The sequence below is a fragment of the Nicotiana tabacum genome, chromosome 5 (genome assembly GCF_000715075.1).
Source record: "Nicotiana tabacum cultivar K326 chromosome 5, ASM71507v2, whole genome shotgun sequence".
NCBI lineage: Eukaryota > Viridiplantae > Streptophyta > Magnoliopsida > Solanales > Solanaceae > Nicotiana > Nicotiana tabacum.
The window spans coordinates 41,523,479-41,595,567 of record NC_134084.1 but is presented as its reverse complement, the minus strand read 5'-3'; the positions used below and the strand labels follow the sequence as shown (position 1 = coordinate 41,595,567).

The window sequence follows — 72,089 nt, the reverse complement described above, 5'->3', positions numbered from 1 at the left end:
TAACTTATAGGGAGTCTTCTCTACAAGAGGTCTAGTCATGCATCTATTGGTGATATAACAAGCAGTATTTACAACCTCCGCCCAGAAATTGTGGGGCAGTTTACTAGAAAGAAGCATAGTCCTAGCAATGTATTCAAGAGTCTTGTTCTTTCTTTTAACTACTCCATTTTGTTGAGGAGTCCTAGGGGAAGAGAAGTTATGATCTATACCATGCTCATCACAAAATTCAACAAACTTAGCATTTTCAAATTCAGTTCCTTGATCAGACCTAATGGATGCAAGTTGATTACCTAGTTGTTTCTGAGTCTTTCTAACAAAAGTAGTAAACATGTCAAATGCTTCATCTTTAGATGTTAAGAATAGTACCCAGGTAAATCTAGAATAATCATCAACAAATAGCATCACATATTTCTTACCACCTCTGCTCAATGTTCGCATTGGACCACAGAGATCCATATGAACCCGTTCCAACGTCCTGGTTGTGCTTACCATTTTTTTGCTTTTAAAAGATGATCTTACCTGCTTCCCCCTTGCACATGCCTAACAAACTTTGTATTCCTTGAACTTGATGTTAGGTAGCCCTATCACCAAGTCCTTAGAGACTAATTTGTTGAGTTGATTCAGACTTGCATGACCAAGTCTTTTGTGCCACAGGAAGGGATCATTATCCAACACACTTAAGCAAGTGAGTTTATTTTCTGAAAGAGTAAACAAATCTATAATGTAAATATTGTAAACTCTTTTTCCCTGCAAAACAATCTTGTCAGTGGTAAGGTTAATTACAAAGCATTTGGTAGAGGTGAGTGCTACAAGGTTACCTCTGTTACACAGTTGTGATACACTTATTAGGCTATATTTCAAGCCATCTATCAAGTAGACATTCTCAATGGAATGTGAGTCTATCTTACCTATCTTTCCAACCCCAATAATCTCACCTTTCTTTCCATTTCCAAAGGATATATTATCTTATTTTAAGTCCTCAAGTGAAATAAATTGAGAATTCACGTAGACTATAAAGACTTAAACAAGGCATGCCCCAAACACTCTTTACTTTTGCCTAACATTGATCACATGATCGATGTAATGACCGGCCACGAGATACACAACTTTCTCGACGCCTACTCCGGGTACACCCAAATCCGGATGGACCCGGACGACCAAGAAAAAATTTCCTTCATCACTAAATATGGCACCTATTGTTATAACGTAATTCCATTCGGACTCATAAACGTCGGTTCCACTTACCAACACTAAGTAAATCGGATATTCGAAGAACAAATAGGAAAATCAATGGAGATTTACATTAAAGACATGTTAGTTAAGTCCCTGCGAGCAGAGGACCATTTAAAACATTTGCAGGAAACTTTCAGCATGTTGAAGAAATACAATATGAAGCTTAACCCAGAGAAATGCGCATTTGGAGTCGGGTCCGGAAAGTTCCTCGAATTCATGGTGTCCAACCGAGGAATCAAGATCAATCTCGATAAGATCAAGGCCATTAAGGACATCACCGTGATGGACAATGGCAAGGCCATTCAAAGGCTAACCGGGCACATAGCCGCCTTGGATCGATTCATTTCAAGGTCCTCCGATAATAGCCACCGGTTCTTCTTGTTATTGAAGAAATAACTTTTCATGGACCTTGGAGTGCCAACAAGCCTTGGAAGAACTCATGCGGTACCTTTTGAGCACGCATTTGCTTCATACTCCAAAGGCAGATGAGTAGTTGTACTTGTACTTAGCATTGTTTGAGATAGCGGTAAGTGGAGTCTTGGTCCGGAAAGAGGAAGGTACGCAATTTCCTATCTAGTACATTAGCAGGACTCTAGGTGAGGTCGAAACTAGGTATCCTTACCTGGAAAAATGGGCGCTCGCTTTGCTAAGTGCCTCTAGAAAGTTAAAGTCGTACTTTCATTGCCATCTCATATGTGTCGTAACTGCCTACCCTTTGAGAAACATAATGCATAAACTCGAGCTCTTAGGACGATTGGCCAAATGGGTCGTGTAAATCAGCGGGTACGATATCGAATATCGACCCCGAACCGCCATCAAATCCAAATTTAGGTAGACTTCGTGGCCGACTTCACGCCATCCCTAGTACCCGAATTTGAAAGGGAATTATTGTTAAACTCGGGGTCCTCGGGGATCCGGACCCTCTTTACGGACAATGCCTCGAACACAAAAATGGTACGGACTTGGCATTGTGTTAAATCCACCAACGGGTAATGTAGTTAGGCAATATATTAGAACTGTAAAATTGACTAACAATGAGGCTGAGTATGAGGCCATGATCGAAGGTCTCGAAGTGGCTAAAAACTTGGGGGTCAAAGTGATCAAAGTTAAGTGCGATTCACTCCTGGTGGTGAATCAGGTCAATGGGACGTTCTAAGTGAAAGAGGAACAAATGCGAAGATACCTGGATAAACTGCAGCTAACATTGCATCGATTCAAGGAGTGGACCCTGCAACATATATCCCAAGATCAAAACAATGAGGCCGATGCTATAGCTAACTTGGGATAGTAGGTTGATGATGATAAATTCAGCTTGGGAATGGCCGTACAACTCATGAAATTGATAGTAGAAGAGGGCCTAGCCAAGATAAACTCAACAAGCATAACCTGGGATTGGAGAAACAAGTATATAGATTACATGAAGACCGGGAAGTTGACCTCGGACCCTAAATAATCAAGAGCTCTACGCACGAAGGCGGCAAGGTTCAACATGTTTTAAGATAACACCTTATTCAGGAGAACGTCCAATGGACCACTCGCCATATGTCTGAGACCAGGAGATACCAAATATGTCTTGAGGGAAGTTCACGAGGGCACCTGCGGGAATCATTCGGGTGCCGAATTGCTAATTTGTAAGATCATCAGAGCTGACTACTACTGGATCGAGAAAGATGTAAAGGAGTGCGTACTAAAGTGCTACAAATGTCAGAGGCATGCATCGATGATCCACCAGCCCAGGGAGTTACTACATTCGGTCTTGTCACCTTTAGCCATTCATGAAAAGGAGAATGGACATTGTCGGCCCCAGCCATGGGCACTCGGTAAGGCTCAAATTATATTATTTATGATTGACTATTTTTATAAATGGGTTGAAACCCAGCCATTTGTGAAAGTCGGGGAGAAAGAAGTTATTTATTTTATTTGGGACCATATAATATACCGATTCGGAATGCCGGCTGAGATTGTATGCGACAATGGGAAGCAATTCATCGGCAGTATGGAAGGGCAATAAGATCAATAGGATCCTATCAACACCCTATCACCCTAGTAGGAAGGGCAAGCGGAGTCTAATAACAAGATATACTCCAAAATCTCAAGAAGAAATTGACCGACACCAAAGGAAAATGGAAGGAAATTTTGCTCGAAGTACTATGGGCATATCGTATGACCTCAAAATCTAGTACTGGGGCTACCCCATTCTCGTTGGTCAATGGTGCCAAAGTGCTAATACCGGTCGAGGTAGGATAACCGAGTTTTAGGTTGAGATACAATCGAAGACTCAAACGGTGAGGCCATGGACACAAGCCTAGAACTGTTGGATGAAAGGCGTGATGCCACCCTCGTAGGGATGGCCGCCCAGAAGCAATGGATCGAAAGGTATTACAACCAGAGAGCCAACCTCTGTCACTTCAATGTCAGGGACTTAGTGTTAAGAAAGGTGACACGGAACACCAGGAGCCAAAACAAAGGGAGATGGGATAGAATTGGGAAGGTCTTTATCGAATTGTTGAGATTACCGGTAAAAGTTCGTACAAACTCGAAGTAGGAAAGGGGGAGCGACTACCAAACAACTGGAACTTAACTCACTTAAAATGATACTACTGCTAAGGTACAACCCCATTCATTCTTTTCTTTATATATCATACGAATTGGACTAACACTTGCAGGCAACATCCAAAGAATGATGCAGCTATTACGCCTGGAAGCACACATTGCACTCTTTTTTCCTTGGACCGGTTTTGTCCCAGATGGGTTTTCTGGCGAGATTATTAAAGAAACAACAATAGATCATGCTAACTTAGAATCGAAGATCGGTTGTGAACTGGAATCGAGGGTCACATCAATAGTATCCGATCCCTCTCGATGATCGAACTCAAATACTGGGGTCCATCAACCTCGGATAATGATTTTAGAAAGGAAGGAAGCTTGGCGCTTAAACAATCTAGGCTCAGTGGATAGGATTTACTGTAAGGGCCAAATAGTCAAATGAATCGTGCCCGAATAGACCGGCTAAGCCACAATACGAAGCTTGCACACACTTACAATCTTGTTTATTGCGCATAGAAATAAAAGAGAGTTTCTACATTGCAGATACATATTTTGTCTCTTAAGACTTTTAACATCTTGTTCCTTAAATATATCGTGCCCAAGGGCTACCTCTGTCCGAATCCAATAAATCACCCCTACTCGGGGACTGTCATCCAAAATAATCTCGGACGACTTGTGTTATTGAAGCCCGAAGGCACAAAGCCTATTAGGTAGCGCTCGAACTTGAAAAGCTACGGCCACCCCCACTTGGGGACTATCGTTCAAGGCAAGTTCAGACGGCTCGGGTATCGAAGCCCTAAGGTACAAAGCCTATTAGGTAGTACATTAACTTAAAAGGCTACGACCACCCTAGAAATGGCTCAGAGATATCCAAAGCCCGTAATCAAAACATAAGGCCTTCAAAAATTCTAAATTGGTTCAAAGGCTACCCTCGGCAAAACTATAATTTAAAAAAATCTAAACAAGTACTTCGGGGAAAGCTTTCGGTCATACGGAGCCCCCACGAGGTTTAAACAAAATTTACATCGAGAATGAATCTTGCTTTTTTGAACCTCCAAACAAGACCTTGGTACTACATTTTATTCCATGCTAAGGCATTTAAAATCTTTGTAATCATAAAGTGGAAGTCAAAAGAAACGAACTCAAAAATTGCAGAGGGAAAAAGGCCTTATATACATTCAAATAAAGATCTTTACAAAGTCCAAACGACCTTAACAAAATAAACAAAAATACAAAAATAAAAGAAAAATCTATAAGGCACCTAAGCACGGTCTCCACCGGAGCCCGCCTCGTCACCAGCGGCGTCAGGGTCTTCTCCGTTATCGGATTCGTCGAAGTCCTCAGAACCTTCTTCATCCTCGAGGTTAGCCAACTTCTTTGCCTCAGCTTCGAGCCTTTTAACATGTTCGATCTCGGCTGTCAGATCGAAACCCCGGGCATGGACCTTCTCGAGAGCCTCCCTTCGGGACTGCCACTTTATGTACTCGACAGTAACTTTCAGGCGGTCCTGGGCTACCCCGGCATTAGCCTTGTACTGCGCCACCATCTCTTCAGCATCGGCCCTAGTTATTTCGAAATAAACCACGTTGATTCAAGCTCTTTTCCAAGAGCATCCTGTTCAGCAATGGCCGAACCTAGTTAAAACTGAGGTTTTCGATTTGTTGAGACCGAGTTTTGGCTTTTTCAGAGTTTGACCTCCACCGATGTCGGCTGCTCTCGAGCAGTCTCCTTCTCTGATTCCAATCAATCCATTTTTCCTTTTCATCTGTTGGCCATGGCATTGACCTTGTTAATCTCGTCTTAGAGTTGGTCGATCCTGTCAACCATTTGCTGAACCTGCGAGGTTTGGCCGTTAATCGCCATGTCTAACTCGTCATCACTAACTTCAAAAATCTTTACCTTTTCCACCAGGTCAGCATGCTCCTCCTAAGTTGCGTCTAACTCAGCTCAAAGACGCTTGACAGCTTCTTCACGTTGCTCTCTAAGAAGCTTATATGTGTCCCTCTTCTCAGAAAGCTCCTTGACCTCGGCCTAGAGCTAGTTAGCCTCAGCCCGTTACCAAAGAAACTTTCATGATGAAGTACCGAGGCTTGAAAAAATATGAAAAAGAAAAGTCGTGAGAGATATCAAAAGGCTTAAATCTGAAGATGAAAAAAATTTAATGACACATTACCCGGTTCGTTGAACAAGCATAGCGTGTCCATCTTGTTCATTTTTGGCTAGTCGTCTTCAGTTACTAGGCACCAAAGGTAGTTAGCCACTCTAACAGAGGTGGAAAGAACCCCAGCATCCTCTGGTACAGTGATGATTATTGACCGCTTTCGGCCGGGATCAATGCTTGGAACAGAGAACCGATTGACTAATTTCGAACTCGAGCTCGGCCTACCGACCTCCGTAGATGGGTCCTTCCTCGGCACTACCAAATCACCCAACCCAGATAAGTCTTCTAGGGCGGTTGAATCCACACCTTCAAAAAAGCAACGGAGGGGGTCGTCCACACCATGGGCCCTTCGTTAGATCGCTCCTTTGTCGCTTGGGCTTTGTCAAACATGGACTTGGTGAATGAAGGCAATCCCGAAATTTTTATGACGCCGGGCAGAGTGGAACCGGCATCACGAGAAGCCTCAGCCTTCATTTCTACATTGGCCTCCTGAACTTGAGAAAGACCAGCCTCCGTTTTCTACTCCTCATCTATTGCCCGCTCTTCGGTGAAGGTCAGTTCGCGGATTGCAAAAAGGTCATCCTCCTCGGGCTCATCCCTGAGTCGGTAGGTGAGTCCGAGTCTGGAGCTCGAGAATTGGCTCTCCTTTGGCTTACGGTCCAATCGTCTCTTTGGTTTTTTCTTCTTTGAGCTCTGGGAACCCAAAGCCTTTATTTTCTTCTTCTTCTCCCCTGTTGCAGCCTGATCTGCCCCGAAGTAGAGGAATCAACGGGCAAATCCTCGTCCCCAACCAAAGGCCTAAGCTCGACGGTCTTAGGTAAATCTGTGAAAAGGAAATAAGAATGTAATGCTAGAAGAAGAAGCCTAATGTAACTTATTCAGGAAAGAAATCTTATCGTGGGAACGAGCTTCCCAACAGCCCTTCGAGAGTTTGCTCCACGAGCACTCGGAGTAAGGCATCTGTGAGACAATAACCTTGATCCACTCCTAAGCTGAGGGATATCATTTGGGACTCGAGCAACAGCTGCACCACCACAAAACTGAAGAAGAAAAAGGAGATGAACATAAAATCAATATTAAAAGGAAAGTTGCATTTACGTGATACATTCCACCTCTAGGGAAATGGCCTATACTCTACAGGGATCTGGTCAGATGACCTCACCCGGACAAAGCACCCATGCCAGCCTCAATCCTGGTCCTCATTGATGCTTGAGAATGGGGCTTTGCTAGATCGAGCACGAGTTTATCAGTCCCCCTCGGAAGATTCGGGGACTGTACAGGTAGAGTAGATGATCTATGGTGAGCCGATAGGAGTCGATCTTGTTCATAAAAAATTGGAGGAGGATTATGGTCCTCCACAGAAATGGGTAGATTTGACCGAGGCATAATTCGTACCTCTTGCAAAAGACTATAATGACTGGGTCCACTGAGCCAAATGTGAAGTGATAAGTGTAAACACTTAGATATCCCTCGGCATGGGTAGTAATGACCTCCTCAGGGTTAGGGACCACTATGTCCTTATCTGCCCAGTTATAGTCCTTTTGGACCTCAAGGAGGACATCTTAGGTGATCGAGCATATATATCTCAATTCCTCCTCATACCGACCCTACCCTAAAGAGGGCTTCTTAACCTTAAAGTTTTCAGCAACCGAAAACCCTCGGGAATGAACATTTTCAAGGGAGGTTCGACGGCCGACTCTTCAGTAGCCACGTCAGTAGCGGACCTCTCCATGTCGACCACATCAGGAGTGGTTTCATCGATTTCAGCAATTGGTTGAGAGGAAGAAGCAACTTTTTGGTGAACATATTTGGAAGTTTTTGTCATTTTTATCTAGAAAAGGCTTGAGAAAAGATGACGAAAGATGAAGGGTCAAGTGCGGCTGTTTGGACAAAAGATGTGTAAAAATTTGAAACTTACTGAAAATTCTTGAAAAAACGGAGGTAAAAACGCTAGATTATGAAGAAGGGTAGAAGACTTGAGGGTAGAAGCTTGAACATAAAGTAAAAAATGAATGAAAGAGGGGAATATTTATAGAGGCTTCGCGACATTTCAAGTTTAGAGATGGCCAACTGGTGATTGACTCGCGTTTAAGGTCATAATGACATAACAGACATGACATTTCTGGATCTTTGTCGTTTTTGTCACGGCGTATTGAAGAAGGAATCGAGGACCTCATATCGTTTCTCTTTAACTTACCCTTTGAGAAACAAGAGGCTATCTGTATACAGGTAAAATTGAGCTCATGGTACGTCTCGATTTCTGATGAAGTAAACGGAGCTAGAAACGTAAAGGCAAGAACCGGAATCGAGGCAAGGAGCCCTCGATCCAAGGTCCAAGTGAAATAACTTCTGATGTTCTAAACGTCAATACCACACAAGAGGGGGGTGATTTGTGTGGTACCCAATTTTTCGATCTAGAAGAACCTGGTTCTTCTAGGTGTTCTAACTGCTACTATTGCGGAATTAAAAGTACAGAAAATAAAGAACACAAAGATTTTTACGTGGAAAACACCTGGCTCAAAAGGTGAAAAAATCACGACCTACTACTCAGTAGGATTTTTCCAAACATCCACTAAAATCATTGAGCCAAAATAGCATTTACAAAACTATTTGTAAACCTAAGGATTAACTCTAATCCCTGTGTAGCACATAGCCTCAATTGTTGCGACACCTTCAAGTTAGCCTATAACTTGAACACTCAAAGTACCTATTACAAATGCTTTTATAAAAGCTGAAAAGGTATAACTTTAAATCACCTACTACAATTGAACTAGAATAAGAATAAACACAACGGAAGAGGTTCTTCAATCTTGTTCAAATAGCTTTAGGTTTGCACACTTGAATTACACTCGAACTGCTTGCAAAAAATGTTGCTATTTTGCTCCCTATTCATGTTAAACTTTTGTGTATGTGCAACACCTATAAAAGAGAACAATCACTGTTATTTAATGAGTTAGTAATCAGAGTTTGATTGGGACTCAATTGTTGATCTTCCATCGAAGTTGAGTCCTTGTTCAATACAAACTCCAACCCTATCATTTATCCGGATTGTGTAATTGTGTCCTCTTCCCATAAGGAGACTTTCTCTCCTTATCCAATACGCAACCTTTTTGATCAGTTCAGGAGATATTGTTGCTTGATTACTGATACTTATCTCCGTCACGTGTATCTCACATGTCTAGGTTGATAAATACTATGCCTCACATGATGAACCTGGTCCATGACTGAGTTCATTTTTCATTCTTCAAAACTTCACCTGAACTTGGGCCAACAAATTCCCCCTTTTTGATGATGACAAACTCTGTACTTTTACTAATCAAAGAACCTGTAGGAACTCAGCTTGACCAACAACACATTAACTTAGAATTTTAACTTATCATCAAGGACCAGATTTAATTAGGTTATAAATATCACATTATTCAGAATAAAGAGTAAAGCACAATATCTCTTCCCTCTTTTGGAATCATCGAAAAGTTTCATGCATTGTGAATCCCAGAATTTAGTAATTACTTATGGCCACTTGGGCAACTGCAAGTGAAAACATAGATGAAATCATCAATAATCAACAAACATTTTCAAACTATTAGGAGCAAAATCTTCATAGAACAAGAGAAATAACAGCTGTCATTGATAAGATATGTTTCCACCAACAAACCACAAAAAGAAAGAAAAACTTCCAAAGCATGAGCAAAAAAATGAAAACGTCCTTAATCTGGGTCACTAGGGGTACTAGATTGGTTCAGAAGACAACAACTGGACATCCTAAGGCTTGGAGGAACTAGAGGGCTGGGTTTGGAGAAGGTTGAGCATATTCTGAAGCATCCCATCACTCTTCTCCTTTTCTTTTGCTAACTCAGTTCTAAGGCCATCTCTTTCAGTTTCCAGTTCAGCTACACGAGCCTGGAGCTGAGTAATTTCAGCATCCTTAGATCTACACTCTTGAACCAAAGCCCTAACCTTGTTGTTCACAAGTGTCTTTAGGGATGAACCAGGTTCAACTGGGGTGGAATTGACTGGATAGTCACAAGCCAGAAGAGTCTTGACGCCAAAGTATTCCTTGTTTGATGCCATCTCCCATTTCTTCAAAGGCACATTCAGCCTATCTAGAACAGTAGTCAATATGAACCCATATGGGGTGGCATGAGCCTTGGAGCCATTTATGACCCTGTCCAGTAATTTGACAATAAAGGCAGGCCAATTGATCTGCATTCCTCTTACAAGGCACTCCATAAGAACCAGGTCCATGTAGTTGGCAGTGTGCCTCCTCTCCTGTCTAGTCAGCATGCACTTGTTAACAAATTCAAACAAGACCTTGTGCTCAGGCCTCATCTCCCTTTTCTGCACAAACCTAGCTTCAGGCACATCTTCAGCAGTTGCGGCATCACAAAAATTCCTAGTGACTTGAAGAGCGGTAGGGAGAGAATCTAGACATGGCCATATTTGCCTTGTATAATCATCATACCTCTCACTAGGTATGTCTAGAATCTTACCCAATTTGAGTGCATCAAACTGCACCCTTACTCCTTTCACTATACTGGTGACTACCCCATTCTTCACTGTGGCATTGGCCATAAACTCAATCAATTCTTTCCTAGCCAGCCTCCCATCCATTTCAAGGACCATGTCCTTCCAACCTTGTGCATCTAGGGAATCCACCAGTCTTCTCATTCCTGGCTCATCCAAGTCTCTCAACAGTCTTCCTTTCAAAATATTTCTTCTGCCAAAGATGGCAAACCTATCTTGTTCCTTTTCAGATTCCTCTTCTTCTTCTTCTTCTCCACTCCATTCTTCTTCTTCCTCAGTAATTTTTACCTTCTTACCTTCCACTGCAGATCTGGTTCTTTTGGCTAAAGAGGGTTCATCAGATACAATTTCAGAGGAAGACTTCTTGGAAGAAGCCTTGGCCCTTTTTGGTTTGGGTGTAGGAAATTCCACAGTTGTTCTCCTTTCTTGATGGACCAGTTCCATCTCCTCTTCTTCTTCTTCTGCAACCTCAGAACTCTCTACAGCCTTTGCTTTTCCCTTCTCCTTCTTTTTCTTCTTGCTTTCTTCCAGAGCATTTTGTAACTCAGCTTCACTTTGTCTGACCCTGCTTCTAGTGGCTCTTCCCTTAGGTACTGTAGGTACAGTAGGTTTTAGGGATGACATTTTGCTTTTCTTTGTTGGGTTGGAAGCAGTTGGAGCCTTTTGTGTGAAGCTTTATGCTTCTTTGGATCATAACTGGCCCCAACCCTCTTCAGAAGATCAACCAGTGTTTCCTCAATAGATAAACCAGGTTCATCTTGTTGCTTGCTTAGATACACAAGCCCTTCAGTCGCCTCCCCAGAACCACTTCCCCCTAACTTGTTGCCACCTTCTTCAACACCTCCACAAATAGCTAGAACTTTTTCTTTCCATTTCCTCTCTCATCACCACTTGCTACCTCTCTCTGTTTTTCTTTCTTTTTACCTCCACTTCTACTAGATCCAGCCCCCTTTACATCTTTGACAGGACCAACCAAGACAAACATATTTTCTACATTTTCAACCATAGTAGAGAGTACCACACAAGAACTTACCTCACCAGGGGTTTCTTGAATTTTGGCAGTGTTAGAAGACCCATGTTCTTCTCCTTCGCTGGCAGAAATAAAAGCTTCAGACTCAGAGCTTGAGTCAGATTCTTGAGTAGGACTTTCCTTCCTCTGGCTAGCCTTCAATTTCTCATTTAGAACTTTTCTTAGAGCTCCAGAAGCTATAGTTTTTCTGGCTGACATTTTCTACCTACGAAACCTAAGTTTTGGGGTTTCACTAGGGGGTGTAGATGAGGATGTATTCGAATGGGATACTGGTGGGGGGGTGCCAGGATTATCTTGGGTGTTAGTCATGGTGGATTATTTCTTAAGAAAAATTTGGGAATTTTGGAGAGAAGAAGGGTGATCAGAACTTGAGAAGAATTTTGACGGTTATGGACTAATGAAAAAGAGGTGTGGTGTATATTTAAAGATGATTAGAATTAAATGCAGTAACGACAGCTTTTTCAGAGGTCAATTAGAAGTCTAATCAAGGTGTAATTCCGGTCTCTTAGTGATTATTAGGCATCGCTAGATTTTAGGCAAAAATCCCGGTTTTTAGAGTTCTAGGGGAACGAAACTGGTTCAATGCTCAATGGATAGAATTTCTGGGAATTTGATGAATGTAGGACTTCTACTCATGATTGGAAAAATAATCTTTCTAATTGTGCAGAGTATAGAAAACATACCTGAGCTTTTCATATGAACACGTACTGATGAACCAGGTTCGTTAATAGAACTCTCTTGAACATGCCTCAAATGCCAAAATATAAGAAACTTTATAAGAGATCAGTGAGTCATACACATGTCACAGGAGTATACTAATTAAAGTATGAAACTGAGTAAGAATTGATCTAGATATTTACACAAAGTTAGAACTCTTAACCAAAAAATATATTTTTTTTCTTGTGCATTCTGAACTAGACCTATTAGGTGATTTTAATCATCCCTAACTCCAACCTGTTCCTCTCAAAGTTTTCTCTACTCAGTGCTTTAGTGAAGATGTCAGCTATTTGTTTATCAGTAGCACAGAATTCTATTGAAATCAATCCTTTCTCATAGTTATCTCTTAAGAAGTGGTGTCTAACATCTATGTGCTTAGTCCTCTTATGATGAACAGGGTTCTTTGTCATACTTATAGCACTAGTGTTATCACAGAATATTGGAATACATCCCACATCAATTCGAAAATCTACCAGCTGTTGCTTGATCCATAGCAATTGAGCACAACAGGAAGCAACAACAACATACTCAGCTTCAGAAGTAGATAGGGCCACAGAATTTTGCTTTTTGGTAGCCCATGACACAAGAGATGAACCAAGGAAGTGTGTCATACCTGAGGTGCTTTTCCTGTCCACTAAGAAACCTGCATAATCAGCATCAGCATATCCAATTAGATCAAAATTACTACCTTTAGGATACCAGAGACACAGATCAGTGGTGCCTTTCAGATATCTTAGTATCCTCTTTACCGCAGTCAAGTGGGACTCTTTTGGATTTGCCTGAAAATGAGCACAAAGCCCTATACTGAAAACGATGTCAGGTCTGCTTGCAGTAAGATACAAGAGTGAACCAATCATACCCCTATACAACTTTTGATCGACTGATGAACCAGGTTCATCAATATCTAATTTGGTGGCAGTTGCAATGGGTGTGTCTATTTCTTTAGATTCCTCCATTTTAAACTTTTTGATTAGCTCTTTTGTATACTTCTGCTGATGGATCATGATTCCATTTGGACTTTGTTTGATCTGCAAGCCTAAAAAGAAGTTAAGCTCACTCATCATGCTCATTTCAAACTCATTGCCCATTAGTTTTGCAAAGTCCTTACTTAGCCTATCAGTGGTAGCCCCAAATATGATATCATCCACATATATTTGCATAACAAAGAGATCTTTACCTTTTTTCCTTAAATATAAGGTATTGTCAATTTTACCTCTTTTGTAACCATGCTCCAGTAGGAATTTGGATAGTCGTTCATACCAAGCTCTTGGGGCCTACTTGAGCCCATAGAGAGCCTTGTCTAACTTGTACACATGCTCAGGACATTCCTTGCTCTCAAACCCTAGAGGTTGTTTCACAAACACTTCTTTCTTTAGGTAGCCATTCAGGAAGGCACTTTTGACATCCATATGATGAAGAGTGAATTCCATGTGTGCTGCAAAGTCTATGAGGAGTCTGATTGCCTCTAGTCTTGCAACTGGAGCAAATATCTCATCATAGTATATGCCCTCCTCTTGGCTGTATCCTTGTACCACCAGTCTTGCTTTGTTTCTTGTAACTGTTCCATCTTCATCAAGTTTGTTTCTGAAGACCCATTTTGTACCAATGAATGATCTGTCCTTGGGTCTCGGAACTAGATGCCAAACTTAACTTCTTTCAAATTGGTTGAGTTCATCTTGTATTGCATTCACCCAATCAACATCTTGCAAAGCCTCAACAACATTTTTAGGTTTAATAAGAGATAGAAAAGCATAAAAAACGCACAGATTCTTTAGTTGTGATCTAGTTTTGACTCTAGATGTTGGATCAGTAATAATGTTCTCAATAGAATGAGAACTTTGATACTTGTGAGATTTCACAACCAACTGCTTTCTGCTAAATGTTTCTCACATGCTCTGTTGCTGAGGAACAGGGTCATAAACAGGTTCCTTTAGGGGATTGGTTTCTATTTCTCTTTGATCAGTTCCCCCTATCAGGTTGCCCTGGATGGAGGAACCTGTTCCATCACATGTTCCTTCTTTTGATGCCACTTTACTTGTGCTGAAACTTCAGTCAAATCATTTACCAGCCCAATAGCTTCATCTTCATGTTCTTGTCTCTCAAAAAGAATGTTAGTTTCATCAAACACTACATGCACACTTTCTTCTACACACAGAGTTCTTTTATTAAACACTTTATATGCTTTGCTATATGAAGAATATCCCAAGAATACTCCCTTATCACTTCTAGGATCAAACTTACCTAGGGAGTCTTTTCCATTATTATGCACATAGCACTTGCAACCAAATGCCCTAAGATGGGATATGTTTGGTTTTCTCCCTTTAAGTAACTCATAGGGGGTCTTCTCTACCAGAGGTCTGGTCATGCATCTATTGATTATGTAACATGCAGTGTTTACGGCCTCTGCCCAGAAGCTGTGGGGCAATTTACTAGAAAGCAGCATGGTTCTAGCCATGTCCTCCAGAGTTATATTCTTCCTTTTAACTACTCCATTTTGTTGAGGGGTCCTAGGGGCAGAGAAATTATGATCTATACCATTTTCATCACAGAATTCATCAAACTTGGAATTTTCAAATTTAGTTCCATGATCAGACCTAATGGATGCAAGTTGATTTCCTAATTGTTTCTGAGTTTTTCTAATAAATGCAATAAACATGTCGAATGCTTCATCTTTGGAGGTTAGAAATAGAACCCAGGTAAATCTAGAATAATCATCGACAAGCACCATTCCATATTTCTTTCCACCTCTGCTCATGGTTCTCATTGGACCACATAGATCCATATGGACCAGTTCCAACGACTTGGTTGTACTTACCATTTTCTTGCTTTTGAAGGATGATCTTACCTGCTTCCCCATTGCACATGCCTCACAAACTTTATCTTCCTTGAACTTGATATTAGGTAACCCTATCACCAAGTATTTAGAGACTAATTTGTTTAGCTGATTTAGACTTCCATGACCAAGTCTTTTGTGCCATAGGAGGGGATCATTAACCAACATATTTAAGCAAGTGAGTTCATTTTTTGAGAGAGTAGACAAATCTACAATGTAAATATTGTTAACTCTTTTTCCCTGCAAAACAATCTTGTCAGTGGTAAGGTTAATCACAAAGCATTTGTAAAGGTAAAAGCTACAAGATTACGTCTGTCACACAATTGTGACCCACTTATTAGGCTATATTTCAAGCCATCTATCAGGTAGACATTTCTTATGGAATGAGAATCTGTTTTGCCTATCTTTCCAACCCCAATGATCTAACATTTCTTTCCATTTCCAAAGGAGACATTACCTCATTTTAAGTCCTCAAGTGAAAGGAACTGGTCCTTGTTCCCAGTCATATATTTTGAGCAGCCACTATCCATATACCATATTTGGCTCCTCCCTTTCACTTGGACCTGCAAAAAGAAATCAGGGGTTAGTCTTAGGAACCCAAACTAGTTTGGGTCCCTTTCTATAGGCAAAAGGATGAATCAGATTCCTTCTTGCCCACCCAGGCAGCTTGTTTTTCTCTTGAACAAAGACTTTGTTCTTTTGACAGGCCTTTTCTTTTGCATTACATTCATTTTTGTAATGGCCAGCCTTGCCACAGTGTGTGCAGATTTTATTTTCAGGAAGAGTGAGGTACTTGCTTCTAGAGTCCCATTTTGGAGTTTGAGTCCCATAGCCAAGTCCTCTTTTGTTGCTACTATGATGCTCTTGCAGCCAAGAGAGTGCATCAGAAGCCTTGTTCCACTTGCAAGTTCTGTCTAGTTCATGTTTCACCTTTCCTAGATCTTCCTTCAGGACTTTGATGAGTTCATCTTTCTTATACAATTCATCTTTCATTTTTCCCAAGTTTTCTTCTAGAGTGAGATATGTGTGATCAGCTTTCTTCTTTCCTGTTCCTAGTTTCAGTTTTAAGTTTTCAGACCTAAGTTCTAGGACACTGTCATCAAGTTCAAGAACTTGGTTCTTCAACTCAGCATTTGTGTTATCACTCTCATTAGACCTAGACTCTAGATTTTTGCATTTTGCTTTTAGGATCACACATTCCCTAGACAGAACTTCTTTCTCATTGTTAATTATCTCAGACTCATCAATGAAGTCTAGTAGTAGCTCAGCCAACTTTTCTTTAGACAAAAATTTAATCTTATTTTTGAGATGAAGGATACTTACCTCTTGTTCATCATCTGATTCTCCGATGACCATCAGTGCTTGTTCTTCTTCAGCTTCATCTTTCGAATCTTCATCTGAAGTTTTTCCTCAAGCAGCAACCATAGCCTTGGTTGAACCTTTGTTCCTTTTTGGTTGAACCTGTTCCTTCGTTTAGCCCTTTATTTCTTCCACTCAATTTCCCATTGAGGGCAGTTCTTGATCATGTGATCAGTCTTACCACACTTGTAGCGACCCTCATTTATTTGTTTCTCAAGAGCTCTTGACTTTTTGAAAGTTGTACCTCTTGAAGGACCCTTTCCTCTCATCAGCTACTTTTTGAATTCTCTAATGATCATAGCCATCTCATCATCTTCCAGATTTGAACCTTCAGCAATTCTGAAGGCTAGGCTTCTCTCCTTCTTGGGTGTATCCATCTTCATGGTTGCCTTCTCAGTTCATAAATAGTAAGATTTCCAATCAGTTCATCCAGTCTGAGAGTAGCAATATTCTTGGATTCCTGAATGGCCGTGATTTTGCTTTCCCATGAGACTGGCAGAACCTTTGTCAGGATTTTCTCAACCTTGTCTTCTTCAAGAATAATCCTTCCAAGGGATTTAAGTTCATTTATCGGTGTAGTTAACCTAGTATACATCTCTTGGGTAGTTTCTCCTTCCTTCATAGTAAAGTTCTCATATTAAGAATACAGCAGTGTTCCTCTAGATCTTTTCACTTGAGGTGTTCCTTTATGAGCTACTTGCAAAGTGTCCCATATCTCCTTGGCATTAGTACAGCTTTGGATCCTACTGTACTCATCTGGACCTAGTCCACACACAAGCCATTTCTTGGCCTTAGCATTTTTCTCCCACTTTTTTAGGTCTTCAGCAGTGCAGTCAGCCCTTGTCTTTGGCACAACCACTCCTTCCTCATTTTTCATTGTAGTTGCCAAAGGACCATTAGTGACTATGTCCCAGAGTTCATAGTCTTCTCCTATGATGTGATCCTTCATCCTGTTCTTCCACCAAGAGTAGTACTGTCCATTGAACAGTGGAGGCCTGGCACTAGCTTGCCCTTCCCAGTTCCCAGGTGGTGTACTCATGTTAATATTTTCTTAAGGTGTTAGCCTCTTCAAGGATAACCCGCTCTGATACCAATTGATGTTCTAAACGTCAATACCACACAAGAGGGGAGTGATTTGTGTGGTACCCAATTTTTCCATCTAGAAGAACCTGGTTTTCTAGGTGTTCTAACTGCTACTGTTGCGGAATTAAAAGTACAGAAAATAAAGAACACAAAGATTTTTACGTGAAAAATACCTGGCTCAAAAGGTGAAAAAACCACGATCTACTACTCAGTAGGATTTTCCCAAACATCCACTAAAATCACTGAGCCAAAATAGTATTTATAAAACTCTTTGTAAACCTAAGGATTAACTCTAATCCCTGTGTGGCACACAGCCTCAACTGTTGCGACACCTTCAAGTTAGCCTATAACTTGACCACTCAAAGTACCTATTACAAATGCTTCTATGAAAGCTGAAAAGGTATAACTTTAAACCACCTACTACAATTGAACTAGAATAAGAATAAACACAATGGAACTGGTTCTTCAATCTCGTTCAAGTAGCTTCAAGTTTGCACACTTGAATTACACACGAACTGCTTGCAAAAAGCGTTGCTATTTTGCTCCCTATTCACGTTTAACTTCTGCGTATGTGCAACACCTGTAAAAGAGAACAATCACTATTATTTAATGAGTTAGTAATCAGAGTTTGATTGAGACTCAATTTCTGATCTTCCATCGAAGTTGAGTCCTTGTTCAATACAAACTCCAACCCTATCATTTATCTGGATTGTGTGATTGTGTCCTCTTCCCATAAGGAGACTTTCTCTCCTCATCTAATATGCAACCTTTTCGATCAGTTCAGGAGATATTGTTGCTTGATTACTGAGAATTATCTCCTTCACGTGTATCTCACATGTCTAGATTGATAAATACTATGCTTCACATGATGAACCTGGTCCATGACTGAGTTCATTTGTCATTCTTCAAAACTTCACCTGAACTTGGGCCAACAACTTCCCTAGGGAATATCGGGACCATGGCCCCCGGGTCCGGTTCGAACCCTAAAGGCCTAGAAGAACATTATCAAATGATTGGGTACGACCAACAGAAAGCCGTGATATCCGCGACTGGTCGGGTATCACTGCGTGAGTCTCAGCACGTATCAATAGAGAACCGATAATTAGTTAAGTAGAAGATTTTTATCTTTTATAGAATTTTACTTAGGGTCAAACTCCCTTATTATATAAAGGGAAATATGAATATTCATTAACAACATTGTAACACACGCATAGCAAGGCAATACACTATTATTTTCTCTATTATTTAAAGTTCTTGTTCTTGTTCATCAGTGCTTGGTCATGGTGAGTCCGGGATCGAGGGCGGATATTTTACTAAGGCTGTTATTAAGTCTGGAATCCTCCTCCACAAGTGGTTTGATATACTGCATCTTTTATTTTTTTTAATCTAACACAATTTATCGTTTGTTTTGAATTAATCCGCGTATCCTTAAAGCCACTTATAAATTTAATTGTTATCCATTTTTTAGAGTAAGTAGACTCAACTAGGAAAAACTCAAGCTAGAGATAGCAAGACTAAAACAAACAAAAGTGGGAACAACAAAAAGAGAAAGCAAAAATTAGGACAGTGAGACAAAATGATGAGAAGCATGGTCTAGACTTATTACAAGATCAAGACAGTGAGACATTAATTAACAGAACAATAAGAGGAGGAGAAAATTAACAATGGACTCTTCTGATGAAGAAGTCTAGTCTCAACCAGCTGATGGATAATGACACATACAAGAAATTAGAAGATCCAAATCCAGTTGCAAAAGAGAAACAAATAGGAATTATCTACAAGAACAAGAAGAAAGCCAAGGTAGGTCCTACTGAAAGCTCACAAAATTAACCCTCACCATCTTAGTTTTTTAATGATTTAAGGTTATTATATATAGTAGAATATAAAAGGGATGAAGTCCAAATGAGCAATATTAATTAAGATTAATGAGATTAGTCAACACGCATAAGATTGAATTTTTGGGAGCAGACAAGATTTGAAGATATAGAATGGCTTTAGGTTTTGATCATGTTGTTAGGAATAAACCCACCACAATAATAACATATATGGTAATAGCAGCGGAATAATAAAATAATACCGAGATACGGTAATTAACAAAAAGAACAATAAGAACACAAAGATTTTAATATGGAAAACTCTTCTGAATAAGGGAAAAAATCACGAGTCCGAGAAGAGCAAAGTAATCCACTATAATAAAGAATTTTACGCTCCGTAGTCCCGAATAAATTACTCTAATGATCACTACACACTCAAAAAGAATAATCCTCTTTTGATATTCCCACCTCAATACAATATTGTCCACACTTTTTATTTTCCCTCACATGCTACACCGCCTGTTAATACCTCACACTGCTTTTTATGCTCTCTGATATATGTTTCTCTGAGAATTAATGTGTAGAAATGAGAGCCGAAGCTCTCCTTATATAGGCGATAGCACCCAATCTTCCACCAATCAAAACGATTGATTATTGCAATTTGCAATTGCAAATTTTGTTGTCTGACACCTACTATTTTTGCAAACTTGACAATTTGAAGATATGCAAATCAAATCCAAAACAAGTTATAACCCCTCCTCAGGGCATTATCAGATTCATTTGCATGGAGGATCGAAATGATGTATTGTTCTTAGGGTCTTATATAATCAACAATAAACTTATCCCAACTTTAACTTTGATGAAGAGGTATTAAAAATTATACTCTTGTGGATTAAACTCCCCAAATTGCTATTGAATTGCTGGAGTATGAACTCTCTAAATCGAATAGGAAGTGGATTAGGGAATCCTTTGTATGCAGATGATTGCACAACAAAGATAGAGAGGGTTTCCTATGCAAGGATGCTAATTAATATTGATGTCACTCGACCATTGCCAAAAAGTGTAAAAGTAGAATATCTTAACGAGGAAGTCTTTGAACATGAGATCATTTACGACTCGAAACCCATGTACTACCTTACATGCTTGCAAGTGGGACATTGCTTCCAACAGAATAAAAAATTAAAGCAGCATCAGGTTCTAAAATATCAGGACCGACAACAAAGGAATCAGAAGAAAATAACTAAGAAGGTCTGGATGAAAGCGGGCCAAATTAAAACATTGATACAAGGTGAGGCCACAAATGGCAAGGAAGTTCCAGAAAACAAGGGGAACGCCAAAGAAGGAGAGGTTGGTTGGACAGAAGTTATAGGTAGATCAACTGGGAAGCTAACTAAAACAACAAACGTAGAGGGTGCACAATAACTTATCAGTACAAATGGATTCAATTCTCAATGAAGAAGCTTATTATCAAAGAATAAAATTCCAGTATCCACAATATGAAGAAGGGGGAGGTAGTGGTATAGAGGCAGAGGAAATGAATCAATTTTCTTTCATACCAAGATGAAGATAATCACTTGGAATATTAGAGGGATGAATAAGTTGTATAAACAAAAGGAGATAAGGGACTTTATTAAAGAAAATAATATTATTCTAGCAATAATAGAGCATTGAGTTGATCAAGAGAACAAAGTTGGTCATATATTAAATAAAATTACAACTGGTTGGGGATGGATCACAAATGTATCTACTACACACAAAGGAAGAATATGGTTGATTTGGAACCTAAATCATGTAGTGGTAAATGAATTGAGTGTTAAACCTCAGTTCATATATGTCTCAATCAGGGGTACATCTACAAATGTTGAGTGCCATTTTGCTGATGTATATAGTCTACATAGTATTAAGGACAGACTGGAGTTCTGGGCCCAATTGGAGAAATTAAAATCATAGCATCAACAACCCTGGCTAATAATGGGGGACTTCAATGCCATCTTGAATGTGGAGGACATGCTTCATGGTGTTGAGACAAGAGACTTCAGGAAATTCATGATTGAAGCTGGAATGACAACATTGCAGACAATAGGAAGAATATATACTTGGAGCAATAACCACACATATAGTAGGATTGACAGAACTATAGTAAATTCAGTATGGATGAATAAAATGCCACCTACACCAGTGCAAGTGATGGATCCAATCTTGTCAGACCATTCACCACTTAGCATTGAACTAGGCAGATCAGGAACTACATGAAGAAGACTTTCAAGTTCATGAGTTGTATAGTAGAGCATCCAGACTTCACCAATGTGGTAGAAGGAAGTTGGATCCAAACCAATATTTCATAATATATGGAGGGTATATGGGATAAACTTAAACATGTCAAGACTACTATAAAAAATTTGAATGTTAATGAATTTTCTGGGGCGTTAGAGTAAATGAAGGACATCAGAGACAAACTGAAAGTTATGCAGGAGGATATGAGAAATCCAAATCACCCACAAGAGCTCTTTGAAATAGAGAAGGAATTAAGGATGCAACTTGAAAAGTGAGACCTAACAGGGGAAAAATATATAAGTAGAAGTTCAGGATTCGGTGGTGGAAACTTGGTGATTCATACTCTGCTTATTTCTTTACTAGCATGAAGAATAGGATAACACAAAACCATATCAAGGCACTAGTGTCTAGTACAGGAGTTATACTACAATTAGATAAATGGATAGAAGAAGAGATACTTCAGTTTTATAAGCAACTGCTAGGGACTGCTAATGCATCAATGCATGCTATACAACCTGATATAATGACTAAATGTCTTATACTTACAAGAAGCTAGCAACAAGCACTTAGCAGAGCATCCACCAAAGAAGAAGTCTACCAGGCATTACAAGGGATTGATGATTCAAAATCCCCAAGAGGTGACGAATTTAATTCATGTTTTTTCAAAAGGGCATGGGCTACTATTGGGGATGAGGTAACTAATGTAGTCCTTAACATCTTCGAGACTAATGTCATGTATGAACTAATTAATTGCACTGTTGTCACATTAGCCCCAAAAGTTAAGAACCCCTCCTCTGTGAAAGAGTTTAGGCCTATATCCTGTTGCACCACATTGTATACAATTACATCTAAAATTCTAAAAAATAGGCTTTAGGGGGTCATGAATGAACTGATTAATAAAGGCCAAGCTGCCTTTCTGCATGGTCAGGTGATCATTAATGATAATATTATCCTCAGTCATGAATTAGTAAAGGGGTATGGGAGAAAAGAAATTTCACCAATATGCATGCTCGAGATAGATATGCAAAAATCCTATGACTCCTTAGAGTGGGTGTTCCTAGAGCAAGTCCTCATTGGGTTGAATTTTCCTGAGAACTTTGTGAAGTGGATTATGATATGTGTCAAAACAATCTCCTACTCTATCATAGTTAATTGTAAGGCAACTACACCATTTTGCTACAAAAAGAAGAGTGAGACAGGGTAATCCCCTATCACCATATCTCTTTGTGATAGCATTGGAATACTTTACTAGACTACTGAAGGCTTTGAAGGATAAACCAAACTTCAATTATCATCCTAGGTGTGCCAAGCTGAATATAGTACAACTAGAATTTTCAGATGACCTACTGTTATTTTACAGAGGAGATGTGATCTCCGCTAAGATGCTTTTTGAATGCTTTAAGAATTTCTCTAAGGCATCTGGATTAGTTGCAATTCAAGGGAAAAACTCTATCTACTTTGGAGGGGTCTAACCATCTATTCAACAGGAATTAACTCAAGCATTAGTCTTCAAAGTTGGCACTTTATCATTCAGATACCTAGGAGTATCTCTAAGCTCAAAAAGGCTATCAATAGAACAATGTCCACCACTACTGGACAAGATGATAGGAAGGCACCTCATGGACTGCAAGATTCTTATCTTATGCAGGTAGGTTGTACCTAATTAAAGTGCTCTCACAACTATTTAGAACTTTTGGTCCCAAATATTCATACTGCTTATAAAGATCATCCAGCTGATTGAAACAATATGTAGAATATACCTCTGGACAGGAGCTGCAGAATGTTCAAAAAAGGCTCTGATTGCCTAGGATAAACTATGTCTACCTAAAGTAGCAGAAGGCATAAATGTAACAAACATTGCCTTATGGAATAGTATGGATCAGGTGGGTTCATACATATTATATAAAGGGGAATACAATAAGAGGAGTGAATCCAAAGCAAGTCTCCTGGGTTGTGCAAAAGATTCTCAAAGCAGGATAATACCTTGAGGATGCTGGCTTAACAGTAGAAGAGATCATGAACATGGACAACATCTCAATAAGGGCAATGTATAATAAGATGAAGAGTGACTACCCCAAAACTCATTGGAGGAGGCTAATATGCAATAACCAAAGCAATCCAAGATGGTCATTCATTCTATACATGGCAGTGCAAAACAGGTTGTACACGAGAGATAGACTAATCAAATGGCAATCCAAAGTAGTCCAATATGCCCTCTGTGTGAGCAAGACCAAGAAACCACTCAACACCTATTCTTTGAGTGCAATGTGGCAGCTAAGATATGGCAGCAAATTCTAAAATGGAAAAGTATTAAAAGAGTTGTATTGGAATGGAATGAGGGGATATCATAGGCAGTACGCAATGCAAATGATAAATGTGGGAAAGCTGAAATCTATATGATGGCTTTCTCTGAGAGCATTTACTACGTTTGGCGGGAAAGGAACCTAAAATTGTTCCAAAACAAGAGAAGACCAGCGGATGTGATTACAATGATGATCATACAAGATGTACACTGCAGAGGGAGTAAACTGCCAAGGCTAACCAAGCATATTGCAGTGAATTTCTATCCATGATGTAGAAGTGAGAACTTCTAGCCAGGTGCAACTAGTTGGTATTTTCTAAATACTATAGGAATTTGTGTGTATTAGATAAAGTCGAAGAAGTTCTTGATGTACGATAAAGTTGAGGTTGCATGTCTAACTTTAGGGGAAATTGTTATAATTGTACATTGTTCTCAAATAATAGAAAATATATTTACCACCAAAAAAAAAAAAAAATTAGAGCACAATGCTTCATATAAATGTTTGCTCAATGTAGAGATGGTTCTTATTTAAAGCTCGTAAGGCCTTCCTATAGACTCATATCTTGAGTAGATTTACTTCAACAATTAATGTGGGACAAAATCCACTAGAAGACAAAAGAAAGGTAAACTGTTGCGTTACACGCTGCTTCATTGTTGACAAGCTGCTACATAATTAATTGACAAGCTCCTGCATAAGGCTGTATTCTGGGCCGGGCTCGGGCCTAAATGGGCTAAACGGTCCGGGCCAAACGGTCCCGGACTTTGGCGGTTCCGAGCTAAACGGTCCGGATGGGTGGAACCGGCCCACTGTGGGCCTAAGCCCACATGGTCCAGGGCTAAATGGGTCGGGCCCACGGGCCTAAACGAGCCTAAGTGTTTCGGGCTATTTTTTTGATTTTTTTTTATCTAAGGCAATTTCTTGTAAACTATATATATATATATTGCCTTATATATATTATATGTATTTAGTATATATATATATATATATATATATATATATATATATAATATATTATATTATATCAAATTTAAACACAAAATAAATTGCAAAGAAATATTCAAGGGAATGTCTTAAATATTTTACTATTACACGACATTAACAAAGAATGACAATATCTTTCTTAGTCTTCCTCTCCCCAATGGAATGAGCACAACAAGGTATTAATACCACCATTAAAAGGGGAAAAACTAAGGAAGATGTGCCAAAGTACAAGCTACATATTAGTCTACGTATTATCTCTAACAAATCTCATAAATCCTTCAAGGTTCGGAGGAATTTCCGTTGGTGGTGGTGGAAAAGAAGCTTGTTCATCACCGCTTCCGGGTGAAGCAGCATCCTGTGCAAGTTCCGCAACATTTCTTCATAAGCTTCATCTATCTCCGCTTGTGATTCTGCAAGTCCAAAATTTCTTCTTTCCGAACGGATCCAATCTCTGTAGAGTACTGATTTTTCCAAGATCTCCCTCATATACACTTTATGATCACCAATTTGAAGCCTCGCTTGACTGAAAGCGCTCTCCGATGTCACTGTTGAAGCTTGGACACTTAAAATATCTCGAGTCATCCTTGAAAGAACCGGATAGTATTTTTGTTTGTCCTTCCACTATTCCAAAACATCGAAGGAGCCGTCGGGATTCTCTGATTCAAGTCCCTGCAACAAATAAACTTGAAGCTCATTTAGTTGTGAACTATCACCAATATTATCACCTTGAGAACTCCTGAACTCCGTCCAAGAACTAAGGGCTTTTAGGCCCGCAGTTCTTTTAGATGATTGGAAACTAGACGAAGTAGGAGTTGGAACATTTGTTCTAGCATGATCTAAGGCAAGTTGATAAGCATTATAAATTGTTTGAGCATTTATTTTAATTGAGGTTTTTGCATCTCCAAGTGTAGCAAATTCCTCAGCTGAAAGTGATAAAGTGTTATAAATTTTTATGTACCAAAAGTGAGGACCTCCTAATCTCGATGACGGGTTTTCTAATCTCATATCCAACTGGTTCGATGGAACCCGGGGTCGGTATTAATTCATTACATTTTAATCCCAATCTTTCAGGCAATAAATGAGCTCGATTTCGATCGTACACAAAAGTGTTACTTGCAAGATTCAAAGCTAAATATTTGTTGGAGTGTGCGAACATGAAATCTCTCATTGATAGCTGGCAAAAAAAAACACTAAAAGTGAAAAGATGTTTGAAAACCACTAGCACGTATAATTAGTCCATAACCCCCTCAGTTCTCTTTAACTTCATATATACATAATACATATGATGACTTCTAATTGAGTTTCCTTCATCTCAAACCATGTTCTCATGTCGAGAGAGTGCGAAAGAGTTCCTAAGGAGTGACAAAAGAGAAGGTAGATTGAAAAAGAAGGTCTCCAACAACCAACTCACCTGATTTTTGTTGGTTAGAGGTGAAAGTCATGGCTTCAGTGTCACTTCAATATTTACTTCGAACAAAAGAACCCTTGTTGACAAAACATGAGAGTGGAAGAGGTATAAATACATAGTCCATCCGTTTAAATTTATATGACACATTTCGCTTATCGAAAGTTAAATTGTAATATTTTTTTTACAAAAATTGATCATATTGACATGAGAAAAATTACAACTTATAGTACTTTTCGTATTATTTGTGAATATCCAAATTTCAATTTTGAAATATTGAGTTGAACTAATCTAGTTTAGCCTCAAAATTTAATCAAATTAATTATCGATAAGCAAAATGTGTCGTCACAATTGAAATTGAGGGAGGACCCTTTTAAACCTAAACTATAGCGGAATACGAACAATTTAATGATACCGATAAAAGTCTTTCACGTACAATAACTGTGAGTTTGATTCTAACTATATATTTCCTTTCTCCTATGATCCTCATGTAATAGAAATTCTATTTAACCAGTTTTATACGAATTTAAACTACCACGTCCTATAAAATCCAATTAAGTCAAACAAATCTGTAACTCTATTGGATTGTGATGTACTCAATCTATTGTACAAAATGATGATCTATTCTGGTTAAATATTTTCTTTTAATATAAGAAAAAATGATAGGGGTCTCATAAATACCCTCATGGCACCTCGAAAGTTACTAGCTTTATATTGGGATCGAAATAACATAACGCATGCAAAAGCTAACAATGCAAAGTTGATGGACAATAAATCAAACAAGTAAAAAATATACTAAAGAATATGACATTATAATGGGGTTTGGTAAATTGATCTACATATAAAAATTAGTATAAAAATATAAAAATTATTGAGAGAAAAATCTCTCCTAAACAAGACTTTTTAATGACTACATTGTGGATTGTTGTTATTCTTGTTGTGAGGAAAAAACGTCAATTTATAGAAGTACAAAATTTTTCCAACAAAAGGATAAGACATATGAAAGATATTTATTCTTTTTAGGAGTTTTTTTTCATTCCTTCAAGAAATAGAGTCCTAATAGATAAAAATATTCAGGGCAAAATCCTAACAATTCTCCCCTTCACCTAAATTTTCTTGACGAATTTTGATTCACCTTCTTTCTTCATCACTGTTGTTTGTCATTATTAAAAACGGGTATGAGTTAAAATTGGAGCCACGTGCATTAAAAGTGACCACGGGTTTAAAAAAACCTTTTGGTTTTAAAGACCCAGCAATAAGAATGTTGAAAATATATGGTTGAAAGTCTTCATGTAGTATTTCAAAATGATTTTATTTGGGATGAAAATCTTCATTATCGTCAAATTGATTGTTACTTGATTTGAACCCGCTGCTACGGTCTCCAGTATATTTGTGAGCCATTAAAGACCCACAAGTTTTACACTTAACCTTATTTTATTCTCTTAGTTGAGTAAAAAAGTGCCAAACAAGAGATGTTTCGGGCCGTTTAGAAGGTTGTCTATTAAAAGTAGGGGGTTACTACAGGAAGGTCAAGCGGGGCATCATTTGGATTATTATCAGTTGGGTTATTAACAGGACTAGTAGGTGTATCATCTAAATCCGGTTGCGTTTCATCTAAATCATCATTTTCCTCATCATTTTCAAAGATAGTTTGATTAGGATAAAGAACATTCATAATTTCATCATTTAATTGTTGACCTGGTGCAACATCATGACAAAATTAACTATCGGAAAATTGAAAACAAGGGTTATCACTATCAAGAATAACAGGTGGAGGAGGACGGATAACAGGTGGAGGAGGACGGATAACAGGTCTGGGTCGGGGAGCCGGGGGAAGAGTAGTAGCTTGGCGACTTGATTCACCAATTTTAGATTTTCCCTTACCCTTACCACCAAATATTTTTTTCAAAGAAAAGTCCATATTAATTATAATTATACTAACTAAACAAACAAAACTATAATATTAAAACTTAAGAGTTGAAACGAGTTTACCGAAGTGACGAACAACTTCTTGAAAATTGAATATCGTTGAAGACTTGAATACTTCAATTCACCAACTTCACAATTTTTCACGAAATTGCAATAATAAAGTAAACAATTATAGAAGAAAATTAGAGAGATTGATGAATTTGTGAGTAAAAATGAAAGAATGAGGAGGTATTTATAGTTGAGAATAGGGAAAAAGTGTAATTATAAAAAGTTTGGGGTTAAAACAAAGTTTGGGGGTCAAATGACTATTTTTGAAAATGCCAAACGGCTAAAATTGAAGGCCAATGGCTACTTTTTAAATTTCAGGCCGTTGCCCTTTTTTATTTTTTTATTTTTTTGAAAAAGTGTAATTATAGCCGTTTGGCCTGGTTGAACCGGCCCAAGCCCACCTGCCGATCCCGGTCTCGCGAGCTATTTGGTGAGGACCAGTCCACTGTGGACTTTTAGGACCGGTAGGGTTTGGCCCGTTTGCAAACGGTCACGGGCTGGGCCCGGCCCACAACACAGTCTTACTCCTGCATCAGTAGGTGACAAGATCCTGAATCAGTAATCTATGATTGACGGTGTATCCTTTGCATCTACTAATTAACTTCTAATTAGACAAAATAACACAAAACCTGATGGAGGCTACTTTCATGGGAAAATCCATTAGCTCCAACAATGGCCTTATGTGCCTGCACCTCAAGCCCACTGTACTCTTCTACCTACAAATATAATAAAATTGGTCAATAGAAAAGCACCAAAAAAAAAAAAGCAGCTTTAAAACTGGTAAAATATCTCTAGCTAAGAGTAGAGGTACAGTAGTACCATTTTGCTTGTCTCGATTATATGCTCTGAATTAATCCCAGTGTAGAGACCACCGAGTACTTGCTCTCCACGACATTTTAGTGTCATCACAATCTATTTCAGTAAAGGGAAAGTTAAAAGATGAATTAAGCGAAATGGACCATATATAAGTAGTGAAAAGTGCAAAAGAATCCCCATATATTTTTCAACTATGCCATTACTTCTCTTAAGTCTATGGACCTCAAATAATATTGAAGTTTATTTGTACAAAAGTTTAAACACAAACTGACCTCCTCTAGAGAACCATTTCCAGCTCTTTCACCAATGCCGTTGACAGTCACATCTACTAATCTTGCCCCTGCACACACTCCCTGAAATTCAACACATGTAAACTTCAATGGAGTATTTTATTAGGCAATTTAGTCTTTACAGTCAGTGTATGCGCTACTGTTAGACATAAAATTAGGAATTGAACACATACAGCTAAGGTGTTGGCAGTAGCAAGGCCAAGATCGTCGTGACAGTGTGTTGAAATGATTACATCTTCGACTCCTGGAGTATTGGCTTTTATGTCAGCAATTAATTGTCCAAATTCACTGGGCAAATTGCATCCAAGAGTATCACCGATGCAAAAGCCTGTTGCGCCAGCTTTGATAACTTCTCCGATAACATGATAAAGGAACTCTCTATCAGATCTGATACCAATAAACCAAAAAGGAGAAAGAAAACTAAGACTCACAAAAAGACAAAGATGCAAAAATGTTGAGAATCGAGGGGTTACTGTATATCCAGATAATATGGCAACAAAATATACGCTTTTGAAAATTGTACAAGAAATATGTAAAACAAATCAAATTTTTAGGCTTAAAGGACTGCAGAAATTTTTCATACTTCTTACTGTACTTCTTATCAACTAATAGCCTATTTGGAATTTCTAAAATCACCTTATTTTGATAAATGTTCTTTTTTAAAAGAATTTTTTCAAATATACTTTTGGTGTTTGACTAATCAATTCGAAAAATATTTTTGAGCATCAATTAGTACTCGGTCAAACTTTTAAAAAATGCTTCAAGATTTATTTTCTTACAAGTGTTCTTGTTTAAAAAAAGTACTTTTGAACAAAACTTACTCTTTCTTCTTCTCAAAAATAAATTCTTGTTCTAATCAAAAGCACTATTTTTTTCCAAAAAGTTGTATTTAGAAGAAAATGAATACTTTTGGCCAAATAGGCTAGAAATCTTCATGACAGTTAAGTGGCGCTTATTTGTCTAAAAAGGAATTTGAAGTCTTAGAGAAAAGTTTTTGTAAAAACATATTTTTCTAATTTTCTTTACAACGTTACTTTTTAAGAAGGAAATTTTGCACAAAATACAGTCTGAACTGTATTGCACTTCTGTAGTCATGTTTTTAAGTTTTTGTCTGTATAGCCAACATTCTTTTTGCAATAATGTACGTACATTTATACATTATTATACACTTATTATAATTAATGTATCAATCTTGTTTAAAAGTATATATTACTAGTATAGAAGAGATATTTATACATATTTTATATTGTTATAGACTATTATACAAATTTATAAATAGATTGGGTTCCGTTTCCTTGGTACTCAGCTCACGAAGCTCCATACAAAATAGGTCAAAAAACATCACCAAATGAATCTCAAACTCTAGTACGAGCTTCACCTAAACAATTTCACAAATATTAATCAATACCCTTTTGATTTCCTTCAATAAATTTTTAGATCTAGAATACAAGTTCTTAAAGAATTCCAAATCTGAAAAGGTTTGAACTCATTATGGCTGTCCAACGGGACGGGACGGGACGATATTTAAGCGAGATGGAGGCGAGACGAGACGAAACGGGATGGGACAAACGGGACGAAACGTTCGTCCCATCCCGTCCCGCTAACAAACGGGATGGGACGGGACGGGTTCGTGGGCCTTAAGTGTATTTTTTTTTAAAAAAAATGTCTAGTTTTTGAAATTTACTATGTTTTTAAAGTTTGCAACGGCTAAATTTTTGACTTATTTAATAAACTTAAATGTTACTATGTTAAAATGAAAATTAGAAAACTAAGTAAAGAGTTATAAAGTATTAAAACAAAAGACTTGTAATGAAATATTCTAGTAATTATAAATTTGTAATAGAGTTATAATTTATTTAATATAATTTCAAAGTATTAACTATTAAGTAACTAAGACAATTCATAAATAAAATTCAACGCTTAGAGACTTTTATTTTATTAATAGAACTTTCAAATCTCAAATACAAATATAATTCTTTTGAAGAGCAACTAATCTACGCAGCCACCTTCTAGGAAGTGTTCTGTTTGAACTAGGCCTCTTAGTAGCCAATTACAAATTATCATACTAATATTTGTAAGCTGCTATATAGCTTCTTTGTAACTTATCAATAATATCTCTCGGACATTCTGCTGGAATTGGCAATGTTGATTGATGTTCCATGAGCTCCATGTCGTCATCGCTCCCAGTGGTTAGTATCTCATTGTATTCTTCTTCTTCTTCCCTAGTGGTTAATTTTTCAAAACCAAGATTTCTTCTTTCTGTATTAATCCAATCTCTGAATAATACGGAAATCTCTAGACTGTCCTCCGCTAATGAATGTCTCCGCTAATGAATGTCTATGATCTCCAATTTGAAATCTTGCCGCGCTAAAAACACTCTCCGATGCTACTGATGATGCTTGAATAGCCAGAATATCTCGGACCATAATTGAAAGTGTTGGAAAAGCCTTGCCACGCTCCCTCCACCATGACAAAAGTTGTTCCTTGCCTTCTTCGTCTTTAATATTTTCCAATCCTTGATTAAGATAAGAATCAAGTTCATCATCAATAGAGGAATCAAAACCTGTTATATCATCCATATCTTCCCATAAAACTTTTGCTCTAGACTTAGAAGTAGAAGGAGCAGTTTCACAACCAGTTGTATCCATAGATTTATATTTATCAAACATTGATCTAGCATAAGAATATATGCTAGCTTGGCAGTTTTCGAGAGATGGTTGTTCATTTTCTTGAATTTCTAAATTCTCATAAATTTTACGAACAAGTCCCTTTGCACCTCTTAGTTTTAAAGATGGGTTAAGTAGAGTAGAAATTAAATAAACTTCGGGAATAGGGAAAAAATACTTTTTAAATTTTAAAATCATTTCTTTAATGGCCGGTGCATAAGTTGGATTTTTTTATACTTACCAAATACAACAGAAATTCCACAAATATACCACAATATTTGTGTAACAGTAGGATAATATATACCAGAAAATTATTTTGTAGCATAATAAAATTTTTCTAAAAAATTAGTAAGCTCTCTGATCTCATCGCAATCAGAATCAACAATTTGATCAGCGGGGATACCATTATGGGGGTGTTTTGGGGGGGTGGAGGGGGTAGGGGCTGTTTGGACCGTTGGCAACGACTATTTTTGCAATTTAAGTCGTTGCCCAACGACTAGTGTTTTTTAAAAAAAAAATTGGCGGGACCGGACAGGACGGGACGCGGGACGGGACGGGATGCGGGACGGGACGGGACGGGACGAAACGGGACGGGACAAACGGGACGAAACGGGACGGGACGAAACGGGACGGGACAAACGGGACGAAATGGTCGTCTCGTCCCATCCCGTATCCCATTTAACATTGTCCCATCCCATTTAACTTGAAGCGGGACGGGACGGGACGCGAGACGGGACGGGACGCGAGACGGGACGGGACGTCCCGTCCCGTTGGACAGCCATAGAACTCATCAACGGCGGAAAACTTTTAGATACTAGGGTGTGTTTGGTATGACGGACAATATTTTTTGAAAAATATTTTTCAATTTTTCTATGTTTAGTTGGCTTAAATATTTTAGAAAATATTTTTCTCACGAACTCATTTTCTCCGATTGGAGAAAAATGTTTTCCCTATCAAGATAAGGGAAAACGTTTTTCAAACTCTTTTTCAACTTTCTCCGCGCTATTTCCCATCCCACCAACCCCATACACCCCTACCCCACCACTACCCCCACCACCCACCCACACCCTACCACCGACCCCAACCTAAATAGAAATATTATTAAGAGTACTTTCTTTTCATATTGTAGATATAGTACTTTCTTTTCATTTCAGCAAAATAAGTATTTTTTTGTCATAATGTAGAAAAAGTATTTTATTTCATTTCAACAAAAAAATACTTTTTTTTCATAATGTAGAGAGCACAGAAACATGGGAATTTTGGGAAAGGGGGTGAGGAGAGTAATTAAAAATTATTTTCCTAAAAAAGTATTTTTTAATTTTTTTTATACACACCAATCAAAAAAATATTTTTCCATACCAAACACACCCCTAAAGCTTAAACTTTTTCCTCGGCAAGGTTGCCACTTTCACAGCACAGGAGTTCACGCTGGCCCAGGACTCAGGAGCTACAGTACCATTAACACGAATTCCTTTAGCAACAAGTTGAAGAGCTAGTCCTCTACTGAGGTTTTTCTTATAAAAAAGTGGTTTTATCATATTTTTCAAAAATAGTTCTTCAACCTATAAATCTTCAGTAGAACTATAACTATCCAAATATATTTTCTTATTAAGATTATTCCAATCTAGACAGTCCCCTAAATCAGGGGCGAAGCTACATATCCCAAAGGGTGGCCAACTGATCATCCTTCCTCGAAAAATTTACACTACACGTATAAGTAAAATATTAGATTTTAGAGGTATATAACATATATTGAACACTCTTTATCGGAAAATATTTTATTTCTTTAAGTTTGAATACCATTAAGGAAATTTCTGACTTCGCCATTACCCTAAACAATCAACCAAACCACTCAAAAGTGTAGGAGCCAATAAAGGGTTTGACTTATATTCCTCTTAGTGGAATGAAAATGTAATACATTTCACTTGAATATCATGTACCTCCAGAAGCGGACCTACGTATATGGTAGGGAGGTCATCATAACTTAATTGTAAAAATTATATATATATATATATATATATATATATATATATATATATATATATATATATATAATTGTGCACCCTAAAGCACAAAAGCCCGTTGGCAACATTAGTAACAACAACAATAATATACCCAGTAAAATCCCGTTAGTAGAATCTGCTATTTACCTCTTCTATGGTGTGAGATGTCCTGGGTTTGATTCCCTGCTCCCTCACCTTTAGTAATTTTTCCTTTTTAGCTGAAATATTAACTATAGCCTAGATTATTTGTTTATGTCTTGCCTTTTCACCATAGGTTTCATTCCTCCCCCTCCCCCCTCCCCCCCAAAAAAACACCTTTTTTCTTTTAATATTTCTTTTCAACTCTTTTTTGTTTTGATTAAACCTCTGCCTTAAACGCTCCAAATCATTTCTCTCTTCCTTTTTTAACATAATCCATACCCAACTTCACCTCCTCACTCACTCATACATGTCAGTCATCATCGAAATTTTGTCGGCATTGGAGGGACCCAATAACTATCGGTAGAGTTTTCCACTCCATCTATATTAAAGATAATAGTGCCCCCGTCATTTTTCAATTCTAGGTCCGCCTCTGCGTACCTCTAATTATATTTTAAATGACCTAATCTATATATATATATATTATTATAAAAGTGGGAAGCTCTAAATTTGAAAGTTGGATTATCAAAATACACTTTCAAATAATTTAAATACCTTAAATATTATTCAATAAAAATACTTATACTTATTAAGAAAAAAATTAATTTGAAGTGTCTTTTCAGAAAAGTTGTATCCTTTTAGTAAGTAACTAAATATGTTCATTGATAGGTTCAGAAGAGGAAGATTAATATAGCGTGTGTCCAGGAGACTAGGTGGGTTGGATCGAGGGCGAAAAACGTGGATGGGTATAAGTTATGGTACTCTGGAGTCCTGAGGGGTAAGAATGGAGTAGGTATCCTGGTAGATAACCATCTTAGAGATTCGGTGGTGGAGGTCAGGTGGGTGAATGATAGACTAATGACTATTAAATTGGTGGTGGGTGAGTGTACTTTAAATGTCATTAGCGCGTACGCGCCGTAAGTAGGCTTGGATGAGGAGATTAAAAGGCATTTTTGGGAGGGGTTGGATGACATCGTTCGTAGTATTCCGCCTTCGGAGAGGTTATTCATAGGAGGAGATTTCAATGGTCATATTGGGTCATATGCAGTTGGTTATACTGAGGTGCATGGTGGCTTTGGTGTCGGTGAGCGGAACGGAGGGGGCGCTTCGCTGTTGGACTTTGCCAAGGAATTCGATCTAGTGATTGCGAACTCAAGTTTTCCGAAGCGGGATGAGCATCTGGTTACTTACAAAAGTTCGGTGGCGAAGACTCAGATTGACTATCTCCTCATCAGGAGATGCGACAGAAGGTTGTGCGAGGATTGCAAAGTTATACCAGGTGAGACCCTAGCAACACAACATAGGCTTTTGGTGATGGACATTGTTATTAGGATAAGGAGGAAGAAGAGGTCAGTATGAAGCCGTCCGAGGATTAGGTGGGGCGCCTTGACTAAGGATAAAGCTCAGGAGTTGGAAGGAAGGTTATCGGCAATGGGAGCTTGGAGAAGTAGTGGGGACGCAAACACTATGTGGTCGACGACGGCTGATTGTATAAGGAAGGCGGCGAGAGAGGTATTAGGGATATCTTCGGGCCGCACCGGTGGCCACAAAGGAGACTGGCGGTGGAATGCAATTGTCCAAGATAAAGTGAAAGCGAAGAAGGCGGCGTACCTGCAGTTCGTAGGGAGCTCTGGAGAGGAGGAGAAGAGGGCGAACAGTGAGAGATATAAGGTAGCTAGGAAGGAGGCGAAGATGGCAGTAATGGAGGCTAAGACGACAACTTTTGCTCATCTGTATGAGGAACTAGGGAACAAAGGAGGGGAGAAGAAGTTATTCCGACTCGCTAAGGTTAGAGAGAGGACGACTCAGGATCTGGACCAAGTGAGGTGCATAAAAGATGATGACGACATGTTTTGATGGGGGATGACCAGATTAAGAGGAGATGTCAGACCTACTTTCATAAACTTCTAAATAAATAAGGGGATCAGGATATTGTGCTAGGTGAATTGAGGAATGCCAACAACCCCCATAAATTAAGTTATTGTAGGGACATTGAGGTCGATGAGGTCATGGAGGCAATGCGTAAGATGAGGAGGGGCATAGCTACCAGCCAGACGAAATTCCGGTTGAACTTTGGAGGTGTGTGGGTAGAGCAGGCTTGGAATGTCTTACTGGGCTGTTTAATGTTATATTCAAGACTAATAAGATGCCTGAAGAGTGGAGGTGGAGTACAATGGTTCCTCTGTATAAGAACAAAGGTGATGTTCAGAGCTGTAACAACTATATGAGTATCAAATTATTGAGTCATACCATGAAAGTCTGGGAGAGAGTGGTAGAAATGAGAGTGCGAAGGACGGTGTCTATTTCAGATAACCAGTTCGGGTTCATGGGGTGACGATCTACCACAGAAGCTATCCACCTTATTAGGAGGATTATGGAACAATATAGGGATAAAAAAAAGGATCTCCACATGGTGTTTATCGATCTAGAGAAAGCGTACGACATGGTTCCTAGGGAGGTCCTATGGAGATGCCTAAAGGTTAAAGGGGTCCTGGTTGACTACATTAGGGTGATTAAAGACATGTATGATGGAGCTAAGACTTGGGTTAGGACAGTAGGAGGCAACTCCGACCATTTTCCGGTTGTTACGGGGTTGCACCAAGGGTCTGCGTTCAGCCCTTTCCTATTTGCCCTGGTGATGGATGCCATAACACATCATATTTAATGGGAGGTGCCATGGTGCATGCTATTTGCTGATGACATAGTCTTGATTGACGAGACACAACGCGACGTCAATGAGAGGCTAGAGGTTTGGAGACATACCCTTGAGTCTAAAGGTTTCAGGCTAAGCAGGACAAAGACGGAATACCTCGAGTGTAAATTTGGGGTCGAGCCGACGGAAGCAGGAGTAGAAGTGAGGCTCGACTCTCAAGTCATCCCTAAGAGGGGTAGTTTCAAGTATCTTGGGTCAGTTATTCAGGGGACCGGGGAGTTCGACGAGGATGTCACACATCGTATAGGGGTGGGGTGGATGAAGTGGAGGTTAGCAACGGGAGTCTTGTATGACAAGAAAGTACCACCGTTACTAAAAGGTAAGTTTTATAGAGCAGTGGTTACGCCTGCTATGTTGTATGGGATCGAGTGTTGGCCGGTTAAAAACTCACACACCCAGAAGATGAAAGTAGCAGAGATGAGGATGTTGAGGTGAATGTGCGGGCATACAAGGATGGATAAGTTTAGGAATGAAGATATTCGAGAGAAGGTGGGTGTGGCCCCCATGGAGGACAAGATGCGGGAAGTGAGACTCAGATGGTTCGGGCACATTCAGAGGAGGAGCACTGATGCACCAATGAGGAGGTGTGAGCGACTGACTGTGGTGGGCACGAGGAGAGGTAGAGGGAGACCTAAGAAGTATTTGGGGGAGGTGATCAGGTAGGACATGGCACGACTTAGGATTTCTGAGGACATGGCCCTTGACAGGGAATTATGGAGGTCGGGCATTAAGGTTTTAGGTTAGGGGGAAGTTTGTGAATATTACTACAGCGCACTAGAGGGAGACTAGCCATTTAGGAGTTAGACCTAGGATGCTACTGACCAGCTTCTGATGCAGGGCTGTATCTGTTGGATATTAGTATACCTTACATCCTTTTCGTATTTCCTATATTTCTTATATTGTTGTTATTTTGTTATTTTATGTTATTTACTATGAGTCTATTGATAGTACTAATATATTATCTCTTGTTGCTCTCTTGAACCAAGGGTCTCCTGGAAACAACCTCTCTGCCCCTCGGGGTAGGGATAAGGTCTGCGTACATATTACCCTCCCCAGACCCCACTTGTGAGATTATACTGGGATGTTGTTGTTGTTGTTGTTGTTGTTGTTGTTGTAAATATGTTCATTGATCTTAGTGAAATAGTCATATCTATTTTAAATGTCAATGATACATAAAAGGCTTTAACCGAGCCTTTAGCCATATTTTAAATTCCAATGATGCATAGAACCTTCAACCATATTTGTATATAACCCCTTCTAAAAAATTAGGCTTTTATTCCTTCTACATTATAATCATTTAATTTCTTTAGCCTTCATAAACAACATATAAGGTTGTTCCAATTTTCTTGGGTCTATAAAATAATTTGAGGAAAAAAAGAAATAATGGTGAAAAGGGGGGGGGGGGGGGGGGGGGGGGGGGGGAGTAAGTGAAGGAATAGGATGTTATAAGCACATGAATGGGAACAACATGGGCGTCTGAGATGGTCAGTAAGTCATTTTTTTTGTTGTGTTGTGTTCTTCCAGTAAATTTGCATGGACTGTTGAACGAAGTTATCCATGTAGACCATAAATTAAAAAAGAAAAAGAAAAATAGAAAAATTGATGTCCTTTGATAACAAAGGATATACTTGGATATCATCACCCTGTAAATTATTATGTTTGTACGACTTTTATATATTTCGGAACTATTCAAATATTTAATATTATTTTATTTCTTTATTGTGAAGTATAATATGCATTAATTAGCGTTTCCCGTTCAGCATTTTCATAACTGTCTGTATCAAGACTTTGCTAAAAATTGCCCTCAAGCCTTACAACTTAAACTTCACGATAAGTAGGGAATGACAATATTATTTCTAACATGTATATGTTTATAGTTGATGGAACAAGGTGTTCGATCTTGCTATTTGGTACCACATACTCACCGGACCAATGGTTGCACGTATGGCATATAATATCTCAGCATAAATTACTGAAAATTGTTACTGAGTTTCTATTGTTGTATTTTTTCCTTAAACGTTTATTGTGACATTTTATGGTACTATATAATCCTGTGGATTTTTTTTATTCCTGGAAGTGACATATAAAATATGTTTTACTCCAAATAATATTTTTGCCTATAAAAATGCAAAGTCGTCTAAGTGATGAATTAAGAAGAAATTTGTGCGAAAGACACGCTATGACTTTAAAAATAGACAAAATCTCAAATCCAATACAAATAATAATAATAATAATAATAATAATAATAATAATAATAATAATAATAATAATAATAATAATAATAACAACAACAACAACAACAACAATAATAATATTCTACTGCCGTAGTTTCACTTATTATCTTTTTTATATTATGATTCTATGTGAATTTCTGATGAAGTTCAATATTTATGAATGATAAGGTTGAACATTTTATTAAAGTGAAACAAGCATTTATTCTTGGGTTTATATTATTAATTTGATGTATTGTGCTTATATGAATAACAACGTACTGGGAATAAACCCCGTAAAAATAATATGCACAGTATTAGTGATAAACGCAGAACACTAAGTTATAGTTAAATCAGCAAGAATAGAAATGCAGCAATAATGACACCATGCAGCAATAATGACACCAAGATTTTATGTGGAAACCTTTCCGAATAAGGGAAAAACCACGGCCAAGAAGAGCAACTGATAGCATTATAGCGAGGAATTTTACACTGTGTAGAATGAGTAAAAATACTCCTAAGACCACTACACCCTCAAAAGAAATAAACACTCTTTTGCTTTTTCCACCTCACTATAATATCTCTCACACTCTATTTTTCTTCACAAACTATTTTCTTATAGTTTATGGAATACCTTGCTCTCTCTCTTTTCTCTTTTTTTTTTGGTGTGTAGAAATGAGAGTTAAAGCTCTCCTTTTATAGCCAAAATCTCACTCTCTAAAGCCTACAATATTTGACAATTTGCACACCCTTTTCACAATTTCAACAAGGTTAGCTACCAAACCAAACTAAGTCAATAAAATTGGCTACCAAGTTATACCAATTCAACAAGGTTGACTACCAAACCAAACCAAGTCAACAAAATTGGCTACCAAATCATTTGAATGAGATGGACACCATATCAATCTCCCCCTCCAGTCTCATTCATCTAGAGGAGGTACCACTGTCTTCTAGTCTGAGTGCATGCCGACAAGTTCTTTGCATAGCTCGAACTTGTCTCTTGGTACTACCTTGGTCAACATATCAGCAGGATTTTCACTTGTGTGAATCTTTTTGAACTGAAGTGATTCGTTCTCCACTTGCTCACGAATCCAATGATATCTGACGTCAATGTGTTTTATTCTCGCATGGTACATGGAGTTTTTTCTTAGGTCTATTGCACTCTGACTATCGCAATAGACAACATACTTCATCTGTCGCAATCCAAGTTCTTGAAAAAATCTCTTGAGCCATATCATCTCTTTGCCAGCTTCAGTAGCCGCAATATACTCCGCTTCAGTTGTAGATAGCGGGACACACTTCTGCAACTTCAACTGCCATGTTATAGTTGTCACGACCCCAACCCCGATCGTGATAGCGCCCAACATATTGCTAGACAAACCTGACCAACTATCAACCACAACCCATTTTCTTATAAAGTCCAATATCAGCTAACATAGTTTAATTGTCAAATTAACATAATAAGGTTCTGAAACAACAAGTTAAATATGCGGAAGTCAAAAGATAATACTACTACATAGCCCACACCGATCCGGTGTCACAAGTCTCGAGCCTCTAATACAAGTTCAACAGCCTACTACACAAACAGTCTAGGAATGCGGAATACAATAGAAAGGAAGGGAGAAATCAGGGCTGCGGACGCCATGCAGCTACCTCGATACTCCTAGATAATGCCGATCGACTGGAAAGCTCTCACTCAGCCTCTGGAACACCTGGATCTGCATGCAAGGTGCAGGGAGTAATGTGAGTACTCCGACCCAGTGAGTAATAAGAATAAATAATGACTGAGAGTAAAAAATCATGTATACACAGGATAACCTATAATACGGATGTTAAACAAGTAGTATAAAAGCAATTAACCAATGAAAAGCGGAATGAGATAATTCTACAACAGATAAGCAGTTAAGTGACAGATAGTTAAAGAAAAATAAATACGTAGAACAGTACCAGCCCCTCGAGGTCTCTCTCTCATATCACAACTGGGTACCCGCGCTCACTGGGGGAGTGCAGACTCCGGGAGGGGCCCCTTACGGCCCAAGCGCAATATCAAGCCATCTTATGGCATCAAATCTAGGCCCTCGGCCTCATATCAATATCAGCCACCTCGTGGCGTATGTATATATCTCAGGCCCTTGGCCTCATATCAGTATCATTGTATCCTTACATCTGGCCCTCGGCCATACTCAGTCCAGAAATCACATAAGCCCCTCGGGCATTAGTAAAACAGTAGTCCTCAGCCCAAAACATCATTTTAGTTCCAACACCGAGTAAAAAGTGGCTGAGTTGTAAAACAGTGGAAAACAGTACGATTGAGTTCAAGTAGTAAGTTAACACAGTGAGAAAATAGTGATAAAAATCCTCAGAGGGTTCAAATAGTTGGCGCGTAGCCCAAATATAACAATCAGTCCAAATAACGATGATAACAAATAAGTTTCAATCAAATACGCGGTAAAATCATCAATCGGTATGGACCAAGTCACATCCACAATAGTAAACGACCCCACGCTCATCATCAAGAGTGTGTCTCACCTCAATATAGCACTACGATGTGCAAATCCGGGGTTTCAAACCCTTAGGACATCATTTACATTCATTACTCACCTCAAACCGGATAAATCTCTAGCTCGCGACACCTTTGCCTCTCAAATCGGCCTCCTCGCCCGTCAAATCTAACCAAAACCAAACGAATACATCACAATATGCTAAGGGAACAAAGCTCAAGCAAAAACTATTAAAAAATATAAAAAAACCTGAAATTAGCAAAACCCGAGCCCCGGGCCCACTTCTCGAAACTCAGAAATTTTCACATCATTAGATTCCTTATCTTCCCATGAGTTCATACATATCAAAAACACCAGAATCGGAGTTCAATTGACCCCTCAAATCCTTAATTTAAGCCCTCTTAAACTCAAGCCCTAAACCTCCATCTTTAGTCCATTAATTCCTTAAATTTCAGTCCTAATTCATGAAATACCACCATAGAAGTGTGTTTTAAGTCCAAAATCCTTACTTTATCGAAGTTCCCTTGAAATCTCTCTTCAAAATTTTCTAAGTCCGAAGTTAAAAATGGTTAAACCCTTCAAAAATCATGAAGAAGAAACATATATACCTTCTGCCCAGACATAACCGCATCTGCGGTCAAATAGCCGCTTCTGCGGTCATATCTTCGCATCTACGAACTTTCACTTAATGGACCAACACCGCATTTGCGGTCCACTCGCCGCTTCTGCGGCTCCGCAGGTGCGGCCCCCCTTCCGCATCTGCGGTTCCAGGCCTTCCTCAGCCTTTCTGCTTATGCGATCCAATCAACGCATCTGCGATACCGCATCTGCGATCCCCAAACCGCAGGTGTGAAAACACCAGAAGCAGCAGAAAAATCTGCAATCCCTCAAGTTCCAAACTTCCCGTTAGCCATTCGAAATCACCCCGAGGCCCCCGGGACCTCAACCAAAAGCACCAACACAACCCAATACCTTATTCAAATTTGTTCCAATCATCAAAACACCTCAAACAATGCCAAATCCATCAATTCACATCGAATTCAAGCCTAAGTTTTCTAAAAACTTCCGAAATACGTTTTCGATCAAAAACCCAACCAAACCACGTCCAAATGACCTAAAATTTTTGCACACACATACCAAATGACATAACGAAGCTACAGTAACTCTCGAAATTCCATTCCGACCCTCGGATCAAAATCTCACCAACTAATCGAAAATCGCCAAAATACTAACTTCGCCAATTCAAGCCTAATTCTACTCCGGACCTCCAAAACCAATTCCGATCACACTAATAATTCATAAATCACCTTCCGAAGCTAACCGAACCATCGGAACTCACATCCGAGCCCTCTAACATATAAGTCAACATCTGGTTGACTTTTCCAACTTATACCTTCTTAAAAGAGACTAAGTGTCTCATTTCTTACCAAATCCACTCCGAACGCAAACTACTCAATTTGATCATATAAAACACAGATAACGAAGTATAATGAAGCATAAATGGGAAAACAGAGCGGTAACTCATGAGACGACTGGCCGGGTCGTCACAATAGCTCCCCCTGAAAAAGTAAACAAATATCCAGTAGTGGATTTTCTGTTATCAAGGTCACCTGCCATATCAGAATCTGTATAGCCCTTCAAAGTTGGATTTGATCCTCCAAAACATAAGCATTCATGAGAGCTTCCTCTTAGATACCTGAGTATCCACTTTATAGCTTCCAATGCTCTTTTCCTGGATTTTCGAGAAATCTGCTAACAACACCGACTGCATGAGCAATATCTGTTCGAGTGCATACTTACATCAAACTTCCGACAGTAGAGGAATAAGGAATCTTGGCCATTCTCTCTTTTTCCTCCGTTGTTGTAGGATACATCTTCTTACTCAACTTCAGATGACCAGGAAGGGGTGTGCGAACCAACTTAGCACTTTTCATATTGAAGCGCTCCAGTACACGTTTTATGTACTTCTCCTGTGACAAGTAATCTTCCTTTCGTTTCTTGAACGAGTAATTCTCATGCCCAAAATCTGCTTAGCATAACCCAAGTCTTTCATTGCAAAAGACTTATTCAACTATTTCTTCAACTCGTCAATCTTGGAAGCATTCCTTCCTACAATCAACATATCATTCACACATAGCAAGAGGATGATAAAATCATCATCAGAAACTCTTTGTAGAAACACATAATGATCTGAAGAAGTCTTCTTGTAGCCTTGCTCCCCCATAACAGACTCAAACATCTTGTACCACTGTCTGGGAGCTTGCTTCAATCCATATATACTCTTCTTAAGTTTGCATACAAGATTTTCTTTACCTTTTGCCTTGAAGCCTTCAGGTTGTTCCATATAAATCTCCATGAAGAAAATCAGTCTTCACATCCATCTGCTCAATCTCCAAATCAAGACTGGCAGTCAAACCAAGAACTGTACGAATGGAGGACATTTTCACGACAGGAGAAAATATTTCGTGAAAGTCAATACCTTTCCTTTGACCAAATCCCTTGACAACCAATCTATCTTTGTATTTTGGCTTCAAACTATGTTCTTCAGCTTTAACTTTGAACACCCACTTGTTCTTCAAAGCTCTCATGTCCTTAGGCAATTTAACCAACTCAAAAGTATGGTTCTCATGCAGAGATTTCATCTCATCTTGCATGGTTTAAACCCATTGATCATTGTGCTCATATTCTATGGCCTCCGCATAACATTCAGGTTCTCCCCCATCAGTGAGTAATACATACTCATTGGGTGAATAACGGGAGGAAGGAGTACGTGGTCTAGAGGACCTCCTAAGTGGAATATCTAGCTCGTCCACAGCTTCGTGAGTACGAATATATACCTCATCAACATTAGCATTGTTATCACCATCACCATCAATATGCTGATCTGGAATATGGTTCTGGGCATCACCATCATCATTGAGCCCACCAACGTCATCCACATTTGTATGAGGAACTTGATCAAGATTAACTAAACCTTCAGAACTTGGAGATTTTAGCTTCTCCGCTTTGTTAATATCTTCAATGGTTTGATCCTCCACGAAGATAACATCACGGCTTCTCATGACCTTCTTCTCAATTGGATCATATAGCCTGTAACCAAACTCATCAAGGCCATAACCAATGAAGATGCACTGCCTTGTCTTGGCATTTAATTTTGACCTCTCATCTTTAGGCACATGTACAAAAGTTTTGCAACCAAACACTTTCAAGTGGTCATAGGAAACATCCTTGCCATACCAAACTCTGTTTGGAACATCACTTTACAAAGCAACCACAGGGGATAGATTAATAACATGTGCGGCGGTCAATAAAGCCTCACCCCAAAAGGAATTCGGCAACTTTGCTTCAGAAAGCAAACATCTGACTCTTTCCATCAAGGTCTTGTTCATCCTTTCTTCTAATCCATTAAGCTGAGGAGTTTTAGGAGGAGTCTTCTGGTGTTTGATACCCTGTTGCTTGCAGTATTCATCAAACAATCCACAATATTCACCACCGTTATCAGTATGAATACACTTCAGCTTCTTTCCAGTTTCTCTTTCAACTGAAGCCTGAAACTGCTTAAAGACACCCAACACTTGGTCTTTAGTCTTCAAGATGTAGACCCAAAGTTTCCTTGAGCAATCATCAGTAAAGGTAGCAAAATAAAGTGCACCACCCAAAGCCCTTATCTTCATTGGACCACATAAATCTGAATGCACCAACTCAAGTAACTCTATATTTCTTGAAGGAGGATGAGACTGGAAAGAAACTCTTTTTTTGTTTTTCAGCCAATCAGTGCTCACATTTTTCTAATTTTGCACTTTCAAAATTCGAAAACAATTTCTTATTGGCCAGAAAATTTAGTCCTTTCTCGCTAATGTGGCTATGCCTCTTATGCCATAACGTTGAAGAGTTATGGCTCTCAACGGCATTCACCATATTAACACAGGTAGAGGCCATAAACCAGTATAGACCACGACGTTTTCCCCCCACTAGCCATAATCATGGAACCCTTAGTGAGCATCCACTTTCCAGCACCATTGGTACTGACATATCCCTCATTATCCAAAATACCAATAGAGATCAAGTGCAAACAAATATCAGGTGCATGTTTTACATTGTTTAAAACTAGTTTAGTTCTAATACTAGTTTCCAAACAAATCGTTCAATACCAGCCACCCTAGATACAGTCTCATTACCCATACTCAAAGTTCCAAAGTCACCCTGTGTATAGGATGAGAAAAATTCCTTCCTTGATGCCATATGGGATGCGGCACCACAGTCCACAACCCAGCTTGACTCATCACAAGCAATATTTATCAGATCTACATCAAGGACGGTAACAAGATCTTCTGTAGTGACGGTGGCCACATGATTGCCATCTTCTTTCTGTTTCTTATCTCTATTCTCCTTTTTCAAAATCCGACAGAACTTCTTTGTGTGCCCTTTCTTCCCGCAATGATAACACTCAATATCTTTAAGTCTGCTTCTGGATCAGCTTCTACTATGTTCTCTATTTTGAGAACCCTGATTCTTGCCTCTCCCCCTAGAGTTAGTCACCAAGACATTTGATGAGGAGGAACCTTGAGATTTCTTCTCATCTCTTCATTTAAAAGGCTGCTCTTGGCAAGATCCATAAAGATCCATAGAGATCACACCATCCAGAACAGAATTTGATAAAGAAGTTCTAAGAATTTCCCAAGAATCTAGTAAGGAACCAAGTAGAAACATGCCTTGAATTTCTTCATCAAATTTAATGCCCATAGCAGATAACTGGTTCATGATCCCCTTAAAATTATTCAAATGATCTTTCATTGCGGAACCATCATGGTATTTTAAACCCAACATCTGCTTTATCATAAACATCTTGTTATTTCCAGTTTTCCGAGCACACAAACTTTCAAGGTTCTCCCATAGGGTCCGAGCATGTGTCTCCCCAGAAATATGGTTCAAAACATTATCGTCAACCTACTGTCTAATAAAGCCGCAAACCTGTCTGTGTACCAGATTCCGCTCTTCATCTGATTTATTATCAGGCTTTATAGTGGCGAAGACAGGTTGATGAAAATTCTTGACATAGAGTAAATCTTCCATTTTGCCCTTCCAAATGGCATAATTTGTGCCATTCAAAGTAACCATTCTACTAGTGTTGGCTTTCATCGTTTATCACAAATATAAATACTATGTATTAGGAGACCAAAGTAATTCTTTTCTGATGTGGAAATTCAGACTGTGCTGCAACCACAGAGCATACTCAGACAGAACATTGGCTCTGATACCACTTGTTGGGAATAAACCCCGTAAAAATAATATTCACGGTATTAGTGATAAACGCAGAACACTAATTTATGGTTAAATAAGCAAGAATAGAAATGTAGCAATAATGACACCGAGATTTTACGTGGAAACCCTTCTGAATCCACGGCCAAGAAGAGCAACTGATATCACTATAACGAGAAATTTTACACTGTGTAGTAACGAGTAAAAATACTCCTAAGACCACTACACCCTCAAAAGAAATAAACACTATTTTGTTTTTTCCACCTCACTACAATATCTCTCACACTCTATTTTTCTTCACAAACCATTTTCTTATAGTTTATGGAATACCTTGCGCTATCTCTTTTCTCTCTTTTTTTTGGTGTGTAGAAATGAGAGTTAAAGCTCTCCTTTTATAGCCAAAACCTCACTCTCTAAAGCCTACAATATTTGACAATTTGCACACCCTTTTCACAATTTCAACAAGGTTGGCTACCAAACCAAGCCAAGTCAATAAAATTGGCTACCAAATCATACCAATTCAACAAGGTTGGCTACCAAACCAAGCCAAGTCAACAAAATTGGCTACCAAATCATTTGAATGAGATGAACACCATATCACAACGAGCATTAACCCGTTATCATGTACACTTTGGTTTGTTCATCTTTTGCTCTTTTTTCCTTTGTAAATAAAAGGGAATACACAAAAAAAACATATAAAAAAATTAAAATATTCTTAAAAATATTATCTTTACACATGAAATTATCTTTATTTGTTGATTTTGGTTCACGTCACTTTATATTTATTTAAATAAAATAATAGATATGAACGTGTGCCAATCTATTCAAAAGAAATAAGACGTTTAAATGATGTTTTTGCGATTTTCCAAAATCGTGTATACTAAATAATTTGTAATCCACGTGCAAAGCATGTGCAGAAGAACTAATAGTGTAAGAAATACGAACCTTGTAGCATCTTCAATGCCAAACCGAACATCCTCGCATCCCAAACTCCTCGCATATGTCACCATACTTCTAGCTCTCTCAACAACTTCTTCTCTACTCATCTTCAATTTATACTTCATGTGTATATCACTCGTCGCAATAAACGTGTTAAGCATTGGTTTCTTGGCATACTTTATAGCTTCCCAAGCTCTATCAATATCCTTCTTCATAGACCTTGCTAAGCACAAATCACCGGCTCATACCCCTCCGCGTCTACGCAGTTACCTGTTGAGACATAGTATAACTTAATTATTAAAGTAATTAAAAATATTTCTTTTCTTTTTAGGTGAGATGGTCACGCAAACCAACATTGTACCCGAGCAAGAGATCTTTAGTTCAAATTTTTCCTTCATCTTAAAATTTAAAAATATTTCCATCATTTTCTGTAATATATAGTCACACAATTCAACATTACCAACTTCCTGTGCAACCAACTTTATAAGCTCAAAATCAGCGCCAGAGGCAGCTGAAAAACCAGCCTCAATAACATCAACACCAAGCTTAGCCAGCTGACGTGCAATGTCCAGTTTTTCTTTACTAGTCATGGCGGCCCCAGGGGACTACTCTCTGTCGCGAAGAGTTGTATCGAAAATACCAACATAGTTAGGGTCAGAGAATCTTCCTGGCTTGTAATTTGGCCGCGGCCGGCGAATATTTGAGCATCGGACAGTTGTGCTTGTATATGGGCAATGAGAATGTCTTGTGATTGAAGGCATGAAATTAAAGACACTCTGGAGAAGAGTGTTTTTAGAATGTAATGAAACATAAGTGTTTTAGGAAGTCGTAGAATTCGCACACATAGAAGCCATTTTTTCTTCTTTTTGCAGAAAATGCCAACAAGAAAAGAGAGTGTTTATTATGGTGGATTCGAACACCAAGAAAGTGGTAATAAGATTGGGGTATATGTACATAACTAATATTTCGTAAAAAGAAATTTTTGGGACGTCCTAAGCTAACAATAGAACCTGGACTAGATCATTAAAATTTCTGGTAAAAAGAAATTAAACTTTTGGTCCTAAGCTAAAGGAGAAATGGACCATCTACGTACTGTTAAGTCATACTCCCTCCGTTTCACTTGATGGCATAATGTTTTCTTTTTAGTCACTATATATCAAATAAAAGGATAATTTTCTAATTTTAGAAACAATTTCATTTAGCACTTTTTATTTCACTCTTAATAAAATAATTTATGGCCACTTAAATATCTATTACTTATTTTAGACTCCATGTTTAAAATTCTTTTTTCTTCTTTTAAACTCCATGTCTATTCAAATTTTGTCATGTGAAATGAAAAGAGCATGTCAATTATGTGTCACCGAAGCACACGTGACAGAAAATTTTAATTAGATTTACAGATACAAAGAAAATCGCTCGTTCAGACATTTTGATATTTCATTTAAGCGAAACCCACCTCAAAGCTGAGAAAATACGTTTCACTCTAATGTGTCAATAATTTTTTATTTTTTATTTTTGTTAATCATTTCTCTATTCGGTTGTGGAATCTTTATTCAAAATATCTGGTCAGATTTACGTTTTGCTTTTTGTGACCAATATAGATAGCTTATATATTGATTATATACGATTATCCAAATTATACGTATATTATATTTTCGAATGTTATTTTTTGGTTAAATAGTAAAATAGATATATTCATGAGGGCGGATGAACAATGTAATATCCTCATGTGCAAAAGTTTGGTATACCAAACTCAAATGACACCTTTTTGCACATCAATATTCAACGAATATTCCTTTTGAATAAACAGAAAAAGAATTAACTCAAATGGTCGTCCATCTATTTTCTTAAACTATAAAAATAACTGACACATCGATGTAATTAGTGTGTGAATCACAGGTCATCCCCAAGAGCGGTATTTTTAAGTTACCTTGGATCGGTTATCCAGGGAGATGGGAAGATCGATGAGGATGTCATACACCATATATGAGTGGGGTGGATCAGAGGCGGATCTAGGATTTAGACCCTATGGGTTCAACTTTCAAAAATTTTAGCATTAAACCCATTATATTTTTAGTTATGGGTTCATATATACTATTTTTGCAATTTTAATGAATTTTTACATATAAAATTTTACTCCGCGTCTAAAGTAATGGGTTCAATTGAACCCGCCCGGTATATGCTAGATCCGCCCCTGGGGTGGATGAAGTGGAGGTTAGCGTCTGGTGTCCTGTGTGACAAGAAAGTGCCACCAATACTCAAAGGTAAGTTTTATAGAGTGGTGGTTAGACCGACCATGTTGTATAGGGCTGAGTGTTGGCCAGTTAAGAACTCACATATACAGAAGAAGAAAATAACATAAATGAGGATGTTGAGGTGGATGTGCGAGAACACTTGTAGACATGTGATTTTTGACCCTCCCCAAGATTTTTCATATATTAATGTAATATTTAATTTAGGCATAATATAGATATTTTAAGTAATTTTGACTCTTTTACTCTATTTTATTACAAGAAAACAAAAATTTACAAAAATAGGTTCATTAATGTTTTGTAGTCATTTTTAATCTAAAAAAATATATATACAAAAAATAGTATCGTATTTCTATTTTAATATGATATTTGAAATACCAAAATAGATTTGTTTTAATGATTAGTTTTATTTTAATAATTATTTGAATAGTAGGACTAATTAATAATTGAGATCGTATTTTTAGTCTTATTCGCGGGAAAAGGATAGAACTTGGGCTCGAGCAACCCATTTTTAGGCCTAATTTTGGACCTACCCTACAATTTCCAAGCCCATAATTCCTAGGCCCATACCTCTTAACCTAAAAACCCTACAAAAAAAAACCTAAACTCTATATAAAAAAGAAGGCACAAAACAAAAGAGGAGGAGCCAAACTCAAAAAATCGGACCTTAGGAGACCCCCACCCCCACGTCGTCTTCTTCTCCAAGAGAAACAACCTGGACCTAATTTCTGAGACCTTTTCAGCAGTCATGTCCCTTGATTTGAAGAAGGATTTCTGACTTTTCATTTAGAAAGAACAAAAATAGTAGCCCCTTTGAATTCTTAAACAAAAGGAAAGGAGAACGACACCCCCGATTCCAAAAAAGAAATACAGCCGCAACTCAGCCCCAAAACTCATGCTCCTCCGCGTCTTGTAGCTCGAAAAACCCAGATGAAGCATCATCCTTTCATTACCCAAAGACTCCCTAAACTCCACTGAAACTCAGCTCCAAAGCTCAGCAAAATCCAACTGAAAAAAGAGAAGCAAAACCAGCTCAAAAAATAGCCGAAAATAACCTCAAAATCAGCTGGAGCTAAGCCTCGTCGTTTTGGCGTGGTTTGGGTCTTCCGGCGAGCTTCGAGGCCGTCTGAGAGGTGGTTCTGATGTCGTTCGAGGGGCTGAGGTCGTTAGAAAATGTTCCGGTCTCGAGTTGTCTAATTTCCGAGTTGGTTGTAGCTTTGGCTCAAATTCAATAGAAAGATTTGCCTTAGCAATATTGAAGTAAGTTTATTGCTTTGAGGTTCATTCTTAGCTTCTTCTTTTCTTCAAGTTTTATTAGCTTATATGTTTATAAGATTTTGTTTGGTTGCTGCTGAGTTGACAATTTTTATGGCTTCTTTTGTTAAAATTTTCCAACATAAGCTTCAGTGGTTTACATAAACTCATAAATTTGGTTCAACTGTGTTATGTGAAATTTGTCATGCCGTTTTGTTTGTTACAATTGCCTGGGTGTAAATTATGTTGCTTTAACCCTATTATTTTTTTTGTATCCGTCACATTGAGTTGTGTGAGATATTGGTACTAATATTTGTAACCGGGTCTATTAAGCTGATGAACCAAGTATTATGGCATTTTCTGCTGGTAAATTGGCCTGCTGTGTTTGATGAATGTTACTTAAAATATTTTGGATAGAGTCTTGTTAATAAATTTGGTTCGGTTACGTGTTAGATACTATTGTTAGGTTAGTGTATTAGTCGTTTCTTTAAGTTCTCTTAGCTACCGTATGAATGAATTTTAATGTTGAAAAAGAATATTGAGATATACTTAGTAATTTATAAATAATAACTAAAATAGTACACTCCAAATAATTTCATAATTGATGACTTCGTAATAATCTCAAAGTAGTTTTAGGAAGAAACAATTAAATTATGAACTTTGTAGCTTGCTTTAGGCGCGTAATTTAAAATTACCTTCCTAAACTCGGGTGTGCATTTCATGTGACCCAAATCTAAATCTTAACAACATTAAATAAAATGTGTCTCGAACTGCGGGTGCATTTCATGTGGCGTGGTCCAAAGACGTGTTTTAGTTGACGTTGACATTTTCCATAAAATGAATAAAAGCGGTTTAAAGCTAAAATGGCATCATAGGTTAAAACGTGTTTCTAAAATTAGAAAATTAAGCTGAATATGACAGTTAAGCGATCGTGCTAGAACCACGGAATTCGGGAATGCCTAACACCTTCTCCCGGGTTAACAGAATTCCTTACTCGGATTTCTGGTTCGCGGACTGTTAAATAGAGTCAATTTTTCCTCGATTCGGGTTTTAAAACCGGTGATTTGGGACACCATAAATTATCCCAAGTGGCGACTCTGAATCTTTAAATAAACAAATCCCATTTCGATTGTCCTTTAATTGAAAAAACTCCCTTGTATTTATACCCTTTACGGGGTGTAGTGAAAAGGGAGGTGTGATAGCTTTGGCGACTCTGCTGGGGACTCGAACCTAGAATCTCTGGTTCAGGGTTCGAGAATTCGAGCTTAGAATAATTGTTATAGTTGGCTTTATCCAATCTGATTTTGTTACATGATTTGGGTCTTATGTGCTAATTGATTGCTTTTACCGCTTTGATATTCCCGTGAACTGTATATAAACTGTTGCGAAATCCCTCTTCTCTCTAAGTTTTCTATATCATGAAGAAGTGTGCACTTCGTGTGACTTCTTTTCTGTTAGAGTCATATCCCAAATTTAGAACAAGGTTCAGACAAGTTGCAAAGCCAGTGAAGCTTCTGTATTCCCGGTGCGCTACCCCTCCTCGGCTCGAGCTGTCCGCTCGGGTAAGCCAGGTCTAGAACAATAAACCCAGGTTTTGAACCTAGTATAACAAGACCTCATGCTGGATTCCTAGTAGGAACGTTTGCTTGCATCATGTGCATTTGGCTTTATGGACTCAACATAGGGGTTGGGTCCGTCTAGGACAGGTGCACCCGAAATAAAAGACCATCCTGATGCATCCTACTTGCTACTTGTGCAATTATTTGCTTCGGACTTGCGTGCTGATCGACTTATGAATATTGGGAAAAGTTGAGGAAAGAGAAATAGCAGTATGAGGGTTGAAGAGAGTTGATCCCCTCTTTTTTTTTTTTTTAAAAAAACAATGTCCAAATAGTGTCGAAACCCTGCCGAATTTTTGAGAAAATAAAAACAAAAAAAAGAGGAAAAAAAAGTTGGTGTTTTCAAAATTAGTTTTATGTGCCAATGAAATTAAAGAAAAAAATAGTTTGTTTTATTTGCCCAGACTACGCCAGTTTGATTCTCACAGGGTGTGAGATACGTAGGCAACCCCCATCGGGTCCAACTTCCTTTTTGCGAAAGTAGTCAAAAGAACAAAATTTTACCTTAATAATTAGGGTGATGCTGTTCTTGTCATAAATAGCCGAATGTCCCTAAAAGGGCGCCAGAAGACTATTTTTGCAAGAACAGCCATTTTTGTCGCTTTTAAAGGTTTTGGCTGGTTAGCTGACACGGCCTTAAAATCTTCGTTTTCGAAGTGTTGAGAGGCCGTGTGGGCAAGGCCGGATGTTTTGTGGAAATTTTGAAAAATGGTCATTTCTCTTAAGTCAAAACGAGTCATGGTTTTCTTTTAATTAAAATCACCTTAATAAATGTGCAGGATGAACACAAATCAAAATGAACCTTTCTCAGTCCGTGAAGAGATCCCTTTGGAGCTACATATGTGGTGGCATGATTTGGGGGCGATAGCAGGAAAGTTGTGACAAAAGCGCTAGGCGGTCTCATTTGGCTGTTGAAGGTCAAGCCCAGAAAAGACGTGATTGAGGCCTTGATACCGTTTTGGGACCCAACACATAATATGGTCCATTTTGTGGATTTTGAGTTAACTCCTATGCTAGAAGAGATAGCAGGCTATGCCGGTTTCGAAGGGAATCTCAGAAGTCAATACCCGGTAGCACCAAGAACAGTGACCCTCCATAAATTTTTGGACTTATTAAGCATCAGTCGGGACACCTGAGACGGAAATCTGGCCAAAGAATTTTGTACCTTCTACTTTCTGTATCGACGTTACGGGAATCCCCGTGGCTTCGAAACGGCAGATACCGGTCTTACTCACGCTGGAAATCAAGACAAGTGGGAAGCTCAGAGAGGATTAGCTTTCATAGTGGCGTTCCTGGGTATCTTGGTTTGCCCGAGAAAAGACGGGAACATAGAGATGAGGCTAGTAGGGATAGTCGACTTTATGATGAAAGAGGCAAATGGGACTATAGTGCCGCTGATCTTGGCAGAAATTTACCGAGCTCTCACTCTCTGTCGCGAAAGAGCAAAATTCTTTGAAGGGTGCAATATGCTGTTACAAATATGGATGGAGGAACACCTTTGCCACCGTCCCGGCTACTTGAATTGCAGTATGACTGGACTTGAGTGCATTGAAAAACATGAAAAGCAAATAGAGGGTTATGAGCTTCCGGATGGTACAGAAGCATGTCATGCTCATTTGAGATCTTTGATCGCAAATAAGATCGAATGGACATTCGGGTGCCTCACGGTCAACGAAGTAATCTATATGTCGGCTGAGGTGTGTTTCTTGCTGTTGATGGGTCTTCGGAGTATCCAGCCTTATGATCCGCACAGAGTCTTGCGTCAATTGGGCCGATACCAGACCATCCCACACGATGAAGATTTGAGCCAGCAAGTCATTAAGTTAGATCCAAAAGCTGCCTTCCCAGAAAAGAAAGTGCGCCGGATTTGGCATCAGTGCAGATTCTTAGGGCCTAATACACAAGTACGAGACCTATCTAGAGGCGAGGTGGAGCCTAGTTACACTATTATGGTAAAAGATCCCGAATTCAATATGAACCTGACAGGCCCGCAAAGAGACCCCATGTCCAACAATTCACCGATGGAGCACAAGTGCAATGGGATTGGCTGACCAAAGAAAACGAGTATAGGGCTACCATAAGCAAATTAGAAAAGCAAGTCAGAGAACTTCAATTCGAGAATAGCCTGCAAGTCACAACGGATGAAGGGGAAAAGAAAAAGCTAGCCAAAGAAAATGAGACCCTTCGAGCTCAAATTCAGAAAATGAAAGTACCGGCAGAAAATCCAGCCCGAAGCGACAGAGATAAAAAACTCATAGCTAACCTGAGGCAGAAAGTAAATGACTATAGTTTTGATTTGAACAAAGCAGAAAGTGAACTAGCCAAGGCTCGAAAGAAATTGGCTAAAAATGCAGATGATCGAGTACGCCTGATTAAGCAATTGAGAGAAAGGTACGACGATGATGTCGCAGGGTTAAAGAAAAGGGTCATCGCCACAGAAAACAAAATGATCAAACAGGCAAAAGACTTCAAAGTTGAAAGGGAACATTGTTATACATCATTGGCGCAATTAGAAATAGATTTGCAACAACTTCAGGAGCAAAATCATGCGACTGAGCAAACTTTGGAAGCCAGGGCCCAGCAGATTGGGCATTTGTTAGAAGAAAAAGGCACCATAAGAGAGAGAATTAGAAGCATTGCTGACTACATCGTTATGAAGTGCCGGATTTGTGAGGATATGACCCGTACTACCTTCTTTGCAGTAGTAATGACATTTGTTAAACAGATAATGAACGACTTGGATCGACTTCAAAGGGAGCTTGCATATAGTCCCGCGGCAAGACTGAATGATGTCCCACGGGCACCAGGAACATTGATGCATTCATGATGTTTTCGCTTGAGTTTGCATTTCCCTTTTGTTAAGCGTCTGTCAGTCATGTTGAGTTTTTCTTTCTGCTAGAGTCCGTCAAATTGTTTTCGAGTCTGTATTTTCTTCTATTGGAATATGATGTCTATTTTTGGAGTCTGTATTTCATCTTTGCATCGAAATCTGTTAGTCTTTTGGAATTTGCTAGTTTTGAGTTTTGTAATGGAAGCATTTGTTTTTTATGAAAACTGAAAATCCCAAAAATGTTTTATTTTGCACTTATCTCTAAGACTACGCTTGGTCTAATTCATGCGGGGTCATGATACGTAGGCAATCTCCATAGGATTCGACTGTAACCAAATAATAAAAAAAAAAGAGAAAGAAAATAAGGGGAAAAACAAGAGAGTAAAGAAAAAAAGAAAAGAGAGAGAAAGAAAAAACAAGAGAGTAAAGAAAAGAAAAGAGCGGAAAAACAAGAAAGAAAAGAGAGAAAATAAGAAATCAAGAGAGAGTAAAAAAAAAGAGAGAACAGAGGCAAGAATGAAAGGAAAGGAAAGAAAAGAAAAGAAAAGGGGGAAGTTCGCAATTAAAAGAAAGAAAAGGCCGGGATGACGCATGCAACCGATCAAACACATAATAGGGTCGGTTAACTATTTAGGTGCATTCATGCCCAATGTGCGGTTACCAATCTGTTAAAGCCTAATCGCTAACAAGGATGTTGTTTTATGTATTAAGCCCATGTAGGTGGTTAGTTGACTGGCATTCTGGCAACTCACTCCTATAACACCCGATCGAAAGACAAGCTGAATATGGTCGACCAGGAACCGGAAACAAGTATTGTCGACCCATCGAAAGAGGTGGAAGAAATGGACGTTAATGCGATGAGGGAAGAAATGTATAAGCTGAAGCAGTAGATGGCTGAAATGTACAAAGCCTGGGCGAAGGGTCATCCACCACCAGTTTATCCTGCCAACCCTGCTTATATCCCACCATCAGCCCAACCTCTGGAGCCTCCCACTGTGAACTCATCTCCAGCCTTTCCCCTCTACCAACAATGCCATGGCGCCACTTCCCATACATCTCAAGCTCCACCACCCAAACAAGTCTCATACCCTCCCCCACCAATTACACCTGTTTTTGTGGCACCTCCACCTGCTACATTACACCGATCTTCTAGTGAACCCCTGTTCCAAACTTACGACAACCAGTACTATCCCCTCGAACCCACCTTCAAAGTTCCAGAACCATATCCTTACACCCCTTATCTTGATATCCCGGCAAAGACCGAGAAATCGCCCAAAAATCCCGAGCATGAAGAGATGATCAGAAAGGTCAAAAGCTTAGAGCAATCGTTCTGAGATATGAGGGGGCTGGGAAGTCAAGTGAGTGTGGCCTATAAGGATTTATGTCTGTTCCCACATGTTCAGTTGCCAGCAGGGTTCAAAATGCCCAAGTTTGATCTGTACGATGGGCATGGTGACCCAGTAGCACACTTAAAAGGATTTTGTAGCAAAATGAGAGGAGCAGGTGGAAGAGATGAATTGCTGATGGTATATTTCAGCCAAAGTTTAAGTGGATCGGCCTTAGAATGGTACACCAGACAAGATCACAACAGGTGGTACACATGGGACGATTTGGCCTAGGCCTTTGCCTGCCATTTTCAGTACAACCTCGAAATTATCCCAGACCGTCTGTTGTTGACAAAGCTTGAAAAGAAGCCCGGTGAGAGCTTTAGGGAATATGAATTCTGTTGGAGAGAGCAAGCAGCGAGGGTGGACCCTCCGATGAAAGAAAGCGAGATGGTTAATTATTTCCTTTAGGCTTTGGAACCCACTTACTTTGGTCACTTGGTGTCAGCAGTAGGAAAGTCCTTTAATGGAGTCGTGAAAATGGGAGACATGGTTTAAGAGGGACTCAAGTCCAACAAGATCATGAGTTATTCAGCAATCAAAGTGACCACTCAGGCCATTCAAAACGGTACTAGGGGCGTGCTCGGGAAGAAGAAGAAGAAGGAGGATATTACGACAATTGAGTAGGGAGCTTGGGTTGGATCCAGGAACCTTCCCCGTTACTACAACTAGCCACGACCCTATCCCCAAATTTACCCCCACACCCCATATAACCCACCACAACACTATTACCCACCGCCAGATCCGCATTTTTCTGTCCATCATACACAAACTTATACCCAGCCGCCCGCTCACTCACAATGGCGTGCACCAGCTCCACAAAACCCATACCAAGCTCCAAAAAATAACTACCCACCCCCAAAAGCCCACAGAAATCCTCCTAGAATGGGTTTTCGACCCAACCAAGCCTTTAAGAATGAGAGGTTGCAGAAGCAAAAGACTTTCACTCCATTGGGAGAATCATATGCTAGTCTATTCCACAGACTGAGACAGTTAGGTATGTTGAATCCGATCGAGGCTAAATTGCCGAATCCTCCTCCCAAAAATCTTGACCGCTCATTGAGTTGTGAGTATTGTTCAGGGGCCTCGGGACATGACACAGAGAAATGCTAGAAATTGAAAACAGCCATTGAAGAACTCATTGACACCAATCAAATTGAGGTCCAAGCTCCGGAGGCGCCCAATATCAATCAGAATCCCTTGCCAGTCCATCATGAAACAAATATGATTGAGATAGTGCATAGGGGAGGGGAGCCTAAGAAGCCTTCGCAGACCATCATGATGATTCGGGCTAGTGAAGCCAGGCCATTTGAAAAGTCGACCAGTGAGAAGTCTGTGATCAAGTTGAACAGGGCAAATAATGAACCATCTGTGGAGGTCAGAGGGGGTCCTCAAGTGAAGTTGCAGGAAAACATGAAAAAGCAAAAGTGGTTGTGCCAGGAGTGATGAACAAGCCCGTGGTAATTGTGAAGGGTGCCCCCACAGATCCTGTCGTTATCAAATCGGTAACTCAATTACCGATAGTTGACAGCAAGGCCGTCCTATGGAATTATGAATGAGTGACCGTGACTTACAAAGGGAAAGAGGTTAAAGAAGAAGTGTGTGAGACTCATGGTTTGACTCGATCGGGGAGATGCTTTGACCCCGAAGAGCTGAGAAAAGCTAAGACCTCAAAAAATAATCTAGTGTTGGTGAAGAAAGTAGTGACTGAGGAAGAAGCAGAAGAGTTTCTGAGAAAGATAAAAGTGCAAGACTATTCCATTATGGAACAGTTAAGGAAGACACCAGCTCACATCTCTCTCTTGTCATTATTGATCCATTCAGATGAGCACCATCACACTTTGATGAAGATCTTGAACGAAGCCCACGTTCCTGACAAAATCACAGTAAACCACTTGGAAAAGATAGCTAACAAGATATTTGAGGTAAACATAGTCACTTTTTCTGATGATGAGTTGCCCGTGGAGGGCCGAGCACAATAGAGCCCTTTATCTAACGGTGAAATGCGAAGATTCTGTGGTTACTTGGGTATTGGTTGACAATGGGTCTAGCGCGAACATCTGTCCTCTCTCCACATTGACCAAGCTGAAAGTGGAGGATGAAAGAATTCACAAGAACAGTATTTGCGTTCGGGGATTCGACGGTGGAGGGAACGATTCAGTCGGGGACATAGTGCTTGAGCTCACAATAGGGCCAGTTGAATTTACTATGGAATTCCAGGTGCTCGATGTGGCTGTTTCGTACAATCTGTTGTTGGTACGACCTTGGATCCATGCGGCCAAAGCAGTCCCGTCTACTCTGCATCAAATGGTCAAGTTTGAATGGGATCGATAGGAAATTGTTGTACACGGCGAAAATAATTTGTGTGTGCCCAATGGTGCCATTGTTCCGTTCATAGAGGTTGATGATAACAAGGCACTATGGGTTTGTCAGTTTTCAACATAGTATCGGTAGGGCGTTCCAACTCCAAAGATGGCTGCGACATCAGTTATGGTAGCTGCTGAAATGTTGAAAAATGGTTTCGTACCGGGCAAAGGTTTGGGTGCATCTCTGCAAGGTATTGTGCAGCCAGTTTCTCTTCCAAAGAATCTGGATAATTTTGGTCTGGGGTTCAAGCTTACCGTTGCAGACGTGAGAAGATCTAGAAAAATGAAACAAAAAGCATGGTCATTGCCAAAGCCAATCCCGCGTCTGTCTAGATCATTCGTCAGGCCGGGTATTAGAAAGCAACTACTGTCAAAGGTTCCTTGACCACTGATTGGTGCCGATGGAGACTTGGAGAAGGGGTTCGAAAGGTTATTTTCCGAGGTTAACATGGTTCAGGCTGGGGAAGGGTCCAGCAGGGCAGATGTTTAATTCGTGGGACCACGTGCAAAGGTCAACAACTGGGAAGCTACTCCTCTTCCTATCCAGAGGGAGTCTTGGTAGTGAGTTTTGATTTTCTTTTGTTGTCTGGATTATTCCATGAGTCTGTAATTTAGATATTATGTTCCATCCAGTTGGATGTGTTAAAACTCTGTTATCTTTAAATTCAATGAAATGCAATTGTTTATTTTCCTTCATTTTTTCTAATTTTATTTTTGTTTTCTTCTTTTGTACAGTTCTTTTTACGTTGATATCAATGACATGATAGACATGAGGAATCTTCGGCCTAGTTTTAAGAGCCAATCTAACTCTGAAATAATAATACAAGAAATTGAGTGTGATGACGAGTTGGAATTTGATGATGATGAGGCCTATGAAGAAATTACTAAGGAACTAAGTCATTTTGAGGAAAAGCCTAAACCTAATTTGAACGATACAGAAGCAGTTAATCTAGGGGACCAAGATAATGTCCGTGAAACTAAAATAAGTGTCCATCTGGAACCTCAACTCAGGGAGGAAATAATTAAAGCACTGTTCGAATACAAAGATGTTTTTGTATGGTCCTATGACGACATGCCGGGCCTAAGCACTGATTTAGTTGTTCACAAGTTGCCCACTGACCCGGCATTCCCTCCTATCAAACAGAAGTTGAGAAAGTTCAAAACGGATATGAGTGTAAAGATCAAAGAAGAGGTCACCAAGCAGTTCGATGCCAAAGTCATTCGGGTCACCCGGTATCCCACATGGTTAGCCAATGTTGTGCCTGTACTGAAGAAGGATGGCAAGATCAGGGAGTGTGTCGATTATCGGGATCTTAACAAGGCAAGTCCAAAAGACAATTTCCCGTTGCCGAACATCCATATCTTGATTGATAATTGCGCCAAACATGAGATTGGTTCTTTTGTGGATTGTTACGCGGGTTATCATCAGATCTTAATGGATGAGGAAGATGCAAAAAAGATGGCATTCATCACGCCGTGGGGAACGTACTGCTATCGGGTCATGCCATTTGCCTTGAAGAATGCTGGGGCAACCTACATGAGGGCAATGACAATAATATTCCATGATATGATACACCAGGAAATTGAGGTGTACGTGGATGATGTGATCGTGAAGTCTAGAAAGTAGTCTGACCATGTCAGGGATCTAACGAAGTTCTTCCAGAGTCTTCGCAGGTACAATCTCAAGCTTAATCCTACAAAGTGTGCTTTTGGGGTGTCGTCTAGAAAGTTGTTGGGGTTCGTAGTCAGCCGTCGGGGCATTGAACTGGATCCATCGAAAGTCAAGGCCATCCAAGAATTGCCATCTCCGAGGAACAAGACCGAGGTGATGAGTTTGTTGGGGAGATTGAATTATGTCAGCAGGTTCATCGCTCAACTCACGACAACTTGCGAGCCTATCTTCAAACTAATAAAGAAAGATGCTGTAGTCAAATGGACAGATGAATGTCAGGAGGCATTTGATAAGATAAAAGGGCATTTGTCGAATCCACCCGTATTGGTCCCGCCAGAACCAGGGCGACCTTTGATCCTATATTTGACGATTTTGGACAATTCATTCGGCTGTGTATTGGGTCAACATGACATCACTGGCAGGAAGGAGTAGACTATCTATTACCTCAGCAAGAAGTTCACATCGTACGAGGTTAAGTACACTCAGCTTGAGAGGACATGCTGTGCCGTAACTTGGGTGACACAGAAGCTGAAACATTATTTGTCATCTTATACTACCTACCTCATATCTCGCTTGGATCCATTGAAGTATATCTTTCAGAAGCCTATGCCCACAAGGAGGCTTGCAAAGTGGAAGATCCTGCTCACAGAGTTTGACATTGTCATGACTCGAACTGCAATGAAAGCACAGGCCTTGGCAGACCATTTGGCTGAGAACCCGGTTGATGAAGATTATGAACCTTTGAAAACTTATTTACCTGATGAAGAGGTGATGCACATTGATGAGTTGAAACATGTCGATAAGCCAGGGTGGAAACTTTTCTTTTATGGGGCCGCAAATATAAAGGGCGTAGGGATAGGAGCAATACTTATTTCTGAAATAGGGTAGCACTACCCTGTTACGGTTCAGCTTCATTTTTACTGTACCAACAACATGGCTAAGTACGAGGCATGTATTCTGGGTTTGAGGTTATCTGTAGATATGGGTGCCCAGGAAGTCTTGGTTTTGGGTGACTCGGACCTCCTGGTGCACCAAATTCAGGGAGAATGGGAAACACGGGATTTGAAACTTATACCGTACAGACAATGTTTGCATGATCTTTGTCAACAGTTTCAGTCAATAGAATTCAGGCATATCCTAAGGATCCATAATGAAGTCGCTGATGCTTTGGCTACTCTAGCGTCAATGTTACACCATGCAGATAAGGCTTATATGGACCTTTTGCAGATTCAGGTCCGTGATCAGCATGCTTACTGTAATATGGTAGAAGAAGAACTTGATGGGGAGCCATGGTTCCACGATATCAAAGAATACCTCCGGATGAGGGTATATCCGGTACAGGCCACAGGTGATCAGAAAAGAACAATTCGACGACTGGCAAGCAGATATTTCTTCAGTGGAGGGGTGTTATACAAAAGAACTCTAGATCTTGGATTGCTAAGATGCATAGATGCCAGACAGTCCACAACTATCATGACTGAGGTACACTCCGGAGTTTGTGGACCGCATATGAGTGGGTACATTCTGGCAAAGAAGATTCTCCGAGAATGTTATTACTGGCTCACTATGGAGCGAGATTGCATCAGTTTTGTGCGCAAGTGTTATCAGTGCCAGGTGCACGGAGATCTGATTCATTCCCCACCATCTGAATTGCATACAATGTCGGCACCATGACCCTTTGTTACTTGGGGCATGGATGTCATTGGGCCAATCGAGCCAGCAACATCAAACGGACACAGGTTTATTCTAGTAGCCATTGATTATTTCACCAAGTGGGTTGAAGCGAAAACTTTCAAATCTGTGACCAAGAAAGCAGTGGTCGATATTGTGCATTCAAATATCATTTGTCGGTTTGCGATTCCGAAGGTAATTATCACGGATAATGGTGATAATCTCAACAGTCATCTGATGACGGAGACCTGTTAGAAGTTTAAGATCATACATCACAATTCCACCCCATATTACCCTAAAGCGAATGGAGCAGTCGAGGCAGCCAATAAGAACATAAAGAAGATACTTCGGAAAATGGTGAAAGGGTCCAGACAATGGCATGAGAAGTTACCTTTCGCATTGTTGGGTTATCGCACTACTGTTCGCACTTCAGTAGGGGCCACTCCTTATTTGTTGGTGTATGGAACGGAGGCAATAATACCCGCAAAAATTGAAATCCCATCCCTTCGGATTATCGCTGAGGCAGAAATTGATGACGTTGAATGTGTCAAAACCCGCTTGGAGCAATTAAGTCTGATTGATGAAAAGAGATTGGCAGCAATATGTCACGGCCAATTGTACCAACAGAGAATGGCGAGAGCATATAACAAGAAGGTACGTCCACGGAAGTTCGAAATGGGTCAGCTAGTGTTGAGACGTATCTTGCCTCATCAGGCTGAAGCAAAAGGAAAGTTCGCCCCAAACTGGCAGGGGCCGTTTGTCGTAACTAGAGTGTTGTCCAATGGCGCGCTATATTTGACAAATGTAGAAGGGAAATGTGTGGAAATGACTATCAATTCCGATGCAGTCAAGAGATGTATGATTTCTTTGTTTGATTGTACTTGTTTGTACTTGGCATATTTTGAAGATTGAAATGACGAAGACGTTTTATTCTACTATCTAAACACTTGATCCCTCGTCACCCCTTTTGAGCCTTATTTATTTTCTTTCTTACCCCTCTTTCAGAATCAGTAGTGAATATCTGAAACACAAGTATGAAAGATAAGAAAAGGAAGAAAAGAAAAAGAGAAAGAAAAAAAAAGGAAGAGAAAGAGGAAAAGAGAAAAGAAGAAGAAAAACAATAAAAAGAAAAAAAAGAAAAGCAAAAGAGAAAAAAAAGAAGATAAGAAGAAAGAGAAAAGAAAAATCACAACAACAAAGTAATTTCTACGACATGAACTACGTTTGACCTGATTCCTTTTAAGGATACGTAGGCAGCCACACGGTTCGGTCCCATCAAAATAAAAATCCAAGAGTCCCCAAGCAAGAAACTGGGGCAGAAGTCGTGGTTGTTGTGAGAAACCTGATTCTGAAAGTTGTAACTTTAACCCATTTGAATTGTTTTGAGCCTTTTATACCCTTTTCTTTCTAACCCTGTCCAAAAGCCCACATTATGGTCCAAAGAAAGGCCTTCTGATCAGTCTTTGAGAAATGTCAAGTCGAGAAGGTAAAGGTAATTTCATGTCAGAGGAAACACTCTGATTCAAGTAGGAAAATAAAAATGAGAGAGTCTTATTGGTGAAAACCTTCACAGGCACCGTAAGGCGACGGGAGTTGAGAGAAATTAAAATGAGAGAGTCTTATTGGTGAAAACCCTCACGGGCACCTTGAGGCGAAATGGAGTTGAAAGTCAACAAGTGAGAAAGGTCTGTTGGTGGAAAACTGTTTTAAGGCACCGTAGGATGAACAAGGTCAAGGTTTGAGTAAAGTAATCAGGTCATGGAAATGCTGAGGCGACGAAGTACGATAACTGAAAGTGGATCGGTTGGACAAATTGGGCCGATTATTCCAAAATGCATGTCATGATCATTGGTACCAGCTGTTCCACTCAGATAAGTTTTCTTTTTCTTTTTCCCTTTATAGCAGTTATCTGGTTTCAAATTCTTTTTATCCTTAACCCACAAAGTCATTGCATTTCATTTTCTTTTGGGTTTATTTGTCTAAGAGGTTTTAATGTCAGTATTGTCCCAAGTAAGTGGAAAGGAGTTTCAAAGCTCACTACCAACTCCCAAAAATTGCAAATCACAATGTGGTCAGAGCATACTAAAGACAGCATGATGTAAGGTGGGGGTACAAGGAATCACCAGAAGTTTCATCGGTGGAATGATTTAGTAATGTCATGGGAGATGCAAAGGTTCAGATAAAGGGGTTAGAGGTGTGAAAAAACAACACGAGTATAGAACACTCGGTTCGTCAAAGGCCATAGGATTTGAAAGTCAGTCGAAAAGTCAAAGCGGTTCAGGGTCAGTTCGGGAAAGCCATTCAGAACAAAACATTGCAGTGGAAAGATCTCCAGCAAGAATGCCATCAGCTAACCACCACTTTAAACTGACAAATTTTTCTTTGATTGAAACAGGGGCAGAAAATTCGTTTGCTTCGGAGAAACTCTCCGCAGGGGAAAGAGCAAGCATTAAAACAGGTTTGACCGTAAACTTTTAGGACCCTCCTGAAAAATGGGACCTAGTTTAAAGTTCAGAAATAGCATAATCTAGCATAAATGTATCCCAAAAGAATATAAGTTAGCTTAGAAGTTTTCATGTTCGAGATAGGATTCAATTCGGAGTTTTCAGGACACTCCTGAATAATGGGACTTAGCTTTAAGATTTCGATTAGATAATAACATTTAGCGTAAGTTCTGCTGTAGGGTAGTATAATTCAACTATGAAAGTTGTCACTCTTAAGATAAAACTTGACTTTTGATTTCAGGACCCTCCTGGATAATGAGGAGCAGTTTAAAGATTCTCTTAGATAGCAAGATTTAGCAGAAGTCACACCTGTAGAAGATATATTTAGTTTTAAAATTGTCGATTAGCTAAGAGTTGTCAGGACCCCCCTGCATAATGGAACTTAGCTTTCAAATCCTTAGTAATATTGGGTAATAGGATTCAGTTTAACATTTACATCTGTGCCCAGCTACCAAACTGGGGCAGAAAATTTTTCTTTGTTTTATCTATTTTGAAGTCAGGAGCCCGCTCGGAGAGCAGAGAATACATTTTAAGTTGAAGTTAGGAGCCCGCCTGGAGAGCAGGGAATATTTTCAAGTTGAAATCAGGAGCCCGCCTGGAGAACAAGGGAGTACAATTTAAGTTTTAGCTTTCAAATTCTTTGTTTTGTCTATGTTGAAGTCAGAAGCCCGCTTGGAGAGTAAGGAATACTTTCAAATGTTGAAGTTAGGAGCCCGCCTAGAAAGCAGGAATTACATTTCAAGCCAGCAGTCAGAAGCCCGCCTGGAAAGCAGGGAATACTTTCAAGCCAGTAGTCAGGAGCCCGTCTGGAAAGCAGGGAATACTTTCAAGCATAGCAGTCAGGAGCCCGCCTGCAGAACAAGGGAGTAAATTTTAGCTTTCAAATTCTTTGTTTTGTCTATCTTGAAGTCAGGAGCCCGCCTGGAGAACAGGGAGCACTTTCAAGTTGAAGTCAGGAGCCCGCCTAGAATGCAAGGAATACTTTCAAGTCAGCAATCAGGAGCCCGCCTAGAGAACAAGAGAGTACAATTCAAGTTTTAGCTTTCAAGTTCTTATTGATATTTGGTAATGCGATCCATTTTACACTTACATCTGTGCCCATCCACCGAACCGGGGCAGAAAATTTTCTTTGTTTTGTCTATATTGTTAAAGTCAGGAGCCCGCCTGGAGAGCAGAGAATACATTCAAGTTTAGCAGTTAGGAGCCCGCCTGGAGAGCAGAGAATACATTTCAAGTTAGCAGTCAGGAGCCCGCCTGGAGAGCAGGGAATACATTCAACTTTAGCAGTCAGGAGACCGCCTGGAGAGTAGGGAATACATTTCAAGTTTAGCAGTTAGGAGCCCGCCTGGAGAGCAGGGAATACATTTCAAGTTAGCAGTCATGGGGCCCCGCCTGGAGAATAGGGTCAGTTTTTAATTTAGTCAAGCTCAGTTTATAGTTTTCCTAGTCTATTCTTTAGTTTACTTTCATCATTGCATCAATAGTACAAGTGGCTTACAATTTTGCTAACAACTCATAAATCTTCTTAGTACAAACTGGGGCAGAAAGATTTCTTTGTTTTGTTGTAATCAGGCGCCCACCTGGAGAACAAGGGGAGACAACTCAAGTTTCTAGGGAAAGCAGTGTCAAGGGAAGACGACTTGAGTTTCAAGGGAAAGCAGTTTCGAAGGAAGACGGTTCAAGTTTCAGGGGAAAATGGTTCAAGGTGCAAGGGAAAACAGTGTCAAGTAACAAGAGAAGACGGTTCAAGTTCAGCAGTCAGGCGCCCACATGCAAAAAAAAGGAATTCAATTCAGAATGCAACGCAGGTCAATAACAGAAGAAGGTCGCGTCAAGTATGCGAGTCAACAGTCCTAGATGATCAACCGAAGTTTGCCACAATAAAGGAAAAAGAGAGAAAGGCAACAAGTCAATCCAAATGCAGAAATTGATGGAGGATGTGAATTGCTTAAGACATGGTGGAAGTCACAAGCACTACAGGTCCGGTCTTGACCAAAAAAGCTGAAGAAGAATGAGCTAGCACCTGCAGCTAACAAGCGCCAAGGTTCAAATCTAAAGTTTGCATGAAGAACCATTCAAGACTCAAGATCAAGCTTCAGAAGATTTATAGATAGGAATCTTGTAACCCGTAGTTGATAGGCTTAGCTAGTCTTTTTCATGTTTTGATTTTTGATGTAATAACAGGACTGCGGACTGGAACCTCGACCGGCTCTCCACCTCGGTATAATCCATCACCTCATTCACTTCTGAACTACACGTGACATGATTTCTTTATAGCCAAGGATATGTAGGCAGCTCAGATACCAGGGCTCGGTCACATTCCCCTTCTCTCTTAGTTTTAGTCTCTCCAAATAAGGGTCGGGTCAAAAACCTGTCTAGTCATTCTTTGTCTGAAAATACTACGTCTTTCCAGTCAAAGAGAGGCAGGTGTAGACATGTGATTTTTGACCCCCCCAAGATTTTTCATATATTAGCGTAAAATATTTAATTTAGGCATAATATAGATATTTTAAGTAATTTTTACTCTTTTACTCTATTTTATTACAAGAAAACAAAAATTTACAAAAATAGGTTCATTAATGTTTTGTAGTCATTTTTAATCTAAAAAAAATATATACAAAAAATAGTATCGTATTTCTATTTTAATATGATATTTGAAAATATCAAAATAGATTTGTTTTAATGAATAGTTTTATTTTAATAATTATTTGAATAGTAGGACTAATTAATAATTGAGATCGTATTTTTAGTCTTATTCGCGGGGAAAGGATAGAACTTGGGCTCGAACAACCCATTATTAGGCCTAATTTTGGACCTAGCCCACAATTTCCAAGCCCATAATTCCTAGGCCCATACCCCTTAACCTAAAAACTCTACCAAAAAAAAACCTACACTCTATATAAAAAATAAGGCACAAAACAAAAGAGGAGGAGCCGAAACTCAAAAAGTCGAACCTTAGGAGACCCCCCACCCCCACGTCGTGTTCTTCTCCAAGAGAAACAACCTGGACCTAATTCCTGAGACCTTTTCAGCACTCATGTCCCTTGATTTGAAGAAGGATTTTTGACTTTTCATTTAGAAAGAACAAAAATAGTAGCCCCTTTGAATTCCTAAACAAAAGGATAGGAGAACGACACCCCCTATTCCAAAAACGAAATACAGCCGCAACTCAGCCCCAAAACTAATGCTCCTCCGTATATTGTAGCTCGAAAAACCCAGATGAAGCATCATCCTTTCATTACCCAAAGACTCCCTAAACTCCATTGAAACTCAGCCCCAAAGCTCAGCAAAATCCAGCTGAAAAAAGAGAAGCAAAACCAACTCAAAAAATAGCTGAAAATAACCTCAAAATCAGCCGGAGCTCAGCCTCGTCGTTTTGGCGTAGTTCTAGTTTTCCGGCGAGCTTCAAGGATATCAGAGAGGTGGTTCTGATGTCGTTCGAGGCGCTGAGATCATTGGAAAATGTTCCGGTCTCGAGTTGTCTAATTTCCTAGTTGGTTGTAGCTTTGGCTCAAATTCAATAGAAAGATTTGCCTTAGCAATATTGAAGTAAGTTTATTGCTTTGAGGTTCATTCTTAGCTTCTTCTTTTCTTCAAGTTTTATTAGCTTATATGTTTATAAGATTTTGTTTGGTTGCTGCTGAGTTGATAATTTTTATGGCTTCTTTTGTTAAAACTTTCCAACATAAGCTTCAGTGGTTTACGTAAACTCATAAATTTGGTTCAAATGTGTTATGTGAAATTTGTTATACCGTTTTGTTTGTTACAATTGCCTGGGTGTAAATTATGTTGCCTTAACCCTGTTATTTTTTTTGTATCCGTCACATTGAGTTGTATGAGATATTGGTACTAATATTTGTAACCGGGTCTATTAAGTTGATGAACCAAGTATTTTTGGCATTTTCTGCTGGGAAATTGGCCTGCTGTGTTTGATGGATGTTACTTAAAATATTTTGGATAGAGTCTTGTTAATAAATTGGGTTAGGTTACGTATTAGATACTATTGTTAGGTTAGTGTATTAGTCATTTCTTTAAGTTCTCTTAGCTACCGTAGGAATGAATTTTAATGTTGAAAAAGAATATTGAGTTATACTTAGTAATTTATTAATAATAACTAAAATCGTACACTTCTTCTCCAAATAATTTCATAACAGATGACTTCGTAATAATCTCAAAGTAGTTTTAGGAAGAAACAATTAAATTATGAACTTTGTAGCTTGCTTTAGGCGCGTAATTTAAAATTACCTTCCTAAACTCGGGTGTGCATTTCATGTGACCCAAATTCAAATCTTAACAACGTTAAATAAAATGTGTCTCGAACTGCGGGTGCATTTCATATGACGTGGTCCAAAGACGTATTTTAGATGACGTTGACATTTTCCTTAAAATGAATAAAAGCGGTTTAATGCTAAAATGTCATCATAGGTTAAAATGTGTTTCTAAAATTAGAAAATTAAGCCGAATATGATAATTAAGCAACCGTGCTAGAACCACGGATTTCGGGAATGCCTAACACCTTCTCTCGGGTTAACAGAATTCCTTACTCGGATTTCTTGTTCGCGAACTGTTAAACAGAGTCAATTTTTTCTCGATTCGGGTTTTAAAACCGGTGACTTGGGACACCATAAATTATCCCAAGTGGCGACTCTGAATCTTTAAATAAACAAATTCCGTTTCGATTGTCCTTTAATTGGAAAAACTCCCTTGTATTAATACCCTTTAAGGGGTATAGTGAAAAGGGAGGTGTGACAACACTAAGATGGATAAGATTAGGAATGAGGATATTCGGGAGAAGGTGGGTTTGTCCCCATGGATGACAAGTTGTGGGAAGCAAGACTCAGATAGTTCGGGCACGTTTATAGGAGAAGCCTAGATTCCCCGCTAAGGAGGTGTGAGCAACTCGTTTTGGTGGGTATAAGGAGAGGTAAAGGTCGGCCTAAGAAGTATTGGGGAGAGGTGATCAGGCAGGACATGACGTGACTTCATATTACCAAGGACATGGCCCTAGATAGGAAGTTATGGAGGTCGAGCATTAACGTTGCAGTTTAGGAGGTAGTTGTGCATATTTCTACATCGTACCAGAGTGAGGCTAGTCTGATAGGATTTTGTCTTGGACTGCTAGTGGCTAATGTTGTGTTCACACTACTGTTTTGTTTCTCATAGTGCCAGTCCTTATCTACTGGTCATTATTTTGCTTTTCATCTATTTTCTGGTTCTTGTGATGCTGTCATTTTTCTATGGTTTTTATTGATGGTACTGATATATTGCCTATTTTCGTCTTCTTGAGTTGAGGGTCTTTCAGAAATGGGTTCTTTACCGCCTCGAAGTAAGGATAATGACACGATCGAAAATTCCCTCCGTCGGGACCATGATAGCGCCTAATATTTCACTTGCTAGGAAAGCCAACATTAGAGATCACTAAGCCAATTCTTAAACCTTTTAGTGATTAACAACAATTAAACCATAACAAATTAAAAAGAGTGCGAAAATTCATAACAACCTCATTACATAATACTACCCACAATCTGGAGATACAATTCACGAACTTCTAAGATTTTTTTACAAGTAAATGTCTGAAAGAAATACAACTACTTTCGAAACGAAAGAAACAGTAAAGAGAGTATATAAAAGGGGACGCCAGGGCGTGCGGACGCCAACAAGTATACTTTGGATTTCCGATCAAGTGAAGTCAGCAGCTATCCTCAGAGTCAGCTCGTGCCAGCACCAAAATCTGCACAGAAAGTGCATATTGTAGTATCAGTACAACCAATCCCATGTACTGGTAAGTGTCGAGCCTAACCTCAGCGAAGTAGTAACGAGGCTAAGACAAGACACCCACAAAATAAATTTGTGCAGTATATATATATATATATATATATACCAATAACAACAATAAAAGAAATAAGACAAGTAATACGGGAGGGGGGCATGCTGAGGTGATCACAAGATGAAGAATCAAAGCAGTGATAAAAACTAGATCAATCAATATGCCTTAAACATATAGAATCAAGTAAACGTGGTAAAGGAAACTACACAACATCACCCGTCGTGCTTTTACTCATGACCTCACTATACGAAATAATAGAAACAACACGACATCACCCTTCGTGTATTAACTCTCTCATAACATGGCACGATATCACCCTTCGTGCATTAACACTCACAATATGGCACAACATCACCCTTCGTGTATTATCTCTCGCAAAGCATGGCACGACATAACCCTTGGTGCATTAACACTCTCCCGCACCAAAATAATGAACAATAATGGCAAGTAGATAGAAATGATAATAACAAGTCTCACTTCAACATTTGGTGCCACAATACCAACCTCAACTTTGAATCAATATTCAATCTATACCAAGGTCTATAAACATGATAAGAATGCTCAACATAACAAGTAACTTGTCTAAGCATGGACAATAGGATCAAAGAAAACATCAATTACAAGAATAAGACTCACTCACATGCTATAACTTGACAACAACGCATAGGTAATCGTTACCTCACCTATACGTTGTACCAAAAATTCAAACACATAGTAAATAATACGTAATCCCTCAAGCCAAGGTTAACCACGATACTTACCTCGCTCCAACGGCCAACTCAAAGTTCAACCACAGCTTTTCCCTTCAAACAAGCCTCCAGACAAATAGAATCTAGCATATTACCAACCAAACGATTCAATTTAAGGCTTAGGAACTACCCACGATTGCAAAGGATTCAATTTAGGCCATTTTTGAAAAAGTCAACACTCGGG

The 72,089-nt window shown here is 39.2% G+C and overlaps 1 protein-coding gene and 2 long non-coding RNA genes across 3 annotated transcripts; 1 reads left to right on the top strand and 2 right to left on the bottom strand.

Moving 5' to 3' along the window:
- Positions 1-24,939: 24,939 nt before the first annotated feature.
- LOC107772561 (2-isopropylmalate synthase A-like) lies at positions 24,940-30,442 on the bottom strand. Its single transcript, XM_075252829.1, has 5 exons — positions 30,412-30,442; positions 29,521-29,819; positions 29,330-29,410; positions 29,061-29,153; positions 24,940-28,957 (listed from the first exon to the last, which is right to left on the bottom strand). Exons 1-5 carry the CDS (start codon positions 30,440-30,442, stop codon positions 28,850-28,852), a joined length of 612 nt encoding a protein of 203 aa, XP_075108930.1. The 3' UTR covers positions 24,940-28,849.
- Positions 30,443-40,516: 10,074 nt separating this feature from the next.
- On the bottom strand, positions 40,517-48,673 carry LOC107772559 (uncharacterized). The gene is made up of 3 exons (XR_001645096.2): positions 48,237-48,673; positions 47,783-48,046; positions 40,517-40,795 (listed from the first exon to the last, which is right to left on the bottom strand). It is a non-coding gene; the product is annotated as an uncharacterized LOC107772559 (long non-coding RNA).
- A 1,997-nt stretch (positions 48,674-50,670) lies between these two features.
- LOC142181141 (uncharacterized) lies at positions 50,671-56,130 on the top strand. Its single transcript, XR_012709476.1, has 2 exons — positions 50,671-51,288; positions 53,681-56,130. It is a non-coding gene; the product is annotated as an uncharacterized LOC142181141 (long non-coding RNA).
- The last annotated feature ends 15,959 nt before the right edge of the window (positions 56,131-72,089 follow it).

What these genes read in the sequence shown, in the direction of transcription:
- LOC107772561 (XM_075252829.1), bottom strand. Translation starts at nt 30,442, where the DNA reads ATGACTACAGAAGTGCAATACAGTTCAGACT. An exon ending in CTACTGCCAACACCTTAGCT is followed by an intron (nt 29,411 to 29,520) that starts GTATGTGTTCAA and finishes GTTGAATTTCAG; the next exon opens with GGAGTGTGTGCAGGGGCAAG. An exon ending in GAAATGGTTCTCTAGAGGAG is followed by an intron (nt 29,154 to 29,329) that starts GTCAGTTTGTGT and finishes TTACTGAAATAG; the next exon opens with ATTGTGATGACACTAAAATG.